The 65,347-nt window shown below is 29.2% G+C and overlaps 7 protein-coding genes and 1 long non-coding RNA gene across 30 annotated transcripts; 3 read left to right on the top strand and 5 right to left on the bottom strand.

Annotated features, from left to right (window-relative positions):
- The first annotated feature begins 4,914 nt into the window (after positions 1-4,914).
- LOC108478518 (protein MIZU-KUSSEI 1-like) lies at positions 4,915-6,076 on the top strand. Its single transcript, XM_017780980.2, has one exon. It carries the CDS (start codon positions 5,026-5,028, stop codon positions 5,800-5,802), a length of 777 nt encoding a protein of 258 aa, XP_017636469.1. The 5' UTR covers positions 4,915-5,025; the 3' UTR covers positions 5,803-6,076.
- A 628-nt stretch (positions 6,077-6,704) lies between these two features.
- LOC108478932 (probable calcium-binding protein CML15) lies at positions 6,705-7,602 on the bottom strand. Its single transcript, XM_017781385.2, has one exon. It carries the CDS (start codon positions 7,353-7,355, stop codon positions 6,867-6,869), a length of 489 nt encoding a protein of 162 aa, XP_017636874.1. The 5' UTR covers positions 7,356-7,602; the 3' UTR covers positions 6,705-6,866.
- A 2,776-nt stretch (positions 7,603-10,378) lies between these two features.
- LOC108477614 (tetraspanin-8-like) lies at positions 10,379-11,602 on the bottom strand. Its single transcript, XM_017780134.2, has 2 exons — positions 11,066-11,602; positions 10,379-10,786 (listed from the first exon to the last, which is right to left on the bottom strand). Exons 1-2 carry the CDS (start codon positions 11,600-11,602, stop codon positions 10,514-10,516), a joined length of 810 nt encoding a protein of 269 aa, XP_017635623.1. The 3' UTR covers positions 10,379-10,513.
- A 1,080-nt stretch (positions 11,603-12,682) lies between these two features.
- On the bottom strand, positions 12,683-16,370 carry LOC108477014 (plant cysteine oxidase 3). 4 transcript variants are annotated; one of them, XM_053020946.1, is made up of 7 exons: positions 16,032-16,370; positions 14,748-14,890; positions 14,221-14,383; positions 13,331-13,531; positions 13,202-13,219; positions 13,045-13,134; positions 12,683-12,957 (listed from the first exon to the last, which is right to left on the bottom strand). In XM_053020946.1, the coding sequence occupies exons 1-7, from the start codon at positions 16,366-16,368 to the stop codon at positions 12,938-12,940; spliced, it is 972 nt and encodes a 323-aa protein (XP_052876906.1). In that variant the 5' UTR covers positions 16,369-16,370; the 3' UTR covers positions 12,683-12,937. The 4 variants fall into 4 exon arrangements, with proteins under 4 accessions (XP_052876906.1, XP_017634911.2, XP_052876907.1 ...); XM_017779422.2 differs by having other exon boundaries at positions 12,683-13,134; XM_053020947.1 differs by lacking the exon at positions 13,202-13,219.
- Positions 16,371-17,287: 917 nt separating this feature from the next.
- Positions 17,288-18,783, bottom strand: LOC108478753 (uncharacterized). The gene is made up of 4 exons (XM_017781218.2): positions 18,541-18,783; positions 17,798-17,901; positions 17,666-17,720; positions 17,288-17,569 (listed from the first exon to the last, which is right to left on the bottom strand). Exons 1-4 carry the CDS (start codon positions 18,732-18,734, stop codon positions 17,437-17,439), a joined length of 486 nt encoding a protein of 161 aa, XP_017636707.1. The 5' UTR covers positions 18,735-18,783; the 3' UTR covers positions 17,288-17,436.
- A 3,007-nt stretch (positions 18,784-21,790) lies between these two features.
- Positions 21,791-25,095, bottom strand: LOC108478580 (protein MIS12 homolog). Of its 3 annotated transcripts, XM_053022216.1 has the most exons (8): positions 24,875-25,095; positions 24,716-24,773; positions 23,931-24,050; positions 22,891-22,986; positions 22,641-22,779; positions 22,201-22,338; positions 22,005-22,084; positions 21,791-21,835 (listed from the first exon to the last, which is right to left on the bottom strand). In XM_053022216.1, exons 1-7 carry the CDS (start codon positions 24,994-24,996, stop codon positions 22,023-22,025), a joined length of 735 nt encoding a protein of 244 aa, XP_052878176.1. In that variant the 5' UTR covers positions 24,997-25,095; the 3' UTR covers positions 21,791-21,835; positions 22,005-22,022. The 3 variants fall into 3 exon arrangements, with proteins under 3 accessions (XP_052878176.1, XP_017636530.1, XP_052878177.1); XM_017781041.2 differs by having other exon boundaries at positions 21,791-22,084; XM_053022217.1 differs by having other exon boundaries at positions 21,791-22,084; positions 24,716-24,768; positions 24,875-24,961.
- An 11,208-nt stretch (positions 25,096-36,303) lies between these two features.
- On the top strand, positions 36,304-40,593 carry LOC108479046 (uncharacterized). 14 transcript variants are annotated; one of them, XR_008274717.1, is made up of 9 exons: positions 36,304-36,714; positions 36,992-37,065; positions 37,275-37,385; positions 37,507-37,567; positions 37,651-37,712; positions 38,200-38,335; positions 38,443-38,527; positions 39,778-39,885; positions 40,190-40,593. It is a non-coding gene; the product is annotated as an uncharacterized LOC108479046 (long non-coding RNA). The 14 variants fall into 14 exon arrangements; XR_008274722.1 differs by having other exon boundaries at positions 37,008-37,065; positions 38,200-39,885; XR_008274718.1 differs by having other exon boundaries at positions 37,003-37,065; positions 38,200-39,885.
- Positions 40,594-57,613: 17,020 nt separating this feature from the next.
- Positions 57,614-65,029, top strand: LOC108479927 (transcription factor BIM1). Of its 5 annotated transcripts, XM_017782781.2 has the most exons (13): positions 57,614-57,800; positions 57,912-57,982; positions 58,145-58,533; positions 58,727-58,804; positions 60,793-61,152; positions 62,194-62,299; positions 62,399-62,535; positions 62,877-62,988; positions 63,473-63,542; positions 63,686-63,781; positions 63,949-64,409; positions 64,528-64,657; positions 64,747-65,029. In XM_017782781.2, the coding sequence occupies exons 3-13, from the start codon at positions 58,497-58,499 to the stop codon at positions 64,843-64,845; spliced, it is 1,686 nt and encodes a 561-aa protein (XP_017638270.2). In that variant the 5' UTR covers positions 57,614-57,800; positions 57,912-57,982; positions 58,145-58,496; the 3' UTR covers positions 64,846-65,029. The 5 variants fall into 5 exon arrangements, with proteins under 5 accessions (XP_017638270.2, XP_017638269.2, XP_052877720.1 ...); XM_017782780.2 differs by having other exon boundaries at positions 57,614-57,982; XM_053021760.1 differs by lacking the exons at positions 57,614-57,800; positions 57,912-57,982; positions 58,145-58,533; positions 58,727-58,804 and adding an exon at positions 60,223-60,431.
- The last annotated feature ends 318 nt before the right edge of the window (positions 65,030-65,347 follow it).

Genomic DNA, 65,347 nt, shown 5'->3' with positions numbered 1-65,347 from the left:
TAGATAAAAACATGCCTTTATGCAAAGCCTTTCAGTTAGGAAAAAATCACAAACTTCCTTATACAAAATCTGTGTATGAATCACCTTTACTCATTGAATGTGATTTGTAGGGTTCAGCCCCTTGTTGACTCAAATATGATTGATATTCCTCAAGCTGATTCAATACCTTTACAAGAACCAGCCACCGCCGAGTCTTGCTCATCTTCAGCTGATTATATCCCTGACCCATCAACATATGTGCATCCCATGCTTACAAGGAGCAAAGCAGGTATATTGTTACTAATGTACTATACTCTAACAATGCGATGAAAAATGGTGCAGTTTATGAGGTCCATTGGCTTGCTGCTGTGATTTTTTCAACTCTTACGTTGTTCTTCGAATCAGCTTTTGGTTAGCTTTTTTTCTTTTAACATAATTCGATCTGATTATATACGTGATTTTTCTAGGATTTGTGAGTTATCAGAACCTTCCTAGTTGTTGCTAGGATATTACTTTCGTGTTTTAAACTTGTTTTCTTTCTTCATACCAAATACACATTATATATGTTCAATCATATCGGGATATAAGGGTGGGATTTACTTAGCCTAAAAAACATTGAAAACATCATGAGAAATAAAATATACATATTCAAATAAACTATATTCAATTTTCACATAGGTAATTAATTAAATTCAAAAATTTTCACATCCTTTTAAGCCTACTCTCCAAGAACCCTAGCGTCTGAAACAACCCCCACATTTGCTGAATTAACAATGGCGTTCCCTTTCAGCAATGTTTTCTTTTTCTCTTTCCTCATCATCCACTTTTACACTGTAATTTGTGCTAAATATGAAGTTAATGGTGATAATGGCTGGATTGTGTACCAAAGCATGACAATCGAACCTACAACAACTGGGCATCCACCAACAGGTTCATCGTTAATGACACCATCCGTAAGTAAGTTGATCATCAATATAGTTGCTTACTTTCTTCGATTCTTCATTGTTTTCTATCCATACATATTCGGATATAGATATTGAGATTTAACACGATAGAGTAGATGAAAATTTTTCGAAAGTTTAAACATACATATACTCGTCAAATTTATATATTGTATCTGATACTCACACATTTTTGAACTTATGGTTCAGAGTTTACGCACGAAAAAGAGTCGGTGTTGGTGGTGATACAGTAGGAGTATGACAAATGCCAGACCTCACATCCTCAATTCTTCTCCAACAATGGCGACACAGATTATAAGTTGGATCAACCCGGTTTGTTTTATTTCTTAAGTAGGGCAACAAGGCATTGTCAGAGAGGGCAGAAAATGGTCGTCAAGGTGTTGGGGCTACCGCCGGAAAATCCAGCACAACAAGCAAGCCACGGAGAATGCGATAAACAATGGTGCAGTTTATGAGTTTCGCTGGCTTGCTGCTGTGATTTCTTCAATTCTTATGCTGTTCTTCATATCACTTTTGGTTAGATTTTTTTCTAAAACATAATTCGATCTGATTATATATATGTGTGTGTGATTTTCCTAGGATTTGTGACTTGTCAGAAACCTCCCTAGTTGATCCCTTGTAGTTTTTGCTTGTAGTGAACAGTTTTTTCCTCCCTAAGTAGGCAGCCATGAAAATGCCATTGAGACATTATTTGTCGTGCTTTATATTCCCCCATAAATATGGATATATTTCATATCGTCTCATTAGAATCAATTTTACCATCCCTCCAAATGAAGCTTTATTCTAAAAAAAAAGGGAAAAATGATATTTTCACGAAAAAAATGAACCATTTAAATTTCAAATGAATTACAATTGTCTATATCTGTATGAACCATGAGCAAAATCCAACTGGAAAAAAACAAGCTCAACATTTTTAAATTTCAAATCGCAGCATCTATAACATCTTCTTCAATCTCGGTACTCAAAAAATGACACAACGCCTTTGTCACTAGGCTTGCTACTACTCCACCAACACCATCCAATTTCCAGTCATTTGACAAAGAGCCTTTTACCATCACTCGTTTACTTATTGTTCTTTTTTTCTTCACTAAAATTGGTAAAATTATCAGACTGTTTTTTCTTCTCTCCCTTAATTTAGTCAATCATTGTTTCCTGTATATAACATCACCCATGAGTCATGCCTCAAACCCATAAAAAAAAGACACTCGACCACCATTGGTACATGCCCCTATATAAGTTATAGAAAACTAGCCATTTGTATATATATATAGCTTAAATAATGGAGGAAGCTAGAAATGGAGTTGGTTATAATCTATAAAAAAATCATTAGTCCCACAGAATATGTGCAGTGGGAGGGCTCTACCTTTCAAACTAGAAAAAAGAAAAAAGACTGCATTAAGGGAGTATATAAATATAAATATATGTAATAATGATGTAAAAATTAACAAAGCAAAGTGGGCTAACTATTGAAGTGCAGCAGGCTGAACTTTTGAAGAATGATGAGTAGATCATCAAACAAACAAAAAACACATCACACATCGATTTTTGTGTATATTAATTCTATGCTTTTAGGATATAAATTTGAATTTTATTTACGATTTTATATTATATTTTGTATATTATAAGGGAGTGCATCCCACTGAAACTAAGCCCCTATACGGCCAACTGATGAATGTCCCTCGTATTTTATCTTTTTCTTCTTTTTCTTTGCCATGAAAGTGATATGAAAGCCATAAAACTAGGAAAAGGATGGCCATGGTACAGTGGGACAACGTAACCCTTTTTATAAACCACCACCATAACTCTAACACACATTATATATATATATGTATAAAGAGCTAAAAGATTCAATTTAAAATAAATTCGTTTTAGTCAAGTACAATTAATAGGCAAACATGAAAGATATATCATACTATATATGTTGTCAATACAATAAAAGGGTTTATAAAAATATTTTAAATATTATATAAAATAACTTGAACATGCCTTGATATTACAAAACATACATAATCTTGCCAAAACATACATAAGTTTTCAATTTGAACAAAAAAACAGGCAGGAAATCAAAAGTGAAAAGCAGTCAACACATAGTGGAAAAGGTCATTCTTCTGTCAGGAATTGGTAACTTTTTTTTTTATTAATTGTAAAATATTTTGCTTTTTATGACTTCTATGATTAAGGTTTTAATAAAATTCTAGGGATCAATCCCCACACAAAATTGTGCACCCAAAAGCAATGATTGGGGAATTTGGGACATCTTCCACCTTTATCATACCGCTAATGTTTTTTCAATTAATAAATTTACCTTTGGCTTTAAATGTGTTCATTTATAAATTATAAGCTTATGCAAATTGTCAAAGAACCCTAATTAAAGAAAGAAATGTTTTTTTTTTCCATGTGAGAGAGAACTAATAAAAGAAAGAAAAGAAAAAGTCTTAAGCAAAACACCGAAATCTCCCATCGCCTGAAATGATTAAAGAAAGAAATGGTTTTTTTTTAGATATACTCAAGAAAATTAATTCAATGGAGACGAGATTATTGGGGTTGTAGCTTAGAGGATTAGAGCATGTTCCACCACAATAAAAATTTGTGTACCAATCATTTGATCAAAGTTTTCATTAGCTACTCCACAAATTAAGCACCTAAGGAAATTTAATCAAATAACCTATATTCAACCTTTTTATCACTTAATCATATGAATTAACTTAATTATGATTTTAGCACTTTCCATAATTTGCTTTATATTAAGGAATTCTTTTCGAAAATTATGATAAATTGAAATTAAACCTGAAAATCGAACGATTCTATTGCAACAAGTATATAAATTGTCCTCCGTCACAAGTCCAACAAATTTCATTGTGAATAATATTTCTCATTAAGAAATTGTTTTTTTTTCATTGTCCATTTTTCTAAAATTTGAAGGTACGAAAATATGATTAAAGGGAATACTATTGTGAGTTTACTAATTATAAAAAGCTAAGATCCATTCTCTTAAACCTAAAAAGTAAAAGTTTCACTCTAATATAACATTTGGATTAGAAATCTATCACTCTGTTATTCTTTTTATAAATATAATAAAAGTAATTAATACGATAAACCCATTACTTCAGCAAGAAAATGGATTGGATAAAAAACAAAAGAATATTTTTTTATCAAACATGAAATTCTTGAATTAATAAAAAATAAACAATCCTTAATATACCTCAAATTGAATTGAATAAAAAAAATGGAGCAGCGAGTATAGGTGTTCAAACTTCGGTTAAAAATTGATCTAATTTGATTAATTGGTTGGTTAATCAAAGTTGGATGTTGGTTAAAGGCTTTTTGAAATTTCAGTTAATTGTTGATTCAGTTTAATAAATAATATTATATATTATAATATTAGGCTATTACTAATTCGGTTAATCCAGTCAAATGAATATTATTAATTTATTTTTTATATGTTTTATACTTGTTTTAACAAAAAAACAAAACATATAAATTTTGGTTAACCGACTGAATTAACTGAAATATTTCGGTTCTATTAAATGTTAAAAGATTAAAATGTTCGGTTAATTCTAATAATACTAGTTTGATTCAGTTAATCAATCTTTAAAAATTAGAGTGAGTTTGGATAGACCGTGAGATATGGTACGTTTAGCTTATTTTTTATCTTACACTATATTATTTAATCTTACGATCACTACTATATTTACATAAATTATAAGTAAACACAACGTTCATTTAAACCCGCCCTCAATAAAAATTGGTAAGAAGAAAATTAGGTAGAATATAAATTAGTAATAAAGTGAATGAAAGTAATATAAAAAAATTATAAACGTTCCTAAATCGGCTGGTGGGGCAGCTTTATGTTTCTTTTGTCAGGATTGTCTTTCACTAAACCAAAGAACTAGAAACAAAGAATTTAATAGCCCCAGAAATTAATATTTGGTTTTTTGGTGCATTACCCCAAGAAATTAAATAATTAATAATAAAAGCATGAACTGTTTTTCACACTGTCTTTTATTCTTTTAAGGGGAGATAGCTACTCTTGCCCCCAGTAATCTTTATTTTTATCTTCTCCCTTTCATATCTCAAGCCAGGTATGGCAACATCCTCTCAAGACTCTTCCTCTTCCAAGAGACACTTCCATTGGACTAACAAAGTTGCAACCGAAGATACCGAAGCCTCTTCAACAACACCTAATGAGGATGACAAGAATGGAAGATCAGGTATTAAAACCCATGTTTCTTTGTCCACACCAAGGAAGAAAAAGCTTCCGGCTGCTGCTGTTTCCATCGCAAGGCTCCGATCTGCTGTTTCATCTTTTAGGAAGAGCCGTTCGAGCCTTCCTTTTGGCCTCGGGTCACGAGTGATCGGTACTCTTTTTGGTTACAGGCGAGGACACGTTCACTTCGCCTTGCAGAAAGAAGCCGGTTCCCCACCAGCTTTCCTCGTCGAACTGGCGACGCCCATAAGTGGTTTGGTTCGAGAAATGGCGTCCGGGTTGGTCAGGATTGCTCTAGAGTGCGATAAACCCAAAGCAGAAGACCATAATAAAAAGGGTACTACTGTAGTGAGATTGCTAGAAGAGACCACTTGGAGAACTTACTGCAATGGAAAGAAATGTGGGTTTGCTACGAGGAGGGACTGTGGTGACAGAGAATGGAAGATTTTGAAAGCTGTGGAGCCAATCTCCACCGGAGCAGGGGTTTTACCGGCCGGGAATGAAGTTGAAGCTGGTCCTGACGGTGGTGAACTTATGTATATGAGGGCTAAATTCGAGAGAATTGTTGGGTCAAGAGATTCAGAAGCTTTCTATATGATGAATCCTGATAGCAATGGAACACCTGAACTTAGTATCTATTTGCTTAGAGTTTGAAAGTTACATTCCCATGGAAGATCTGAGCTTATTTTGCTTTTTTTTAAGGGGTATACATGTGATAATTCGTCTTGCTTTCATTTAGAGCCATGGAAATTGGGGGTTTAATTGTACTAGTGTTTTTTTGTGTTAGTTTAGGTGGGAGGGGTGAAATACATTATAACATGATGATGGTGATGATGGTAGGTGGGGGGTCTTAAAAGCTGTGTATATGTACAGTTTTCTTCTTCAGTCTTTGATCAAGTAAATGAGGCACTGTGCCTAGTGCATGCAATCAGTGACTATCTTTTCCCATTTTGATAAGTAATAGGGCCATTCCACACTTATATAGATACCATCATTTAATTATAAAAAAAATGTGTTGAATACATGATTTCATCTCATAAATTCATTCAAAACTTACAGATCTATCCAACTACTATATATATGGAAGTACCATTACAGAATTGGTCTAAACCCCATTCAAGTTTTTTTTTCATAAAATCCATCTAAGTTTCAAACATTAAAATTTAAAAAAATGAAGATAACTTGGGTTTAAATATATTTAAATGTATTTTTTCTGATTTAAGGTTTGAGAAAAGATTATAAGTATTGTATTAAAATTTTAATTTTTAATAATTAAATGTATTATACTTAAAATCAAATCCAACCAATATAATAGCTTAAATCGACAACTAAAGATCATAAAATTCGGTTTTTGAGTTTGGATATTCTTGTTAACATTGTGAGTGCCTCTTTGGGTGTGCATTGGCTGCTGTAGGCAAAGCTAGAATACGGCCTTCAATTGTTTGTAAAAGCCCAGTGTCATGTTTAGTAAAACGAGCATACGGGCTGTCCACCTGGGTATTATATAAGGCCTCTCAGCCCAGTAATCCAAACACAATTTATAATTACAGTTCAACTTTTGAAACCAAAACAGCCATCACTACCAAAAGAATATATTTCAGTGGTTGAAATTAGTCACATAAGAACCGTCGTTATGAATGATCCGAGGATATGATGTTTACACAAAAAGAGAGCAAAAATAATAACCATAATTAACCTAACTAAAACTTTAGTATTAGTTAAGATGATGATAAAGAAATGCCCAGAAATTCCAAGGCCGACTTTGCCATTACAGAAGAAAACTCATTGAAGCTAATGACACCATCCCCATCGGCATCAGCCTCTCTTATCATATCCGTTAACTCTTTATACGTCAACGGATGACCCATTTTCGCCATGCAACCAGCCAGCTCCGCCGCCGTGATATACCCATTTCCGTCACGGTCGAACAACCGAAAAACCTCCGTGAGTTGCTCTTGGTTCACCAGTATCTCATCTTTCATTGTAGGCAATATAGTATTGGCTAGTTCATCGAATTCCACCGCACCGTTGCCGTTGGAATCCATTTTGGCTAACAGCGCATGGATTTGATCACCCGATGGCTTCAGCCCTAGCGATCTCAATAACGCCGCCAGCTCCAGAACGGTGAGGCTTCCGTCGGAATCCATGTCGAACCTCGCGAAAATGTCCTTCAACTGCTTCAGTTGTTCAACTCGTAATGCCACCATTTTTATCCAAATATTTCCTTAAAAAAAACAAGACAATATATGTTACTGTCTTTACAATGAAACAATGATTATGGCAACGTCGGTGATGGCTCCGGCCGGCAACAATGTAAGAAGAAGAACAAGGGCATAGACAAATTGTAGTAGCTAAACTATGAAAGAAAATGGTCCTTTTTTAGTATTTTTGGGAGAGAGAGGGGGGTTTAAATTTTACTTTTGCGGTGACATTAAAAATAGAAACCGTGTCGTCGTCGGTGGATTTATTTAATTTTTTTTTCTTTAATTAGGTACATGTTCATACGAGTTTCACGGAAACCTCGTAGTACTACTAATCTTTTGTTTTTTTTTTGGATAAATTTATTTAAGGGATTTTTATTATATTTTATTTATTTATTTATTTCTTAAACAAAACTTCTAGACTCTATGGTACCATATGTTTATAAGTTAAAAATAATACAATAAATAATCTACTAATTTTGTTTAGAATTAAAAAATAATTTAAGCGAAATATGAGGAAATAAGCAAAATTACTTAACCTAAAATTTAAATAACAATAAATATTAAATAATTTTTATAACAGATACTAAAAATTCTGGAAATTATTAGCTTGATTTTAGTGCAAAATTAAAGAAATTACTTAACCTAATTATGGTTATATATTTAATATTAATGAAAGTGAAGCTCAATTTTTTATATAATTCTCATGGTTATTTGCTGCACTGTCATTGTCGGTACAACATGATATTTATTAATATATGCTATACAACTAAAACCGGTTGGTTTTGTTTCCAATCATTAACTATTGAATGCAGTCATTCGAAAAAAAATGTAGGGTGCCCACAAAGAAATTAAAATAATAATAGTTTTAAATTAATTATTACTCGTAGAATCAAGATTTTTAAGATAAATAAAAGTAGAAAAAAATTAAAATTTTTAACAACCTGTTAAACAAATTCTAATAGACATCAATAAGGTTGTTTAGTTTAATTTATTTTTTGAAATATTTAATCTACAATCACAGTTTTATATTTAATTTATTATTTTCATCAAATTAAATAAAAATAATATTGCATTAATGGTAGATTTATTTCTTTTAGAAATATCACGGCAATAATTGATATTTTTTCTTTCTTTAGCTTAAATTTAGGAGGTAGATTAACTTCTTAAAAAAATTAATTATGAAATTAAATCATAAATATGGTCCTATGGATGAGAAATTAAATTGATGTTGAAAATGATACGCGTATACTATAGCTATTACCTATTTGAAAATAATGTTTGAATTATATATATCTACTATGTATGAAATCAAAATAATAAAAAAGGAGTTAAAATTGTAAATAAAAGAAATTTTAAATAGAAAATATATTAGATTAAAAATATTAAATGCATTCTAATTATTTATTATGGTGTTTTATTTTTTTAAGTTAATGTCGAGTTGATTTATAACACCAATTCAATCGTCAACATTATCAATATATACAAACGTGAGTGAAACAATTGTAAAATATTGAAATGTATAAAGGTATTAAAATAAAGGTTTGGTTGAAGTAATAAAAATAAGATTTTATAGATGCATGCTAGTGGCTAGGGGCAAAGTCAGAAAATTTTTTTAGAGGGTGAAATTAAATTGTAATTTTTATGATAATAAAAATGTAATTTTTAAAGGATTAAATCAAAATTTATCATTTTTAGGGGTCAAAGTACAATTTTACTTTTACTAATTTAAAATTTTAAAAATTTTAAAAGGCCAAAATGAAGCCCCTGCCAACCCCCTAAATTCGCCCCGGCTAGTGGCATGAGTTCAAATATCACAATGTGTGTTTTTTAACTCTATCAGCCCCCTTTGTTAAACAATTCTTTAATTTATTATTTTAAATTACTATAATTTTCTATGAAAATGTATAAATGTTGTGAAATTAGTAAAAAAAATATACAAAGAAAATGAAATAAATGTTTATTTTGTCGAAATTAGGATGTTCGCCTATAGCAATCATCAATTCTCTCGTTGTGGGTGTTCTCTGAAAAAGATAAATAATTAGTTAAGAAATGTGTTCTGTTTTCATAGGCAATGATGAAATCTTCGATTTCATGATTAAGGCATGAGGAAACAATATTAAGGCATGAGGAAACAATCTTAACACACCACACTTCATGGTTAATTTTTTTTTTTAAATTACTTATACAAGAGTATTTTTTTTATAAAGTACTAATCATTATGTTTCATATTTATTTAAAATTAACATTGTTTTGCAAATTTTGCCTTAGCTTAATTTGCATTGTTGCTATAGTAACAATTAGGAGGATGTAGGTTTGAAAGTGTTTAAATACATTTTTCCTCTTATTTTAGGATTAGAGAGGGATTTTGGGTAGAAGTAAGTATTATACCCTATTTATTTTAACAATTATATCATACAAGATGTAGAACAATACAATGGTAGCTGTTTACACCATAAGAGATGCAGAAAACTATTAGAATAGATGCAGTTCACATCATAAATGATGCAAAAAGCTACTAGAATGAAGGTTTAAAAGTGTTGAGGTCGAATTTTAGTAGAGTGTAAGCACTATGTTTGTTGTGTATGTTCTAGCTCTTTTTGTCACGATGCCAAGTAAGAGTATTTACAGAGTGACAAATGTCAACTAAAAATACTGTTGCATTCAACTTGAAGGAACAAAATGATGCATCGTTAGGTTGGGAGTGCGACGACTGATGAGTATTGTAAAGAACATTTTCCCATATATTTTTTGTAGATTATTTGGGTCAGCTTATTATGACGGTATATTCAAGTGAGACACTTTTATAAAAAGATCATATGATTGAATTTTGCCGTATTTTGATTTTGATTCCAAATTAATATTTTTCTACTAAATAATATAAATTAAATATACAAAAGTTTAACTAAGCTTACATATATACACTAGTTCAGTTGACTAGGTACTCAATCTACTCCATCTTAACTCAACAATGACAGAGCCCAATTCAAATTGTCTCAAACTTAAGCTAAAACAACATAAATATCTCATTTAAGACTTTAATACCTTAAAAAGTTTTATAAAAATAATTTTATAATTTTACAACACAATAAAGACAATTAATCATAAACACTTACAATTTTTTTCCAGAAACATAATAAAAATTAATTATAAAAAACTATTTATTAGCAACAAAAAGAACAGCAACCGAGCATGTAAATGAGAATTAAGAAAGCTAAGAGACAGATATTGATTAACGCCAAAGCCTTCCATTCCCTCTTTAGGTTTTCAACCACCCCAACTTTGCATGAATCGCACTCAAAGCACATCTTATCCCCATCATTGCTCCATTTCTTACAGTCCTTGTCTTTCGACGACGGTCCCGATTTCGGCACTTCCCACACTAACTCGTTCTTCTGTGTAAACCCACACACATCCGGCGGCTTACAACACGCCACCTGCCAAAAAAAAAAAAAAACGGGATAATTATAAGTTTAAGAATTTGAATCCCAAGCCGGATAAAAAAAAACGCCGAGTATTTTACAAGGGCGCGCCGACAATGAATTCCGTTAATAATACAACTTGATGAATTTAATAGATCTTTTAGAAAGACTCAATAATCATAGATCAAACCTATCTAATTTTTATGGTGCAATAATTAATTTGATGTTTGATGGATTCATTACACCAACTTAGTCAGGCTTAAATAATAGAATATATGTAATTATAATGTACACCTGTAATGCATGGAGGCTCTTGTTATAAACCTCGATGTCAGGGACCTGATCCACTAACACCAAGAAGTTAAATTCAAGTTTATATTCGTCGGTGGTACAAAGCCTGGCATCAATGAGACAACTCTTGATCTTTTTCCAGTTATTCTCCTTATTGACTTTATTGGCCAACCAATTGGAAAAATCCATGGGGTTTTTGGGTTCAATGACTTTCTCGCTATCGGCGATGACTTTCCCGACGGCTTGGTTGGTGATCATGAAAACGAAGATGGTGAAAGCGATGACACCGAGTATCAAAAGGAACATGAGGGTCAAATAAATGTACATGCATAAGGTGCTGCTGCATGAGGTTCCCATTATTCCTATAAGGGAAAGGATGAGCAAAAGACCACCCATTACTATTAACGGGGTGGTTGAAACTTTCTCGCAATCGCTGCTACCTTTGATGTTGAGGTAAGCACCAGATATGACGAAACCTATGCCTACTGTTAGCAATACGCAGTTCAGCAACCCTACGAAGCAATTGCAGATACAACCCATTATTTCTTATTTCTTTTTTTTTTTTTTTGCTAGAATATTAATAACAATAATAACATTTGTTGTTGGGTTTTCTTTTTTTTTTTTTAAAGGTTTTGAAAAGAAGAAAAAAGTAATCAAATAATGGGTTCTGAATTTGGATTTTGGGTTTTAGATTTTTTTTTTCTTTTTTGTGATTGCTTGGTTTGCTTATAAGAGAAATGGGTAGATGGAGCGAAGAAAAGGGAAAATCTGCGTGCATAATTTATTTTAGCAGTTTTTTCGGTTACGTGAAAAACGGATTTTTTTCTTTTATTTTCCTTTTTTGTCGGGGTGGGGTTATGATGCTGCCACGTGGCAAATTCACGGAACATGTTCGACAGGCTGAAATTAATGATGTTTATACGTACTAAGCGTTGGAGTTGCTAACGAATTACTTTTAACATTGAAGTATTTTAGGAAGGAGTGTTAAAATTTCGGTTAAAATTGAATTAATTGATAGAATTGATTTAATTCGGTTAAAGGTCAGTTAATGATTTTATATAAATTTAATTATTAATTAATTCGGTTGTGAAATCAGGTAATTACTTGAATTAATCGAACTTAATAATTAATAATATAAATTATATCTAGTTTTAATTTGATTAATTCGATTTTATAAACATTATCAGTTTATTTATTTTTAAACATTTTATTCTTGTTTTAACAAAAATATATATATATAAATTTTGGTTAATTCGATTAATCGATCGACTTAATCGAAATATTTCAGTTCGGTTAATTTTTTTCAAAAAATTCAATTCGGTTAACCGTTAAAGATTAAAAAATTCGGTTAATTTAATTCATACTAGTTCGATTCGAATAACTGTTTGAACAATTCTAATTTTTAAGACTGTGATTGTTTATAGGTCAAGATCTTGATTGTTTGAATCAATTCAACTTGATCAATTTTATCAAAAATCGATTAGAATATTAATCGATATTGTACTTGAATGTATTTATAAAATGACACTTTCAAGAAAAATATAAAATCGGCTCAATTATTGTTAAGATAAGATCAAGTTTAATATATTCGATATAAGCGTCCAACATGCATATGTTCAATTGTTTCTTTCTTTAGAAGATTTTTGAAAATTCACATTCTCGTACCCACAGCATCCAAATATGTGTTGAACAAATACTAGCAAGGAAATTGAAGATCATACAACCTACTGAAAATGTTTGATCATACAATTTTATGGTTTCTCTTTTTTTTCTTTTTTCTTTTTTTCAATTACATGTATTGATCAAAGAGAAAAGCCATGTTTAAAGCGCATTGAAAGAGCATATTTCAGATTTGCACGTGATTGAGGCCATGACTTATCTTCTCAAAGCTTTCCCTAGATTCAGGCCAAACAACTGAGCAGCCAACATGATATTTATATATACCAAACCCTAAACACGAATAGATGGGCCAACATACACACCCGAACGCATATATAGGTCATCTGGTGTTTCTATCTCTGCAAGCCATGCATACTCCTCTTCCTTTCCGTTACTTATCTGAGCTCCATTTCCTGCAGAATCAGTGGAATGGTTCTTTAACAACTTAATTATTTCTGACTGAGAAACGGAAACTTTTACCTTGAGGAAAGTCGTTCCCTTGTAACATGTATGATGACATAAGTCATATGGTTTTCCTGTTGCACAACACCGGGCGAAAAATCGAAGCACAACAAGAATGATATATTAGGAATGGAAAGATTAACTTACCAAAGGCAGAATACGGATAGTCGACATAGTAAGTGCATTTTCGACCTAGATCTTCTCTGTAAGGAGGAGCAAGTACATCAAGCACGGCACAAGGGGTGACTGCTGTAAAACAATGCAGATTGCCCCCAGTTTTCGGGTACAAAATGGAGGTTCCGCATGGTGCAGTTAAAACTTTATCAGCCGCCAATCTTGCTAACCTTACTGGCAAAAAGAAATTCTGTCATAAGTTTCTGCCCTAAAAGGAAACAGAATAATTCCATGTTGACATTAATAAATCTAAAACAACCCAAGCATTATAATTTCAACTAACTTAAAAAAGACAAACTATTTATCCCAAGAAAGAGAAAGAATCCCGAGAAAAATAGGGCTGGTTACAAGTAGAATATCAAGAACTAAAGCCCCCAGTTCTCCCAACTCATTTTTTTCATGAAGTACTTGTGTCCAACAAATTTGACATGGTTGTAGGAATATATGACTTTCCGAGGACCCTCCAAATACACGATAAAACTTAGGAAAACCAAACATTTTGGTTTTGGACACATACCTGAACCCATCACTCATACAACACTCATACCTGAGTAACATAGGCCCAAAAGTTCCATTCTATAGCTCATAATTACATAGTGATAACAACAGGTAGTTGAATGTAATGGCAAGAATTCGGATTAAACTAGTAAAGCTAAACCCGGTGTAGCTTTATATCTCTTCTTTATTATATCATAACTGAGCTATCCAATTGATCAAATTTTTGTATGTTCCATTTCCACTCAGTTAATGAAGGTTGGCAGTCTATATGTGAGGTTTTGACAAAATAACCAAACTAATCAGCTTTCATTGCTAGCATGATGTAATAATAATTGTTATGTAAAGAAAGTACATTAAAACCGAACCTTGAGGGCAACCTGGCTCCTGGCTTTCCTTAATACATGATGGTTCAACCCAGTCATAGGCCTTGACATGCATAGACCCGTAAAGAACTTTGCTCAATACGGTCATCCCGGGATGGTCATGTAATGGAATAACCGAAGAAGTGGGAAAGCAGAATACACACATCTGCATACGACATCATTTGTTCAAAACATGAGTAAAGTACAATAATAATAGAACCTTAGGAGTAATTTTTTGGCCGGATTTTAAATGAACTCTGGTTCACAGCAGCTCAAAAACCGATAATGATGGTGTGTAATAATACCACCAAAAGAGGCCTATGAAAACTCGGAAAAGTGGGTAAAAAACAATTTAAAATTTTATATCTATGTAACTAAGGAGATGTAGACAAATGAACTACAACCTCATGGACATGGAACACAATAGAAGGATGAATATAAGACCTGAAATGGTAAACTTGATCGTATGAGACTCTAAAGAGAGGGGCATGAAATCAAAAGTGGAATAAGATTTATATAGTAAGGCTCACCGTAAAACTATCACATTCATGAATGTCCAAATATGTTATCGGTTGAGCCCATCGAGTTACTCTATTTAGTCCAAAAAATCCATGCCCTCGATCATCATCTGGACTTTCCTCTTTAAGTCCAACATCAGCAGGGCCAAATGTGTCTGTAAAAAATGGCATATATAAGGTTGATGTTAATCAAAATTCCATTCATAAAAAGTTGCAATTCAATCCTCTCTACGTAAGAAGCACATTAAGGCAAGACAATACTCCTTTATTAAGCAGGAGAAACATGTTAAGTATGCCTAAGATCAATCTCGATCATTTTTTCAGAAGTTAATTCCATTAATAGCATAATTCAAAAACCATACATAAAATTTTTTTTTCTCAATTACCCTGTCGTTGCTTTGGGTTAAAATAAGAGAAAACCTAACTTCACAAAGTAAGCTCCATAGAAAGAGTGATAAAAGAACAACCCTACACTCTAGCATCTTTGTGTAAATTGTAAGCTATACAAAGTTGAACCAATTCTCTAAGCTAGTGAACCACGAATAAATGGTTTTACCATGAACCAATCCTTAATTTTCACAGGTTAAGAATCTCGTAACGGTTACATCTCCATATTCGAATTACAGGGTAAGGTTAAAGTAATGAAACATCGTTATTCGTTACAAACAACAAACATCAAAATCTGATTTAACAAACAATGGCTTAAAGCCATCATAACATAGTAAAATGAATAAGAATCACATCCCTATCACATTATGAACCTCATCTAGCGGCACTAGTCCAAAATCTGAACAGATTATCTTTCCCTCTTGAAGACCATCTTATTCACTGTCACTAAACCACATAACCAAGTACTAACAAGGAACATAAATTGAAAGAAAAAAGAACTAAAATATTTTCACAAGATAACTTGGTTTTATCTGAAACAAAACATTAGGCCACAATCTGTCCAAAACTTCTAAAATTATAGTTGATTTAGCTAAAAAAAAAAACAACTTAATTTTTTTATTGAAAAAATAATGTGCACAACTTTACACCAGAAACCAAGCAAAAATTTCATCAATTCACATAACATTTTTTTCAAACTCAACAATAAGCCAGTTCAACCACAAATCAGATATTCGTAAAATTAAAAAAAAATCTAAAACCCTAATCAACCCGAACTTTTACATAAATCACCACATTATACGAAACCCAAATGCAGAATCCATCAAACTTCGACATGCAAAAGCTTTATGAAAATAAACCCCCAAAAAGAAAAAAGAAGAAAAGAAAATAGGTAATAATGAAAAATACCCAGAAGAGAGCAGATTTTGTGGATTGGTTGAGGAGAAGGAGAAGAAGACAAGCCTGAAGGAGTGAAAGTAGTTTTGCAGAGATCATAAAGAAGCTGCACTTTAGGAGCAGTGGTGTTGTTCATAGCCATATGTTGCTTTTGCTTTGGAATATACAGAGCGGAAAGTGCTTTCTTCTGAAGAAATACCATGGCCTTATCGGTTACTTTTTGGATCTCTGAGAACATTTTTGGTATATTTTGCCTACGTTCTTCTTTTTTTCCCTTATTTTCACAAGAATCACTGCAAATTTGGTGTCTGATTATTTGAACTGGGTTGGACCGGATTATTAACTCCATCCTAAAATTTCATTATAGGTTAAAATATGATGGGTCAGTGTATTTTTCATATATTTAAAATTTAGTCTCTGTATTTTTATTTTAAGAATTTAGTCCTTTTATTTTCTATATTTTAAAATTCAGGTTCTAGTACTGTTATCTTTTTAAATAAAAAAGTTACTCACTTAGTAGCAATGTAGTTAAAAAATAACTAGTTATAATGAATTTAAATTTAATAAAATAATCTTAACAATGTTTAAAGTTAGACTTGAATTTTAAAATCTAAAAAGTATGATTAAATTTTTATAAATAAAAGTAAAAGACTAAATTCTAAATTTATAAAGAATACAAGAGTTTATGAAAATTTTAGCCTTTTATATTATATCTTAATTCGATATTTTAATTTGTTTTATGTTGAATGAAAGTTTACATTTAAATAATAATAATAAATTGTTTAAAAATATGTAAATATTAATATTATTAAATTAAACTAAACGTGTACTATTCAAAAGTTAAAGTTCCAATCATTCTAAACAAAACCAAAACATTTTCTATTAAAATTTTCCAACTTAATATGTTTTCTTTTCTTGTCAATTATATGGAATTTTAAATAAAAATATTTAATTTTAATTTTTAAGTAAAGATTAAATTTTAAATTTTATCGACATACAAGTATTGACAGCATAATTTAACCGAAGAATAAATATCCAAACCTGAAAAAATTAAATTGAAAAACCAATCCATTCTCCACCCCGTATTTTATGATAAAAAAAAAAGTATCCAGTTTTTAATAAAAAAAGAGTTCGAACTTGAAAAGGAAAGCAGGTTAAAATATTGGTCAAAATGTGGTGTTAGCCCCTGTACATTTACAGAATTTGAAAATCAATCCTTAAACTTTTAAAGTGAAAAATTAAATCTACTGTCTTTTTCAGTTTAGTAATTTACGTAAAAAATTCTCAACTTCACGGTTTTTTTTCTCGTCAATTATATATTTAATTATTATAGAACATGGACAAATTGTACAAAACTTCTGGTATATTTATTTACATACATTACCATCCGTTTGACAAAATGCCAACAATTTTGCCATCAGCCATTCTTCTTGAGTTGAAGCTTGCCATTTGAGATGTTAGTTAAGGTTTCTGGCTCGGAAACTGAACCACCATTGCTGGGATCCTCAAATGCATGAACTGGGTCGGCAAATGATCGAGTGCTAGGCCACCTACACAAAAAATGTTAAAATGGCATACCGGTTTCATGATTCAGCACCAGACATTCCAAAAGGAATGAAATTGTTGGAAGAAAGTTTATCCTCTACCTGCTCGACAATATAGTCTCGCTATCTATCGTTGTTTTTTCATCAAAAATGTTGCCTGAAAGAATAATGCGGTATGGAGAGGATCACGTGTAAAGTTCAAAGCAGAACAAAATAGGAGGCAGCAATTTATACCTCCATAAAAATTCTTCTTCGAGAAATATTTTGCCATCAACCGACAAGTGTAATCAGTCTCGTATTTCTTGTACTTCTCGATATGTTCCGGATCATCAAGAACCCTAACCAAAATGGGAGAATATCAAAATGGAATCACTCTAAGAAAATATTCGTGATGTAGCATTTAACTCGCAATGAAACAAATATTAATCCCTGAGCAACACATCATACAAGTGTGTGTGTTGAACAAGGGTTTATATCCAACATCGATATGTTTCTCTGTTTTCTTAAGGGTTCTTAGAATGTCAAATCTCCATATTTACATCTAAAAAAGTGTCAAACACAAGTACTTCAAAAAAGTAATGAACCATAGCAACATAGTCCACAACTGCAAATCAGATCAGGATTTACACATCCAAAAGACCATGACTCAGCAATATCATCGACCTCTAATGTAAATATACCAGCAATACATAGTTTAAAGAAAAGATGCTCCTATAACACTACTAATCAGTACTACATACAAATGAAAACCTTGTTTAAGCAAAATAAGAACTCATAAACAGAAACAGCGATATGACTGATATTAGAACAATACGAACTAGCATTTACCGGAAAAGAGAACAAATGTTTTTACTCTGGTGAAAGAAAACTACAGCGATCATAAAAAGGGAGTTAAAAACGGATAAGAAAAGGCATATGAAGAAAAACCCAGAAAAAAAAAGCTTCAATTTTAGAAAAAAGATAAGAAACTAACTCACGCAAAATGATCAGGTATTTGAGGCTTTCGTCCATTGACATGGAACGTTCCATTTTCAGTGGCGGTAGCATCAAGCTGAGCTTGAGAGTGAACAGGGACAGTGGGAACGGTGGCGGAGGACTCAGAATGGGAGGCAGAGATGGAAGGAGGTGACGATGGCAGAGGTGGAGACGATGGAAGATTCGAGCTCGCCATATTTGCTTTCCGAAAGAAATTTCAAGCCTCCAGCAACTTATATTAGGGAATGGGTAGTTAAAGTTTAAGATTTAGTTGCTAATTTTAAAATTATAAAATATTGTTGAATTATTTAAAAGTTTTAATTTAAAATTTTAAATTAGACTATTTTTTAAGTTATTAATGGCTAAGTTTTTTGTAAAAAGGAATTCGTTAGCAAACTTTAAGAATAAATTTATAATTAATACGTGGATCAATACCTATTAATAAGTAAAAAGTATACTTTAGATAGAAATTGGGTTAATAATTATGTTGAAGATAAAAAAAATTACTTAGATTTTAATTGTAAATTCATAATATTTAAAATTGTTTTATAAAAATAAAGAGAATGCGAATGAGAGTTTTCAATTTATGCAAGTAACTTGAACAAAAATATAATACAAAAGTGGTTTTAACACACTAACTACTTAAATGAAAATTTTAAATAGTTCAATAACTATTTTAGAAATTTTTGAAGTTAAATGACAAAAACATAAACCTATTAATAATTTAGTGATTTTGGTTGTAGTTCACTCTTTTACTTGTGGAATTTAGTGGCCATATTTTGCTCTTATTCATTGTAATATGTGTAAGTTATAGATTTAGCCGTTACACTTTAATTTATTAAATTTTAGGTCTTATACTTTTTAAATTTTTAAATTTTAATATTGAATCAAATAGTATCCATTAAATTTGTTAAATTAAATTATATTATGTCTAAAATTTTATGCAATAAACATATTATTACATATGTAATATCATGTTAGTTAGTTCTTTTCACATATTACTTACAATTTTTACATCACTTTAGTAAATAGATTTAACGACTACCATTTGAGTTAAAATTAAAATTTTAAAAATCAAAAAAAATATAAAAGACTAAAAATAATCAAATTAAAAATTAACGATTAAAATTTCGCATGAATTATTTAATCAAACTTAAAATTGATTTAATATTATATAAGGTTCAATTAAAAATTAAATTTATTAGAATAAAAATCTAAATTTAATAAATGAATTAAAATCTATTTAAAAATTAAATTAACATTCAAATCCCAATCCAAACTTTTTATTCTTCGACTACAAGTAACTCTCTTTTAATAAAGAGAAAAAATATCACAAAGCAGTTTCAAAAAAATTACAAAGCAATGAAACCCAAACAATGGTTCATTCTAGAATACAACCATACAATCATCAAAATTATACATGGGATGGGATGTAATGATAAGATAAATTATGATAATTAAACACATTATATTTTTAAGAAATCAGATTTATATTTTAAAAATATTATTAATAAAAGAAATAACCACAAACTTTTAAAAGAATTGACTAAAGACTGTGAAAATATGAAAAATACCTTTAATTATACAAAAGAAAATAGCAACACTGTTGTCATGCTTGCCGACCAAAGAGGTCATATAGCTCCAAGGACCCCAATAGCAAGCTTTGATTATTACCTCCTCAAAGGGAAAAAGTAGACCCACGGTTAGACCCCAGACATCATTATCATCCCATTCAATGACAAAATCATCAGGGAAAGCCCAAGAAGCAAGACCCGTGCGAGGAAAAATAAAAGACAAGGCTCCATCAAAATGTGAAAAGCTCCCATGAGAGTATTCCAATCAAGCGTAAGGAGGCTAAGGTTTCAAATTAGATGGAAGACAATTTTGGTAGATAAAAACAAAACTTAAGGAATTTCAATCGTGTCATCCTTTACCCCATTCTTCACTCCACCACAATATTATATCGATATAAAAATATGTCTTGATAGATAGAGAGACAGAAGGAATTGTAATTTAAATTATATCAAAATTGCAACTTCTTAAATCCAAGCACTCGGTGTAAATGCTAAGCATTCGCCCCTTTATAATAGTTTGAGTTTATAATTAAAAGAATGAAAATTTAAAATAATCAAATCGTTGTATCAAAAACTTCAAATCTTAATAAATTATGTGGTTTTTCAGGACAAATTAACTTTGTTTGAGTTTATAAAATCAAATAATTGTTATACATGAATAACAATAATTGATATATAAATTATACTTGAATTTTCTAAATTTTTAAATTAATAAACTATAATATATATATCATTAGTTAGCAAAATATAAATCATGTGTTCAATGAAAGTAACAAGTATAATTTCATTTATTAAAATATTTTTATATAAAATTTAAATATTTTACTGAAATGATATCTTAATTATTGAGCAACGAAATTTTCAACAAAACTAATTTTCCTAATATTTAAAATAAAAACTGACATATAAAACTAATTTAATAAGAAAATTTACTTCACACTTTATGACATTATTACTGTTATAGATAAAATGTTGTTATAAAATGTTACTATTAAATCTCTCGCTATATATATAGCTGATTCACCCACCTAAATACTAATCCCTAATAAATTTATGACTGGAATTCCTATATAATTATTAATATTGCCAGTTTCATACCCAATACATTTTATTTCTGGGTGTACCATTGCTCTTTTAAGTATTTCCGATTCAAATACTCGTTAAATTTTAATATTAAATTATCATCCATAAAAAATTCTTGAATACTTGATATCTAATTTTATAATTCAAATAGCATCTTGTATCTGAATCTACTATCCAAAAATGAACTATAGATTTCATAGTTAACAAGCTACTGACATGGTGATAAACTCTTATGAAGCATTAAATCTTTTGTGAAGCATCAAGTCAAAGCTATATTTCGGGAAATTATAATAAAAATTGAATATAAATTTTATTTTAATAAGTTGACCGGGTCTTCATTCAGCTGATATCTGCATTGTTGCTAATACAAAAAGATATAAGTTCAAGCACACTGAAATACATTTATTTTCTTATTTAAAAGTTGAAGAGAGATTATGAATAATTTTAAACATTATATTAAAAATTTTATCTTATTAAATGTTAAATGCAATGGCCTAATTTGAATTCGTTTTTTTTTTTTTACTATTTGAACCAATTTTAGATTGGCTCAAATGGTTTAAGTTCTTTATATAATACCTGACCAGCAAGCTTCAAATTCTCTATTCAACCGGTTCAATCTATTAGTCCGATATTTTCGGACCTGAAAAAATAGAAAAGAATCTACTTGCTTAGTGCTTACAGTTACAGGGACAACACAAAGAGAGGCAAGATGTCCACAATCCAAACGGAAAGAAGAGGATAACAGAAAGAGAGGACATAACAGTTAACTATAAAGGCAAATACAGAAACTAGGCAACAAGACAAATTACCATATATATTTATAACATCTACATCTTCTTCAGTTCCGCTAGAAATTCGTGAAGATCATCCAACTTTGCGTTCGAAAGGCCTGCATTTCAAATGAGAAGAAAAAAAAATAAACATGAAAATTACATCACAAGGTGGAGCAGGGAATACACAGACCTAGTAACTGTGCAGGTGTACAGAAACAGAAAAATTTTGTACCCTTCTTCGGGTTCACGGTGAAGTAATTGGTAAGTGAATTGTGTATCCTCTCTGCTCGTTCATGTTCCATTTTTCCCGCCTGTCTGGTCTTTAGCTTCTTCATTTTGACACGGAGCTCAGTTGCAGTTTGCATCATTTCTGCAGGAAAGAAAGATTACAGGTAAATACCATGATGAATTAACTCAAAAACTAGTGCTTTAAAAATCTGACCAGATAGCAATTACAAGTTCAATAATTATGAAAGGCTAGCTTTTACGTGTACAACGTCAAAAAAGGATTTCTATTTTTGGTGCAAGCAAAGACTATCTTGCCAGCAGCCGCGTGGTGGTAGGAGATGTAGAACCGATAATTCCAGCAATTAGGATTCAATCCTTAACAGTCCCAAATACCAGAAAGCACAATCTCATGGATTTAATGCAGTACAAGGCAACTTAAATTACCTTGAAACATGTCCTGTACAGAGGTGTCTTCATATAACTGCAATGCCTCATTAATAAGTCCAGCACAATGCCCACTAGAAGCAGACTGTCTTTCCAATTCTTTGAGTTCACTGTTGATCTTATCAGTCTCTGCCCCAGCCTATGAAGAAGTTCTCTTTTAGACAGAGATTAAATTGGGGGATTAAATAAATTCAGGCAAATAAACATTTATGCAATATAAGTACATATAACCATTACAAATTCCTTTTACCAATGTTAATTTATTCCTTAACGAGTCCAACTCCGCATCCACATCCGGATCAGATAAAGCATCTTGAATCGTTGAAGAACTAGCAAGTAACTCATCCTAGAAAGGAAAATAAATGAAAGTTCACAATTATAACTAAAATAAAGAAATAAATTTAACAAGATATAAAAAACTAAAGCAAATTTTGAACAAAGTTACACGTGCATTTATGTAGAGTTTTCCATATATTTTCTTTTTCTAGACTTCTACATTTCGTTAACAAGCAATTTCTTTGACATCCTTTGCGTCTGGAGAACAATAATATCAATTACTATCACTAGATCTTCATGATATGCATTTTTATCTTTGTCCCAAATTCCCAACTATAACAAATGGTTGTTGTTTAGTAGTGCCTCTCGCCAATCCCAATAAAGGCCAAATTATTGAGATTTCAATTTTCTACCATTACCTTAGCTCAGTTATCCCTAATTTCCTAATGCTATGTTTGGGAATATGAATTTGAGAATTTGGATTTAGATTTCATTTCCTACATTAATTGTGAGAATAAATGCATCATTGTGCATAAAATAATTAAAATTATGATTATGTATTTAAAGATATAAAAACTTGAATATCAAAATAAGAAAGATCCATAGGAATTTCAAATTCATCACTTAGACAGGCATCCCACAAATCCATAAATTTCAAAAACAGTCATGGATGTTAAACTTACAAGTTTTTTTATCACACGACTTACACCATATTGAAATTTAAATCCATCTTCTGAAACTCAGATTCCTAAGTACAACCTAAGTGAACATTTCACAGCTATCAATTATTTAATGCCTTCTATGTTATATCATGACAGACAGCTCCAGTCCATATCTCTTTTGTCAATTGTTTAGTCCCAATTTTGTCTAGCATTCAGTACCTTTTACATATAAACTCAACATGCAACAATAAAATCCATTTCTCAACATGTAAGCATTTGCAACACAAGTAACACTGAACAGATATACGCACCAAGAAATTAATGATTCCTCATAATCATCGCAAAAACATACATTTTCAGGCAAAGAAAAACCTTCAGGAACCGTAAAACAATGGCGAAGACAGTACTTCTCCCACATAGCAAGCCGCTTATCCAAACTTGATTGAATCATATTGCGAATATAATTAACTCCCTAAAAAGAAACAAAGAGTTGAAAAGCTTAACGTGCAATTAGGAATATCACAAAATTGTTTCTTCTCCTGCATTTTCTAGTCCTCAACCATATTTTTTCAAATCAATAATGTTAAACTCTATTGATATGTTTGGAAAACATGAGCTTGACAATTTGAACTTAGATGTCATTTGTTATACTAACTTTGAGAATGAAAATACATAACTTAGTTCATATTCATTATAATTATATATTTGAAAGATGTGTATGAATTTCAAATTCACCAATATATAAGCATCAAACAAATCCAGGAATTTAAAAAATAATCATAAATGCTACATCTAATGTGTTTAATTACCTAATAACCACTGTGATTAAAATCCAAATCCATCTTTTGAAATATAAATTCCAAATGCAACCTTTTTTAACTTATTTTCATTCAAGAATTTGGGGGGGAAATATGAACACTTGCTTGAATTCAATAAACAGTAATCAATATGAGATGCATGATTGACGAAATTAAATCATCTGTATTTTTAATTTAAGGCAAATTAATTTTCGCAGCAACTATAATTAGCAAAATTTTGAAAAATATAAATCATTTTCAGCTCTAAGAAATCGACATTTCTAAACTCAAGAGTAATAATACTTTATTTTTACAAAATGAAAGAGAAATTCCAGGTTACCTTGGTTAGTTCTTGGGAGCAGCCGGTAACTTCGACTTTCAAAAGTTTGGAAGCTTCTCTGCACATTTTCAACAAAATTTTACTAACCTTTCTTGAGAGAACTCACATAAAAAAAAAATTAAAAGATTAATAGAAACTGAGAATGGGGGAGAGAGATACTGGAGATAGAAATCGAAGGCATCGTTGAGGAGATCATCCACTGTGTTCAAGGTTTCATTGATAAAAAGTTGGGGATTTAGGTTCAGAGTATCGAAAATTGCTTCACTTTCGCTGCCTTCCATTTTTACAATCTCTTCGATTTTATTTTTTTTTTCGTTTTTAGGGTTCTTACGTATTTCTTTTTAATTATAGAGTTCAAAATATTTCTCACCCCAGATTTTCCCGCCAAAACTATTGTGGTGGGTACTAATCTTATATTCTAGAGATCGGAATGTTAAATTTTTAACGACGGTTAATTCTACAGTTCGTATTATATTTTTATGTTTATTTTTGCCACCTAAATTTTAGATTATTTTTATTTTGGTCATAGAAAACATTTTCAAATATAATCTAGGGTAAAAATATTAACAATTAAAATAAAAAGTGATAGAAATTAAATGCATTAAAAATTATTAATTTGTTCTTATTCACCCTTTGTTAAGTGATATTTGAATTGATTTCGTTAAGATAATTTGGAAATCTAAAATAAAATTATAAAATTTATAATGATATTAAATTAATTGTTTTTAATATTATAATAACAAATCGGTTAACATTGTTTGGGATAAAAAATTCAATAACTTATTTTGATATTTTGAAATTTAAAATTTTAATATTATATTAAAAATATAATTTTTGCAATGAGATAAACAAGTACAATTTGATAAAGCTTTAATCATTGATATCTTTTTAGTTTGTATTGTCTTTTCACTTTAATCATTGATATCTTTTTTACTCCAAACAATACTTATAATAAAAATAATTTTTAATGACCAAAATGAAAGTGATTTAGAAGTTAGGAGACCAAACTAAAAGTGTAAACATGATATGGCATGTATAGTTTACGCGTTAGAGATTTAACGTTTGGATAATTAAAAAGAAAGTACTATAAAAGTTGGATGACAAAATTACAAAATTTCATTTTTGGCGACTACAATGAATGTGCCCTAAAATTAAATAACTAACTAAATAGTTTACTCTGTTATTTTATTAACATGTTTTTGTTGTTTGTTTTTTCATTAAAATATTATATCATATATATTACAATATCACAACCTATTTTGTTTGACATATGAATTATTCGTATTTTAAAATTTTGAGAATGATTATGGACAACAAATATTTTAACCATCTATTTTTATTTTATTTTTTTCTAAGAAGTTTTGATAAATTCTTCATTTTCTTGTTTCTTAAATAAAAATTATTATGTCATTTATCCTCACTAAAATTTTAATTTAAAAATAGAGAATCTTTTTAACTTACAAATAAATTAATAAAATAAAAGATACATATTTTTAAATATATTTTAAGAAATTAAAAGTTAATTTTAATCCCCATGTCAACTAGAAAACACTTGCACGCCTCACATTTATTCTATAAATAAATGTCAATTCTTTTGTTATTTTCATAAATTCTTAGTGTTTCTTTATTTGAAAAAATTGTGGATGACTTATGGTTTAAAATTATTTATATTATTGATATATAAAAGCAACTAAAGGTGAGCATGGGTCAAGCCCAGAGGTGTGCATGGGCCGGGCCGGTCCCAACTAAAAATTTAGGCCCGTTTGCTAGGCCCAGGCGGGACCTGGCCCGAAAAATGGGCTTAAAATTTTTCCCAAATCCGGCCCGAATAAAAATGTTAAAACCCGAGCCTAACCTCATAGACCATATTAATTTTATATTATTTTTATATGATTTTAAAATATATATAAACCATCAAAATACTAAAATATTAAAATAAATATTTCTCAACAAATTGAAAATAAATTTTAAAAATATGTATACTTAAATAACACTAAAATAGATGCAATTTAACAAGCAAATGACTCTAAAATAATAACAAAATTAGCAAATGTCTTTAAAATAATAAAAAATTAACAATAAAATAAGTTTTACATAATATCCAAACAATAAGAGCAAAATAGTAGCAACATAATAGTAAATTAGTAGGAAAATAGGGAGAAAATAATAAGAAAATAATATTTAAAAAAAAATGTTTTTTTTCATCTAGTGAATTTGGGCCGGGCCGGGCCAAGGCCAAAAATGCCTTACCCGAGGCTCGGCCCTTTTTTAAACGGGCCTTATTTTTTTCCCAAGCCCATTTTTCGGGCCTATATTTTTGCCCAAACCCTCCCACATTTTGAGCCTATATTTTTGCAACTAAAGGTGAGCATAGGTCAGGCCACCCGGCCCAAAGGTCCACCTGAAATGTGGGAGGGGTTTGGGCAAAAACATAGGCCCGAAAAATGGGCTTGGACAAAAAAATAAGGCCAATTTAAAAAACGGGCCAGGCCTTGGATAAGCCATTTTTGGCCCCGGGCCTAGCCCGGCCCGAATTCACTAAAGGACAAAAAATCTAATTTTTTAAATATTATTTTATTGTTATTTTCTCCCTATTTTGCTACCATTTTAATATTATGTTGCTACTATCTTGTTGTTATTGTTTAAATATTGTATAAAACTTATTTTATTGTTAATTATGTTATTATTTTAAAGACATTTGTTAATTTTATTATTATTTTAGAGACATTTGCTTGTTAAGTTGCATCTATCTTAGTGTTATTTAAGTATATATTTTTTAAATTTTATTTTCAATTTGTTGGGAAATATTTATTTTGATGTTTTAGTATTTTTGATATATTATATATATTTTAAAATTATATAAAATAATATAAAATTTAATATTATCGTAATCGAGCCTAGATTTTTAGTTGAGCCCGGCCCGATCGATGCTCACCTCTAAAAGCAACATATTGGAAAAACTTTTGAAATGCGAAAGTAATTAATTTGGTTATGTATTTTAAAATTTATACTTAAAAATAACATAATATATCTATTAATTAATAAAATTATAAATTTGTAAAATCATTGATAATAAATAATAATGTTAAAATTATTTTTTTATAATTAATAAAAATTAAATGTGTGAGATTAACATTATATATATAATGTTAATATATTGGTAATCTATTCTATAATGTATAAATTTATTTATTCAACAAACAAGTGAGGACTACTTGGAATCCAGACCTTTTACCTGGGATGTGAAGAATTTGGTAAGGAACTTCCATTCTTGTCGATTCCAATTTATTGGGCGAAAAGGTAATAGAGCAGCACATGCAATGGTTAATAAAGGTTTGCGAACTGAAGCGGATTTTAGTGGGTTGAAGATGAGCCTTCGAAAGCGGTGGAAGTGGCCGATTCTGATTGACAGTTCAGTCAGTCACCATAAACATTTCTTTGTAATGACGACTGGGTTGAGAAATTCTGAAATATGGATGATTGTCTCAACTAATTCCTTTTTCTGGGCGATTCATTACCGGATTTTGGAAGATTTAGCTGTTTATTGGTGGGGATCTTTGACGCGAGAATAGCCAGGAATTTGCTGGGTGGAGAAGACACTGCCTGTAACACCCCCTACCCATAACCGTCGCCGAAATAGAGTACGAGGTATTACCAATGAGTACAAAACACTTACAGATAATTTAAATATATTTTCATAACAACTTGTCTCGATTTCATACTATTTCGTATTTAAGCTTTACTCACCAAAGTATTTGAAATATCATCTTTATACAAATAGCACACATGAGGTACATAATTCCATAATTAAGAATGAACACATTTATCAAACATATTCCACATTCATATATCAATGTCTCATGTCTCCATATATCAATAATCGTTATTTTTCTTGTTTTTCAGATAATTATGTGTAATCATTCATAAGCATGCAAATTCACTGTGTCTTCTTGTCAATCACAATTTTAAATGACAAATTCATGTGAATAGCTCAACCTCATTAGCTGTTTAAATTCTGTCGCTTTGATTCACATACTCAAAATTTACTAATATAACCTGTCAAACACAATCTCTGAATTATGAAATCACATAATTGAGCTAAATTTCAATGTTCACTAAAATATATCATATAAATTCAAATAATAATTACCAAAACTTTGTCAAATTGGAGAACGTCTTATGAAATTGAGTACGTCGTTACTTACTGCTACGATTCATAACTCAGTATGGCTTTCCTCATTGAAATACCATACCTACATTTCACAACTCGGTATGGGAAATGACATACCTACATTTCTTAACTCAGTATGGATAATACCATACCTACATTTCTCAACTCGGCATGGATGATACCATACCTACGTTTCACAACTCAGTATGGATAATACCATATCTACATTTTTCAATTCGGTATGGATGATACCATACCTACATTTCACAACTCGGTAAGGATGATACCATACCCACATGTCACAACTCGGTATGGATGATACCATACCTACGTTTCACATCTCGGTATGGTTAATACCATACTTACGTTTCACAACTCGGTATGGTTAATATCATACCTACATTTCGCACTTTGTCATCGATCAACCATTGTCTTTTCCATCAATTCATCTTGTCACTGAAAGTGCTCAAATTGATCGTTTATTCAATTTTTATGCTTTTACATTATTCACGATTTTATCATCAATTCATATGAAATAACACATCATGAAATTCATAAAATTAACAATTAGTCACTAAAATTTAGTTATACAAACTCACAAGTACGATTTTTGTATTATAATGATAATCATAATGTAACGCCCCTAACCAGAATTCGTCACCGGAATAGAGTTACGGAGCATTATCGGAGTTACCGATTCATTTATCAGATATTTCATTAATCTGATATCTTTTCTTTTCCACGTTCAAGTCTCGTATTCAAGTCATCCGGATCTTTATAAAGAAATTTGATCGTTGTTTTCATTTATTTCATGTTATAATACATTCAACTAATGCTCTAAACAAAATTATTATTTTGCCCCTAAACTTTTAATTAATGACGATTTCATCCTTAGGTTAAAATAAAATAAAATTATTGCAATTTAATCATTATTTCCAGCCGTTATTCTCACACAAATTGATAACAACCTATGAATTCTATAAAATGTCAGAATTTTCCATAATTTCAACACTTTTCAATTTAATCCTTAAAACATGTTTTTCCCTGATCTTGAGCTAAATTAATAATTTCATTCAATTTTGTAATTTAAATAATAAAATAATCCATTTCATGCAAATTGGTCATTTCTAACATTTTTTTTACAAAATTGCCCATAAAATTTTACTTTTATTCAATTTAGTCCATGAGCCTAAAACATACAAATTACCCATGCTAGCTGAATATTCATACACATTTTCCTCCTCCTCCTCTCCATTGCACATCCTTAATTTACATAACATGCAACAAGTAACATTATCAATAATTTCACTATTTACTTATGTATATTCAAAACTGTCCATTTGCGTCATAGTCACTAAATTATTTATATCTTAAGATACAGAACTCGAAATTAAGATCCGCTAATTTTCCCTAAAACTAGACTTACTTATCTTATTATCATAAAATTTTCAGAATTTTCGGTTTAGCCAATAAGTACAGTTTATTCTTTAAAGTTTCCCCTGTTCTGCTGTCTAACAGTTCCGACCCTTCTTCACTAAGAATTAATTATCTCATCGTACGAGATTCGGATGATGTTCCCGCTTATTTCTATTGAAAATAGACTCTTTAAGGATTTTAAACATATAAATTTAATCCCTTAATTATTTTTATCCAATTTTTGATGATTTTCCAAATTCAGAACAGGGGAACCCGAAATCATTCTGACATTGTTTCATAAAACTTATTATATCTCATGATTTACAATTTCATTGCTTACACTGTTTTTTCTATAAGAAACTAGACTCAATAAGCTTTAATTTCATATTTTAGTCATCCTATAATTAGATTTCTACAATTTTTAGAGATTTTTCAAAGTTAGACTATTGCTGCTGTCTAAAACTGTTTTAGTGCAAAATGTTGATTTTCATTCTGTCCCAAATTTCACAGTTCATACAATTCAGTCCTTACTTAATTAACCCCTTAATTAAACTAATTTTCTCAATTGATACTTTTCCTAGACATTATAAGTTATTTCATAACTATTGAAATTCAGAATTTCCACATAAAACTCTAACTTCAAACTCTTTTACAATTTAGGTCACAAACATTCACTTTCTATTCAATTCTTTCAATAAAATCAGCATATAAACAATTTAAAGCTCTAATTCTATATCAAATCATCATATACTTCCATCACATATTCATATAAACTTTCAATTTCTTTCATAAAATCAAGAACTAATGAATTCAACAAATGGACCTAGTTGTAAAAATGACAAAAACACAAAAATTTCAAGAAATAATCAAGAATTGAACTTACTTGCAGTAAAAATATGAAAAACCAGCTTAAGGGAACTCTTCCATGGTGTTTTTGCTGATGAGAATGCAGAAAAATAAAGAGAAATCTAGATAATTCCACTTTAGTCCTAGCCTTATTAAGTAAATTTTGCAATTTTCCAATTTTGGCCTTAATTCCCCTTATTTTCTTGGTGATTTCATGCTCTTGCCGTCCAGCCCAAATAGACCTTGGGTCTATTTACCTTTTAAACCCTCTTTCTTTTATCATTTAAGCTATTTAATCATTTTCCACAATTTTGCATTTGATACAATTTAGTCCTTTTTGTTCAATTAGCCATCAGTACTTTAAAATTTCTTGACGAAACTTTAATACTAACTTATTAACACTCCTTAAATATTTATAAAAATATTTATGGCTCGATTTAAAATTCCCGAGGTCTCGATAGCTTGTTTTCAATTTTAATTATTTTAATATATATATATATATATATTTAGTACATTTCACTATTTCAAAATTTTTCCTAACTTCACATTTAACTTATACTCACTAAATTAATAATATTTCCTACTCATTTGTCGGATTTAGTGATCCCGAATCACTGTTCCGACACCACTGAAAATTAGGCTGTTACACATAATTTCATAATAAATATTCCAAATAAAACATTATATCATTTCTTATTCAACATTTATCGATTATAATCGGGCATGTGATCAATTTATACCCAAACCATTCATATATATATATATATATATATATATTTACTTTTCCTCCTCCCCCTCTTCATCCACATCCTTAGTATAAATAACACGCTTGTAATTAACATTGTCCATAATTTTTACTATTACTTATGTAAATATTCAAGCTATCCATCTGTGTCATAGTCACTAAATTATTTTTATCTTGAGCTAAAAAACTCCAAATTAAGATCCATAAATTTTCTCAGAAACTAGACTCATATTTATTCTTACCATAAAAATTTTATAATTTTTGGTTGGGCCAATTAATACAGTTTATTCATTGAAGTCTCCCTGTTCTACTGTTTGACAGTTCTGACCCTTCTTCACTAAAAATTAATTATCTCCTTGTACAGGATTCGAATGATGTCCTAGTTTATTTTTCTTGAAAATAGACTCATTCAAGATTCTAAATATATGAATTTAAGCCCCTAATTATTTTTATCCAATTTTTTATGATTTTACAAAGTCAGAACAGGGGAACCCAAAATCATTCTGACCTTGTCTCACAAATTTATCATATCTCATTATTTACAATTCCATTGCTTACATTATTTCTTCTATAAGAAGCTAGACTTAATAAGATTTAATTTCATATTTTATTTATCCTCTAATTCCATTTCTACAATTTTTGATGATTTTTCAAAATTAGACTACTGCTGCTGTCCAAAACAGTTTTAGTGCAAAATGTTGATTTCCATTTTGCCCCAAATTTCACAATTCATACAATTCAGTCCTTGCTCAATTAACCCCTCAATTAAGATAATACTTTTCCTAGACATTATAAGTTATTTCATAACTATTGAAATTCAGAATTTCTACATAAAACTCTAACTTCAAACTCTTTTACAATTAGGTCCCAAACATTCACTTTCTGTTCAATTCTTTCAATAAATTCAGCATATAAACAATTTAAAGCTCTAATTCCATGCCAAATCATCATATACTTCTAGCACATATTCATATCAACTTTCAATTACTTTCATAGAATCAAAAACTAATGAATTCAACAAGTGGACTTAGTTGTAAAAGTCACAAAAAACAGAAAAAAATTCAAGAAATAATCAAGAATTGAACTTACTTGAAGTAAAAATATGAAAAACTAGCTTAAGGGAACTCTTTCATGGTGTTTTACTGATGAGAATACATAAAAATAAAGAGAAATCTAGATAATTCCACTTTAGTCCTAGCTTTATTAAGTAAATTTTGCAATTTTGCCCTTAATTCTCTTTATTTTCTTGCTGATCTCATGCCCTGGCCGTCCAGCCCAAATAGACCTTGGGTCTATTTGCCTTTTAAATCCTCTTTCTTTTATCATTTAAGCTATTTAATCATTTCCCACAATTTTGCATTTGATACAATTTAGTTTTTTTTGTTCAATTAACTATCAGACTTTAAAATTTCTGGATGAAACTTTAATACTAACATATTAACACTCCATAAATATTTATAAAAATATTTATAGCTCGATTTAAAATTCTCGAGGTCTTGATACCTCGTTTTCGATTCTAATCATTTTAATATTTATTTTTAGTACACTATTCACTTTTTCAAAATTTTTCCTAACTTTACATTTAACTTATACTCACTAAATTAATAATATTTCCTACTCATTTGTCGGATTTAGTGATCTCGAATCATTGTTCCGACACCACTGAAAATTAGGCCGTTACATTGCCTTTTGGGTTTCTTTTCTCTATGTCTATGTTATTTTATTTTGGTTCACTTTGGGTTTATGTTTGAGACTAGTTTAGACTTCTTTGGTGGTTTTTTTTCAAGCTCAAATAATAGACTTGCTTAACATTTATCTTGTATGATCACATATTGCATTACTGGAGACAGTTGAGCAAAAAAAAAAAAAAAAACCCCATTGTACACCTCCTAACTTCCTTAACTATAGTGTCAACTACCATATTTGTTGTTCTTGGCACAAAACGAATCTTAACATACCAATTATTTACCATCCAATTACAAATCTCCAACCCCAGCCAAGAGTTTCCCCCTTCTCTCATTCCCAAGTATTAAATCCACTGTCGTTTTACTATCACTCTCAATAACCAAACGACGCACCCCTTGCTCCCAAGCCAATTGGAGTCCATCCATAATCACATGAAATTTAGCTTCTAACACTGAGTTAACTCCCAAATTTCGACCATACCCAAACATCCAATATTTCTTATGATTCCTCACTAAACCCCTAATAATGGCGATTTCAGAACTTACATCAACTCCATAATCCGTATTAAACTTCAACCACCCCAACTATGGAAACTCCCACATTGGAACTATCGAATGACACGAATCAGAACATAATCACATAGCTACCCTTGCCCATGACAGACTCATCGTAACCATTGCATTCATACTTAAATTTTGCTCATTAAAGATAATCATATTTCTACCTTTCCACTGTCTGCATGGGATATTAGCAAAAATTATCTCCCAATGGATTTCTTTCACCAAATATTTCTTCTCATTTAAGACATTACCAGTCTTCAATTTTCATAGTAAGGAAATCATTATGGAGATTAATAGGAACTAACCTCTTCCATATTGTTTGAACCATCGAACACGTTCTCAACACATGATTTATATTTTTCACCATGTAGGCACAAATAAAACACGACCCATCATTTATTAGACCTCTCATGCATCTTTCCACATTTGTTAACAACCAGCCATGCATGCACATTCATAGGAATTGTCGAATTCTTTGTGGGACCTTAACTTTCCAAAATCTTTTCCATTCAACAACATTCACATCATTCCTCGACTCTTATTTCAAAGTTTTATATCCCCTGGCCACTGTGTACGTCCTCGATGCGGCAGCCTTCCATACGCAACTATCACTACAGGAAAATAGGGCTTTAGCGGCGTTTTTAGTGGCGTTTGGACAAAAAACGTCGCAAATATTATACATTAGCTGCGTTTGCAATAAAACGCTGCAAAAAATGAGCAATAGCGGCGTTTTTGGTCCAAAAGCCGCTAAAAACTGAACAATAGCGGTGCTTTTGGAAAAAGGCTGGTATAGATCGAGATTTTAGCGGCACTTTTGAAAAAACGCTGCTATAGATCGAGGTTTTAGTGGCGTTTTTGGAAAAACGCCGCAAAAAAGTAATTTAGTTTATGGGTTATAGTTTAGTGTTTAGGGCCTAGAGTTTAGGATATTGGGTTTGGGGTTTGGGGTTTAGAGGTAAATATGGTAAACTACTTAACTTGTGTATCTTGGATTTTTTTATAATATAAATCTAAATAAGATAAATATAAATTATTATTTTAAAATATATATATATCAAAATGGGTTAAATACCAAAAGTATACATGTACAATGGTTTAGTGTGCAATAGGTTAAATCCCAAAAGCATAAATTATGAACACAATTATTGATATAACATCATTTTATATTTATATATTGCATACATAAATATTTATATTTATTCAATATAAAAATATATTGATGTATTTATTTTTAAAGCTGCGTATAATTAAATCAAAATTAAAGTTTCAATTATACATTTGAACCACAATTAGAATTTCACATCTACAATTACACATTAAATCGAAAATCATATATAATTACGATATGTATCTCTATCAAAATTTAGGTGTATACATATAATTAAATATCTAATTATGGTTTAAGGGTTGGGGTTAATGGTTTATGGTTTATGTTTTATGGTTTAGAGTTTAGAGGATAAGGGTTGTGATATAATGTTTATTATTTTAGGGTTTATAATTTATGATTTAAGATTTAAGGTTTAACGTCTATGGTTTAGGGGTTTAGGGTTTATGATGTAATGTTTATTGTTTTTGGTTTAGGGTTTATGGTTTAGAGTTTGTGGTTTTTTGTTTTACAGTTAGGATCGTAGTACTGTTATTGGTTTTAGGAGTTAGGCTATTAAGGTTTAAGCTTTAGGGTTTTTGATAAGATAACAAGAAATCAAATTATTTTTGGGTTTAGGTAAGTAATAAGATTATTTTTTTAATTACTTTTATCCCTTGTAATATATATATTTAGGGTTTAAGATATAAGCTTATAGTTTGAGGTTTAAGTTTAAGGTTTCTTGTTGGAAAATTGAAACAACATTTGGGTTTTATTGAGAAAAATTTTAAAAGTAAAAATATAGAAAACACATGTCAAAAATAGAAAAATAAAATACTATTAACTAAAATAATTTTAAAGTTTTTTTGAGTATATGACTGATTTTTTAATTTATATATTAATTAATTTCTTATATAATTATAAAAAGATAATATTTATTTTAATATATTAAAATTATCAATATCGTTTAAATTATTTAAGAGATAATAATAAAGTTCATATATATTAAAACAAAATAATAGATTTTAACATAGTAAAACGATACCATTTAAGTGTAAAAAGAAATAACTTTTTGTGGCGTTTTTGTAAAAAACGGCACAAAAGATAAGCCGACGTTTTTCTAAAAAATGCGACAAAAAATCTTACACAAAACAGCCCCGTTTTGTTGCCCCAAAATGCCTTAAAACTTTTTCCCTAAATCGGTTCCCCCTTCCCCCGAAATCCCAAAATTTTGACATGAAATCTTTTTTTTTCCCTCCTTTCTTTTTTCCCAAAATCCTTTCTAAACTTGAATCCGTTCATCATTTAAATCAATGGCTGAAGAAGCAGCAGTAGCATTGACGCCGCCTCAATCATCTGCGCCGCCGTTGGGATCTACCGTTATACCGGTAGTGAACAAGCTACAAGACATATCGCTAAACTTGGTAGCCAGTCCACTATAGAGTTGCCGCAGTTTCCCGACGCCTAGCCACTCTACCCAGCAGTGAACTCGTATGTGAGGTTTTTTAATTTGGGTGCTGCCGGTTTCAATCGTCTTAGAAATTCCTAGTAGTTTTTTTTTATAAATTTATTCTTCTTAAAATACTTAAAAAAAAAATTTAGATGACACTGTATGCATGGGTTGATGTAATGTTGTTGTCTTTGGCATTCAATATTACGTCTTCATTACATTTTGATTTCATGATTTGGGTGTTTCATTTTTTACAAACATTCGTTGTGTTTTGTTATCTGATTCTAGGTTTTGTGATGCTTTAATTCTACTAAATAGGTCTTTTACAGAGCAGGAATTCAATCCCTGGAATTTGCGGAGTAGAGCTTCATAATGAACGACTGGCTTTCAAGGTGAATTTTGATTCTCCCGTGTTTTATATCTGGAATACTTAGAATGCTTTAAATTATTAAACTTTATGCGTTGATCTTCAATGCGTGCTTTATAAACCATCAATAGTGAAAAGTTTTGTTGCGAGTGAAAATATGTGTAAGAATTACCTGAACATAATAAATGCATTTGTTTTGGGCACTCACTGAGATTATGGGTATGGCAAGTTCAGCACATGGCAAAAATTGCTGGTGTGGAAGAAGACAATAGGTAGTGGATTGTTTATACAACTGTTAGCTGATCAAACTAGCTGAATTTGATGAATAATATGGCAACAAAATAGGTTAGTTTACTTTGTTGTACCTGACATCTCTGCTTTTCAGCATTCATTTGTTATGAAGAGACTGAATATTTGTTTGCATGAAACTACATTTGCCTTTATTTTGCTTAATATTTTGTGATAGGCATTGTAGAGTGGAAGCTGATGTGGGTGATTGGCGCTGCATATACAAGAGAGTTTAGCAGGTTTCTTCAAGTATTAATGCTGATTATATTCTTGGTCTAGTTGAATCATTTAACTCATCAATGAGTGTTCTTATTTGCCATAGGAAATGGGATGGTTCACTTCTCAGGTGTTATCCAAAATGGTGGCAGTGGCAGATAAAATCAAGTTACACTTTTAATGCTTGATTTTTATTAAATTAAATTAAATTAAATTGCTCGGGTTAGTTTAATTAGGCATGATTAAATTCATTTATCAAATAAAAAATCAATTTGACATATTTGATTTCAAACTAAATTATTTATACTCGAGCTCTAATTCAAGTTGAACTTGGTTAGTCTTACAAGTTATTTGTAGTCAAATGTTAAAATATTTAAATTCAGCTTACTCAATAACTCAAGCTCGAAACAAGAAAACAAAATTAAGTTGAAGTTATTTTTTACTTATACATATATATACACACTTGGATCATATCTATTACATTTTGCATTGCTCAATAATAACATATGTATGGCTTGATGATGTCCATCTAGTTTCAATGTTTATCATCAAAGATCATGAGATTAAATATATTTATGATTTTATTGAATGTGTAAACTAATCTAAACCCATGAACTGATATTGAAATGTGGTTATTGATTGTTAAAATTTGCAGGCCCTTTAGTGTTGCTCTTGAAGAAAGCAAAACCTTGTAATTTGCCTAATTCTCTACCATTATAAACCCTAAAACATCACAAAGACCCCATTACTGTCTCAGTCAGAAAAGGGCATAAGCACGTGACTGCTTGCATGTAAAACTAAGTTTCATAGTTATCTTTTGTGTACCATCCCTCTTTTTACTATAGTATACTGTTAATTTATATAACTTTATTTTGATTTATCATTTTGTATTATTTAGAGATTGCATTGTTTGGGTTTCTTATTTCTATTATATTAGCTCCTGGAAAAGGGACACATTGTTCACGCAACTACGAGGAATTTGGGTTAGTTTTTCTTCTCTCTTTGCTATCTTTGGTTCATCTGTAGAAGGTGATGACTTTGTTTTGCTTTTATTCGGTATTAACAATGATTACAGTTGATTTTAGTGGCATTTTTGTTTATTCCTTTTGGGTTAGGATAAAATCAAAGTAGTGAGTAGCACAGACATTCCCTTTTTTACATGTATTTATTTTCCTTAGGCTGCCAAAATAACAAACTAAGGACTTCCAATTCTGTGAATTTTCTGAGTAACTTTTTATTATTGTTGGGTGAGAAGAACGTTCTAAGTGTACGACTACTCAATTTATTTAAATTAAACCAATTTTACCATTCCTCTTCTCTTGTCTCCATCTGTATAAAATTCTTTGTCTTTTATTCTATTTCCCGGGAAAAACTAAAATGAGAAAAAAAACTCTATTGTGGGTTTTTCCAATAGACCAATAAAATAAAATGAATTCTGAATTCTTGACAAACCAAGGAAAAAGATAAGGTTGAGGGCCTCTTTAAAATTTATATTTTTTTTAAATAAGTCTTATTTAAGTGTGAAGAGAGCAAGTTGTACTTGTATGTAAGTTACCAAGCAGAAAGAGATCTAAATAATTAGTGGATGATAGAAATTTCATATGATCTTGAATTTGCTACTCGACAAGTGATCATTCTTTTTTGTCCGAGACTTGTTTTCTCTCAAAGTAATGATTATGTAATTCTCTTGATATTGATTGGCTGCCTACTCTTATAGGATTATGAGTATGCAAATTATAATCCTGTTGCCTTTGATATTGCAAATCACTTCTATGAGATGGCTGCCGGTTATACACAGAAACACCCCATGTTACGGATTATAGTAAATATCCAAGTGAACCTTTTGGATCTCATTTTTTTCTTTTGGATCTTTCTTTTGATTTTTTACCTGTCAGTTGTTAGCTGCTTAAGGTGTAGGCGATAATACAGGATTGTTAATGACTCAATTCTGCTTTAAGTTTACTACGCTTTTTAATATGTATTTATGATCTGAAATTTAAATAATTCATTTGGACGAACAACTTATTTTAGTGCCTGAAATGCTGTCAAGGGGCATGCTTCTTTTCTTTTCTTTTTAATATTAAATTTTGTCCATTTATTCTGTCAGTTAGAGCATATTAAACGATATATATATATATATATATATACATGCATATATGTGTGAGTGTGTGTGTCCCTTCTATTAAATTCGTCGTGATGTATTTAATAAAGTCAATTTTGTGTCTGGCTGCAGGCATTAGTGATAATAAGATATATCATATTATCACTTAAATCTTAGAAGTGTTTTTGCCAGAAGGCTGACTAGGCTACCTTCAATTCCTAAGAATGATGCAAAGATCAGGTATGCGCCATACTTAAACATTTCTCTGATCTTAGGTTATATTTTAGCTTTATATTTTAATTATTATTTTTGAGTTTTAGAAAATGAAAATATTAGAAAAATCCCTTCATTTATATTTGAACTTTGTTAAAACTTGAAATGCATCAAAAATTATTGGGTTTACCTGTGAATTTTACCTTCATTTGTTCTTTTTTTACTGTGTTTTAGTTGTAGAAATCAAAATATTTGAAAAAAAATTGCTTATTCATCAATTTACATTTGAGATAACCTTGATTCTAAAACTATGGTTTTGAATATTTTTCAGCTTATTAAGAGAGTAAGATGGCATCCACTTTCACAGCTATGTCATCAGTTGGCTCATTCGTTGCATCTAATGGTTTGGCCATAAAATAATTTATGGTTTTGCTCAATCAGGTGACCGAGATTCCGTTTAACAATTTTCTTTATTGCTGGAACAAGTCTTAACTAAGATCAAGACCAAAGTACTTCACTAAGTTATATATGCAGGCATTGCAATACTTTGGCTTCATTCAAGCTTGAACCAGCCCTCTGTTGTATATTGTTTCTTCTTCTTTTCTGATCTTTTTTCTTTGATTAATGAGAGGTGATGATGATTTGGCATTATTTTTTCACCGGATGAATTTTGTTTTAGTAATTGTAATACTTTTTGTGTGTGTTTTTTATATATGAAATTATATATTGAATCAATGTTTATGTATTAAATTTAAATTCATTAATTTTTATATTTAGTTTTGAAGTTTAAATTTTAATAGAAAATTTAATTTAATTAATATTTTTATTTATCCTTAAAAGTATATAGTTTAAAGTTCAAATTTCAAAATTTAAAATAATATAATTTTTTAAAGATTATGGTCTTTAGAGGCGTTTTTTTAAATAAACGCCGTGAAATTTTGCTGTGTTTGCTATAGTCTTGTTTTTTACGGCGCTTGTGAAAGCGCCACTAAAGGCTAAAAAAAATGCCGCTAAAAGTCTGTTAGCCTATAGTGTATCACTTTCTTCATCAACTAGCTGCAATCTTGATTCTAGTAGCAAGTGAATGATCTCATGCAACAATTCACCAATAAAAGAAGAGCAATTCCAATCCTCATCTAATGATTCCATTGCAAAAACCGTGGCTTCCAATTAAAGCTAATATTTAACACTATAAGTACATGTATTGATAAACATTTTCATTCAAAATATCATTTAAAGAATTATTAAAATAATAAAATTCGAAATTAATTATAAATTAAACAAAAATAGTGTGTGATGCGAAAACTTATTTTTTTTAGCTTGTATTAAAAAATCTATGAAATATTGCAATTCTTATCGATTTGTTTTTATTGCTTTTAACTTACCAGTATTTTAATTTTTTCAATTTTTTAATTATGTTACGTCACTCATTAATAAAGTCGATAAATTTATAACAGCTAAAAGTACACAATATGGCAATAATAAGCTACTTGTGGAATTTAATCTCATTACATGTTCTTATCAAATTTACTATTTTTTCATATAATATCTAAAATTACTTATAATTTTTTCAACCCTTAAATAAGAAAATAATGCATCTTAACGCACTTTTCTTGTACTAATAATAATATCAATGTTAACCCAACTAAAATTTAATTGACATATTTTTACTATTTTAAAGTCAAATTCTTTCGAAATTTGATATTACCTTCTACCATTAATTTATACTGCATTCGAAATTTAAATCCTACGTGCTATATTTAAATAAATATCTTAAAACCAAATTTTAGCAAAAACCGACCACCTTATCTAAAAATAATTTACAAAATACCTGTCCATTAACGTGGCCAATATTTTTGAAATCATTACTATAGGATCAAATTGAATCGAAACATGAGGAATGAGAAGTAATTTGTCAACTCTATCGTGATTTTAATTTAAGATGATAAAATTTCAACTTTTTAATGAATTTTAAAGTAATTTAAATCGATTTTTTATTTGAAAAGCGGGTGCAGGATGAATGGATTTTTTTCTTTTAGATAATAGACTTTGAATAGTTATGATTATTACTTGTCCTGTATTAACCTACTCTATTATATAAAATTGTCATTTTATTATTGTATATATAAATTATTAAAAGGAGAAAAATTTAATAACATAATATATATATAAAAATAATATATTTTATGTTTAAATATTTTTCTAGAATTACATTTAAATGTTTATTGAATTTAAAAAATTAAAAATTTAAAATAAATAGAAAAATTAAATTAAAACAAAGTAAAATAGAGCGAATATTGATGCATTCAATATTTATAGAAATACTAATAATTTTCAAAATCGAATATTCATAATAACGAAACAGAACATACCAGTCACAAAGCGATAATAAATTTACTAATATTTACTCTCATCCCTCTCCATTTACATCCTCAATCCTGCTAATAAGTAAAATAACAATAATAATAGAAGGCAAGACATGGGAATCTGATTTTGACAGTAAGAGAACGAGACACTTTTCATAGAATGAGTGGGGCCACGTCTCACAGGTTAAAACCAGCCAAATCAACGGGGCCACGCGAGTAATCATTTGAGATGACACGTCAGCAAAAGAAGGTCACTGTTTTGGTTAAATTAAAGGTTTAATGATAAATTTGGCCACTAATATTTACATGTTTTATTAAAATACTTTTAATTGTATTTTTGAATTTTTTTACCATAAACCTTTGTTCTTTTTTCAAATTACATTTTTTAATATATTGATGAAAATACTATTAAAAATTTAACGAGATGATGTGGAATTTCAAATGTAGAATATTTTTAATGAGATGTAATTTATTATTTAAATAACTCAATAAGATAATTACATGTGAAAAATAATAAAATAAATAAATAATACATTAAATTAAAAATAACTCTTAATTTAAAGAAAATAAACGTAATTATCTAAAAAATAAACTCAGAGAAAACTTCTAAACAAATATATTAAAGATTGAAATCTTTTGAAAGAACAGAAAAATTGAAACATTGAATTTATTAATTAAATCTATTGAAAAAAATAGTTGAAAAAAAGAACAAATGTTGATGGCTAAAAAATTTCAAAAATATAATTAGAGCTATTTTGACAAAACATACAAACGTTAGTGACCAAATTTATTATTAAATTAATTTAGGATTAAATTATAAACTACCTTTTAAAGATATTTCATAAATCGATTTAAGATTAAATTTCAAAACAACTTTCAAGCACGAGTCTAAGCATTCTCAATAACCCCTCTCAATGATAAAAGTAAAAAATATTTTAATTAATTATAAGAATATAAAAAAAAAGTTATTTTTAAATAATAAAATTAGTTAATCCAGACCGATTTAAAAATTAAAAAAAAATCTAAGAGTAATTCAAGTCTAACCGACATATGAACACTTCTGATTACGACCTGCTAGCCTAGCATTGTTATTTATGGCTACAATTTTCTTTTTTAATGTCAAAAGTAGTGTTTTCTTTCAAACACATTTTAAACGGGTAAAAATTTGTAATTTTAGCAGTTGAAATTATGATTTAGCAATCCTAATAAAAATATAATTTTTAGATAAGTCTGATTGCACTGCACATGAACAGAACATTGTAACTTCGATCTTTTTAAGAATAATGTTACGGTGAAACATTTACTTTTGAAATATTTAAAATTAGCTTTATAATTTATTTTGCATTAGGCTATAAATGGCTTCCATAAGAATTTGAGTTGTCAATCTGGTCACGTGGAATATGTCGAAATTTGAGTTGTCAATTTTTTTTTGCATAAATCATATATCAGTCGAAGTTCTGAAATGTTACCATCAACCGCATAGCCATTTCCTATTAAATTAACTAACAAAGTACTATTGCTTTCCATCACCACTTTATGAAAGCCTTTTTGCCAAGCATTGAGGAGTCCTTCATAAATCGCTCGTGCTTCTATTTGAAAAATGTTAGATACACCGACTCTCTTTACAAAACCAAACATCCAGCCTCCATTCAAGTCTCGAACCGCTCCTCCAACAGCAACAGTGTGGTGTTTTGCTGATAGTGTATCGTCCGTAATAAGCTTGACCCATCTGTTCTCAGGCGGATACCATTTCTCTCGAAGAATAATGTTGTACATCAGATGGTCCTTGCATTTATAATTGTTAAGATTTCATGTCCAAATTCTGTGTGTCAAAATCAGATTAGTACTATTACTACTTGTCTGCTGAAAAATAAAGTCATTTTAACTATTCCAGAGTAGCCAACATGAAATAGTGACACATCATTTATTCATGATATTCCATTCTAGCCAAAGCTCTAACGGGCAGCTAAAGAAAAGGGTCCAAGCATAACTTGGTACCACAACCCTCCAAACTATTGTAGCAAACTTACAGTCTCTCACAACATGAATTGTTGTTTCGACATTCTCCCCACATATAACACAATGAGCATCATCAACCATACCATTCTTCACTCTCTCCCTATTCGTAAGTAGCCAATTCTTTTAAAACAACCACAAGAATAGTCTTACTCTTTGTGGCGCATTGACTTTCCAACCTTCGAGCCATCAACAGGTGTAGACATGTTTCTTCTTCCAATAAATTGTTTGTATGTTTTAGAGGAAGAGAATTGACCAGCAGATGACCGTTGCCATATAATCCTGTCTTAGCCTACGTATTGTGAAGGCGGTAGCACCGCTGCAATACAACCAATAATTGATCGAGGAAGAAGCATCTCTAATTGTTGCCAATTCCAACTCTCATCAAATGTGATCAAATCACAAACTCAATACATCCTCTATCGATATGGTGCGTTTGAAGTGGGCCAACATCCTTCACCCAAGGATCATTCCAAAAGCTTACTATCCGCCCATCACCAATAGACCACATGATACTATTGATGACTTCAAGCCACAGAATAATGAGAGATCGCCAAACATATGAACAATTGCTATGAGCAAAAGTCATTGGAGTAACTCCCTGCACATTATATTTATTCCGCAGAATCAGACCCTAAATATCTTCTGTATTAGCAACAATGTTAGGAGGAAAATTTTATTTCAGTCTTTTAGATTTCAAATACCCAATCATGTTTTCTCAATGGGCTGACAATAATTATATTTTATGATCAAAATAAAATAATCATAGATTAAAAACAATATAATTCAAACGCCTTGGCCCTCTTGATTTGAAATTTGCCTTTCAACTTTCTTTTTTTTTTTTTTTTTGTTTTACCTCTCAAACCGTTTATAATTCAATTTTGGCTACCATTACAAAATATCTAGCTTCATCCTCATTCAGCTCAAATTGGATAATTATAATTTTTTAATTTGAGAATCAAAAATTAAATAAATTTAAGTACCAATCAATTCGAAATCAAACCGAACATAATAAACTTAAACAAAAAAATATATCATATAAAAATAACACATACATAAATAAATAAATTAAAAAAATACATTTTTTTATCAATAATTATTAATCTTGTTCTACCCCATGTATCAAGACACATGACAGGTCAAGAGGACACCCATATAGTAAGCCAGTGGTCAATAAGTCAGAAGGTCGTCCACAAACCTCCCTTCCAAGGCAACCATTTGAGTCCTTAAGCCTTAATCGAGAACATGACGTTGTTGGCCATCAAGTATCACGTGAATTCAACTGCTCTATACAACCGAGACAAAATAAATGACAGGCTCTACCCGATCACAGATATCCTCATCCCATGAAGACATTCACTCCACGTGTTCCGTAATAATAGTTTAATTGCAAGTTTAACACATTAACACTATCTTACACGAACCCTCGCCTATAAATATCCTTAAGAACGATGAAGAAAAGATTGTGTTTCTAAGATACTAAGCCTACATTATGCTAACTTACCTTTAACTCTCAATCTTTATTCTTTCCTCATATTCACTTTTTATAACCTCTATTTATCTGTTTCGACGGAGTGCAACGACTTTCTTAATTACTACCACTCTATTGTATCACTGTAACAACAAAGTAAAAATTTTAATCATGTTGTATACTTTATAAATTTATTTTTTCATAGAAAATTATAATCATCTTCCGAAATCTGAACTATTATCTTAAAGAAATAATAATAATAATATAGAGAAATGATGAAAATATTAAAAAAGAGAAAAGAAAAGGAAAAGACCCATAAACGACAGGTGAGTAGGGAAAGGATAGCACATGCCCCCACTAAGTGGGTATTTTATTTTATTTTATATTTTTCTTTAGGGAGGGACGTTTAGAAGTTGAAAGGCTAAAAATAGTGGGGTCCAGCTATTCCTCTCTCCCACCACCCCACGTGACACCGTCACAGAAAGATGAAAGGGAGGGAGTGAGTGACGCACACCACTTTCTCTCCACGTACCCCCTTCTTCCCCACTCTATATAATCCACCATTCTTCCGACCCCCACCCCATGCTCCTCTTTTGCCTTTCCTTTCCCTTTCAAAATTTCCAAATAAATATGATAATAGATATTGTATTTATATTTTATTATTGTATTTTTCTATATAAATTTAAAATTATTATTTATTTTTATTTTAATTTAATTTTTTAATAATATAGTGATTAAATTAATACATTTAATAATAAAAATTAACTTAATCAAGTTTTTATAATAGAAGAATCTCTCAACCGCATTTTCCTTTTTGTCCTACTATAATAAACCCTCTAATTGTGTTAATATCATTTATTAATTGTATCTCAACGTGATTAGAAAATTATCGAAAAGATTTTCTTTTATCGTTTCAAAAATATTTTTATCTTTTTAAATTTTATAAATCAATCTTTATTTACTCGTAATGGAATTTAAATCAATAGTATAATGCATATAATTTTTAAAATTTTACTCTTATAACCAACACATTATTCTGTTTTTATCTTGATTTTTAGTAATTATATTTGTTATATAATTTTGTTTTCGCATGAGTATCCATTAATGGAGTTATATTTAATTTTTATATTATGTTCGTATCTTCAAACATTTTGTTAAAATTCCAAGAGTTCGCTGGCCAAAGATGTTTAACGAGTTCCTTTTATAGAATGAAGAGTAAAACTAAATTCATCCACCATAAAAGGTGGAATTCTCGTACATTTAATTTTAAAATAAATACTTAAAATAAAAATAAAAAAAATTAATAATGATTTTTTCAAACCTAAAATAAAAATCATAAATTAATACAAATTTGAAAAAAATAATGATTCAAACAATAAACACTTTTAATATTAACTATATTATCATTTAAATTGTAATTAAATTGATGTTATAAATTAATCAAGCATGAATTTTATTGAAAAATTACCAAATGATCAAAATTTTAAAACAAAATTCATATATTAAAAGAATAAAAATGTGTAACAAATATATTTATAAAAATTGATATAAAATCAAAACTAAATTTTAGTTGACATAATAAAATTAATATATTAAAGTTTAAATCTTATTGTATATAAATTTTAAAATTTTATATAAAATAAAAATATTATTATAAAAATATATATTAATTTATAAAATCAATTAATTATTTATAATTTCTTAATTGAATTGAAAATCAATAAACTCTTGAATAATAATATATTTTTATCCACTATTGTCTTCCACGGTAGGCATTCAAGTAAATTTTCATTTGATGAAAAATGAAACTTAGTGTTACTAATGGACCAGAACGTCTCCTAACCATAAAACCATCGACCCAAAAATCTAACGGCAATTTGACGGCGTGGAAGCACGAATAGATAAAAAAAATGTGAAAGAGAGAGGTGGGGACCCCACCGCACACGAGGTAGGCAGATGAACGGCAGGGGATGGGCGCACGTGAGTAATTGCCGCTCACCCTCGCCTCACGTGCTACACGTACGACGCTTATTATCATTAATAATTTTGCCAATTTATAGTTTTACACAAATTTTACTACAAAACGCATCGTATATAATTATAATTCAATCATGGTATCCAATACAGTACACACCGAATTGTCGCGTAGGGACCCTCTCTCTTTATTATCTCGTTGAAGTAAAATTTTGTCAAGTGTTCTGTCACGTCACTGTAATAATACGTGTAAATGTCATTAAATTATGTATCATTTTATTTTGTGAATAAAAATAATATAATTTTTTATATTATGAATATTAATTTTATTGTTTATATTTAAAATTTATTATTATTTTTAATAATATTATCTTTAAAATTTGAATTTGTATACTTCTTTTAAATAATTTATTTTAAATTTTAAATTTTAATCCATTATAGTTTTAACTTTGATTGTTATAAGTAGCGATAATAAATTGTTTGATTTGGATTATTTTTAGCTTTAAATACAAAAATCCATGTACCATAAGCAATGGTAGACACAATTAATAGTTACGCCCTTTTTTTTTTTTTGGTCGTATCAAAAGAAAAACGAGAAGGTAATTTTAAACATGGCTCAGACAGAGTATATTTCCTTTTATTACAAGTACAATTATAATTATAAATTTAATAATTAATAATTAAAATATATAATTATAATAAATATGGAAGCTCCATGATAAAATGAAATATTCGTTTATAATGAAACTCAAGGTTAAAATTTTTTCAACTATTTCTCGAAGAAAGTGTTACAGAGAGTAACTATTTTAGGAAGGTTGATTATGTCTTTTTCATCTATACAATAATGGGGATGGAAAAATGATGGATCATATAATTTAAACCGATGTGATTTTAAATGTTAGATGAGAGTTTTAACCATTACTTCTAATAAGTATAGAAATTTTGATATTTTTCATAATTTATATTACACATTTTAATTTTATAATTTATCACAACCATGTTATTTGTATAATATTTAGTGTTAACATTTGATATATAGGTATTACACATAATTAACAATTATCATGTGTTTTATTTTTATATATTTTTGTATTTATTATATTTTTCAATTACATGTTATCTCTTAAATATGCTTGTGAAAATTTAAATTAATTTATAATTTTGAAATTTTTAATAGGCATAGTATTTCTTTTTGCCCTCAAAACTAAAAAAAAAAATCAATTTAGTTTTTTTTTCTGGCTTTTATTTAGCCTTTCAACTTTTGGTTATTGTCAAATTATTTAAAATTGAATAGAAAAATTAACGATGATGATGTGGATAATTGATCGATCGACATGACATTCATATGTATGTCACATTAATAATTAATTAAAATTTAAATTTAAAATATTAAAATTTAATTGTTATAAATATTACAATTTAAAAATAAAAAAGTAAAGTTTTCAAATAAAAAATTATAACAATTTTAAAAAATAAAAATATATATTTAAAATTCAGGAAATATATAAATATATTTTTAAATTCAAAAAACATGATTTGCCCCCTGCTTCTTTATCATCACCATTTATATAGTACGCCTTTTCAATATTATGAGATATAATTGAAACCCATCTTTTGTTTATTTGTGGCGTTTTTATTTTATTACGAAAACCGAACATTTTTCTAAAACGAGTAGATACGTTCGGCCGGAAGAAAAAAAAAAAAGACAAAGAGAAAACGGGATCGCGTAATATCGTGGGATAGGGCCCCACAATTATAGCGAGAGTGAGTTGGCCACGTGATTTGGGGTGCTGAGGAAGGTGTGGTAGTAGGCAAGGCAGACATTTTTAATCACGTGATGCGATGCGGATTCCACGGGGAAACTGACATCTGTCTATTTACGAAAACAATTCAAAAAAATAAAATAAAATAAAAAACAGAAAAGCACCTCCAATTATTAATGTCTTGATTAAATTAAATAATAAATAAATGCCCTTTTACTATTTTAATTAGTAATCATAAGTAAAATGAATTATCCAAAGACAAATGTATTAAAAAAAGACAAATGTATTAAAAAAAACATTGTTAACTGATCCCTAAACGGATTTCCTAGCAAAGGAATGTCCATGTTACAGGGAAAACTGTGTGTTATTATTGGCCTTTTCGTTAAAATATGTAATTAAAAGACAACTAAGTAGAGTAAGTGGCCAAAATAAAAATAAAAATAAAGACAACCTAAGTACTGTCCGGTTGCGATGTTTGCGCGCTTACTTTTGCTTCTTCCATAACTCCTTTTTGTCCTTTAATAAGATGACTTCAAGTCAATTGATTCGGATTTTTTTTTCTTTTCATAATAAGATTCCGATTTAATTTTTGATTATTATTGATGTGTATTAAAAATATTAGTATGTTTATAAATAGTGGTGGAATCAATAAATTTTTTTAGAGTAAGAATTAAATTATATATTTTATGATAATAAAAATATAATTTTATTATTTTAATAGTTTTATATTTGTAATTTTTAAATATTAAATTAAATTATTATTATTTTTGAAGGTCAAAGTATAATTTTATCATTACTAATTTAAAATTTTATAAATTATAAAGGCCCAAATAGAAAATTTTCTATTTTACGAGGGTCGGGGCCCTACTACTATGAGTGTTCAAATTTCAGTTAAAATTGAATTAACCAACCGAACTGATCTAATTCGGTTAATCTATCAATTGATCAATCTAATTCAGTAGGAGGCCAGTTAATGATTTTTTGAAATTTCAGTTATAAGTTAATTCAGCCCGAAATCGAGTAATTAATCGAACTTAATAATTAATAATACAAATTATATGTAGTTTTAATTCGGTTAATTCGGCAAATGAACATTATCAATTTACTTTTTTAATATTTTTTATACTTGTTTTAATCAAAAAAAGAAAACATGCAATTTTTTGTTAATTCGGTTAACCGATCAAATTAACCGAAATATTTCGGTTCAATTAATTTTTTTTAATTTTTTGCTCCGGTTAACAGTTAAATGATTAAAAAGTTCGATTAATTCAATTAATACTAATTCGATTCGATTAACTATTTGAACACCTCTACGTACTACCACTAGCTCCACCACTGTATATAAAAGTATATATATAGTGAATATAGTTATTTTATTTTTTTATAAATAGTATTAAAAAGTCAAATATTTATTCATTTGAACATTAATATTTTTATTTATTTAAAAATAATCAATAAATTTGAAAATAATTAATCTATTAAATAGTTATTAACCGGCGGCACAAAGTTAACTAAAACAAACCTACGAACAATGGATAAGTAATAAATGACAAATCTATATTTGACATTTGATTTTTATGAGTAATCCTATACTCATATTCTCTTGCCATTTACTTTTCATCAACATTAAAGTACAGCATTACAACGATAAAAGAAAAAAGGTACACTTATGGATTCTAGGTTTGGCTGATCGGTTGGTTCATGCTTCTACTGAAAAAGTATTGGATTGGATTATCACAGTTAATATTTTTTAATATAATAATCGATTTAATCGATTTAATCATTGAAATAAAAATATTTAAAATTTTCACTGATGTAATTTTTTATCTGAATTTTAAATTTCGTTCCTTTTTTAACTTTAAAAAAAAGAGTACACTTTTAAATTGATACCAACCAACAACCATGTTCCGCCATTGTTACGTCTAGTGTTTTTTTTTTTTTTTTATCAATACTTATTTAAGTAAATGAAAGATGATTAATAAAACAACGCATGAAAAAAAAAAAAAAAAGAAGCAAAAGTGTTAAGTACATGAACCTTATGTGCTGTCTCTTTGTGTTTTGGGGTCTTTTAATTACTTTCTTCTTTTAAAAAAGTCGTTTAATTTATGCGGTGTATTATTGTATGCCCCTTAATTTAGAAGGTTGTTGCTCCCTATTCTCATGCAATTAATAATTTATAACATTTATCTACTAAATTAATTTTAGTTTTTCCAATATTTTTTCTGACCTTTATTTCGTGGTTTAATTTCCTTTAATAATATAATATCAAGATTCCAGTGGTGGGATAATGGATAAGCTATAGTATGTATGTAATTTATCTTTATACATATATATGTTTGTATAAAAGTTACTTGTAATTATTGTTATCTACGTGGGCAATGATAAGTTTATTTCTATTAGCTTTTTTCTTTGTCATGAAAATGGAAAAGGAATTCTTTCGTTATTTTATTGTGTGCTGATAATGTTTGGTTTATTGCATTCATATAAATTTTGATGGATAAATAACTTGTGCTATATTAATTTTTACAAATTTATATACCCATGCCATGTTATAATAAAGTATTGTGATGGTGTTCGTGAAATTGGATTTTGAAATGATAATGAATATAATAGATTCTTTGAAACTTGAATTTTTTATATCTCATTGATACAATGGATCTCTTAAGATTTCTTTATAATATTCTACGAGTAATCAAGTGCATTGACACCCTCGGTTCAAACGGATTAATTGCCTCTCTTTTTTCTTTTTAAGATTTATAATTCAATTTTATGTTTTTTAATGCAAAATTCATGCTTTCGATCCTAAAAAATATATATTTTTATTTTGATCCTCTTGATAGAAAATTCTACATTCGTCCCTAAATAGTTTTTACTCACCCGCTACGCAAAACAAAACATATAATTTTTTCTTTAATTCAAATTATTGATAATTTTTAAAATTTTATGAAAGTATTGGTGGCAATGTAGTCAACTTTGATTGCTTGGTCTAGTAACAAATTGAAACGACTACTTCTTCTTTTTATATTGGTGTAAATTTCAATCTATACCAGTTACACGGCTTGTTCTAATTAATTTCAGTTGCACCGATCGAACATAAATAATATTAATAAACAGATAAAATTATTATTGAACCAATTTTAATCCTTTTATTAATCAAAATTAAATTTTAAAACTTTAATCAAGGTAAACGAGTAATTTTAAAAATTTAAGTAGAAAATTAATGAATAATAAAAATATTTGATGTATATTTTTGTTAAACTTTCATTTTATATATTTAGTATGGGATGATTTAATGTAGATTTTTAAAATAATGTTGTGGATACTTTTGTTGTTTAACATGTGGAATGTTTTTTTCTTATCTACTTTAAATTTGTTAAATTTTATTTGCGAAGTTTATTGATGAATATTTTATATGATCAATTCATATTTTTATATTTGAAATTATTCAATCTAATTTATTTGATATATTTAATAATTTATATATTAAATCTATTTTAAAAATTGATAAATTCGAAATGATACATTGAAATAGACCTATTTCGTACATACCAATTCTAGTAAAAAATTGTGCATCCATCGTTGTAGATTGGTAGTGTTTTCTTTAAGAGAGTAATTTTCAAGTGAGATTGTTTTCATAAACAATGATTTAATTTAATTTATTTAATTGTATAATATAAAAAATTTTAAAAGGAAAAATACTTTTAAAATATTTATCATTCTTAAGGAAATGAGTTTTGAATATTCTTTAAATTAGGTGCTGATTGATAAATTGAAAAATTAAGTATAAAATTTTATAAGTGTTAAGTTTATATTGTAAAACTATTTGTTAGGTTAATAAATATTGTGTATAGGAAAATTTATGTTGTTTGATAATAATAAATATTGATATTGAAAATTATTTATTTCATAATTTTAATCTTATTAAGTTTTATATTATTTTTAATGATTTTGGATTAAAATTACATATAATAATTTCAATATTTTCATTTTAACAAAAAATAGTTAAACTATTTTAAATATATTTTAAAAATAAATTAACATAATCTTTTCAACATTAGGTCATTAGGTGATAAGCAACTATCTATCTATTTATTTTATTCAACACTTCTTTATTGAAAATTTTAAATTAAATAAAATTTATTAAGACAATCAAATACATTTAAATTTTAAAATTTAATTTTTTTAATGTATTGAGAATTTTCAATTACTTATTAAATACATTTTTAATTAATGTCCGATTAACTTGTAAAAATATTAGGTGCCTGCATAACATGAATTTTTTATTTTAAAAATTAATTTATTTACATAAATTAGTAAAAATATCATTTTATTTTTAATTGATTAAATCATTTAAACCGAGATCAATTTTATCCAAATATTTTATATTATTAGAGATCGGAGATTAGTGATAAATAAGGTATTATCACATAAATAAGATTTTGCCCCTTATAAAACACATGAAATGAAATGCAGATGTGGTCGAGAAAAAATGCACGTGAGTGGGGGTGTCAACTCACGTGGCCCACACCATAGCATCTGTGACGACAACCATGAAAATGACCGCGCATCACTTTTTCACGTTAATTATAACCTTCTCACGTGCTTTGCTCTCCAATTAATTATTAACAGTTAAACTCACCTCACATTACCTTATCTATTATTTTTACCCAACTATAAGTAAATTAAAGGTTAAACTCTGCTATTAGTCCCTAAACTTAGTAAAAATTGTAGATTTAATCCTTATATTTTTATTTGGTCATTTTTAATCCCTATACTTTCAAAAATTTAAAATTTAAATCATCACGAAACAATAATCGTTAAATTCATTAAGTAAAGTTATGCTATTTCCAAAATCTAATGTGCCAAATATATTATCGTATGTGTAATGACATTCATGCACATTTGATTCCTTTTCCTCTATTAATGGCAACCACCTAGTAATTTTTTTTCAAAAAAGAAAAATCCAGTTAATGATTGCAGATTGCAATTTGTGTTAAGATTGTAATTTAAAATTTTGAAAACTATAGAGACTTAAAATGATTCAATTGGAGAAAACTAATTAAATCTACAACTGTATGCATAGTATAGACTAATAATTGAATTTAATGAAAAATATTTGACTGCTACTGTCTTGGTCGGGATTAAAATTTCAAATTTTAAAAAGTAAAAGGACTCAAATTTAACATTTTAAAGCTTATAGAGACTAAATTTGATCAAACAAAAGTATAAGGACTACGTCCACAACTTTTGCAAAGTACAGGAACCAATTACAAAATTTAACCTTTTAAATTATAAATAATTAAACCATTATAATCAACTAGTAAATATATCATCATACACTTTACAGGTGAGAAATTAGTTTTATTAAAAAAGCACATATCGATTAATTTTTTAAGAATGGGTGATGGATAATTTTAGAATAAATAAAGGAAAACTATAAAAATAGTTACTTTTGTTTGTCTCGGGTTATATTTTGGTCACTTATATTTAAAATGTTATATTTTAGTCACTTACGTTATCGTGTTGTAACATTTTAGTCATTGAGCTATTAACAGTATAATAGTAAGCAGACGCGACACGTTAAATCATCATTTTAAATAAAAAATTTAAGTTAAATTATCCAATTAGTCCCTATATTTTTTCGCTTCGAGCAATTTAAATTTTTTCTCTAATTAAGTTAGTGTTGGAATTATCAATTTTATCTTAAGCTTTATGAGTTATTTTAAAATGACCATAATATGATATAAAATATACAATATATATATATATATAAATACATATTTGTTTTTGATAATTGAGGTGGAGAAGAGTATGAAATCGAATTCAAATTCTCGTATTTACAACATAATACTTTTTCATTAGATTAAAAGATATATTTATTTTATAGTTTCGCTTTTATTTATTTTTTGTCACCATCGAATTTATTTACATTATTATAAAACTAATTAATTAATTAATATCAACAACAAAATGAATAAAAAAATAACAAAATGTGTAAATTGAAATTTGTTGATTCGACTTTTTTTAATTGATGTTCATTCGATTAACTTAATTGGCCCAACTTTCTCAATTTTTTTAAAAAATTTTCTTGAGCAATATATGGTAATCCATCAAAATCAGTCCTGCGATGAATTGAAATTATACATTTTGAAAATGAAAAGAAAAAAGAACCAATAAAATGGTGACGACCTGCCCTAAATCTCTTTTACACCCCAATTAGTGATAAGACAGCCATTAGACGTACTAACGACTCCCTAAACAACAAGTGCCTCGCATGTGGCTTTTAAAAAAAAATTATTTTATTAAATATAATATTGCATTTAATTCCATCCCCTAAACGTTTTTATTCTACTCAAATTATACGCCTATGTACGCCGCCAGGGTAAATAAAATGAATTATTTTATACTATTACGATAAAAGTGTGTCAATTCGTGAACCACCGATATTAAGATTTTAAATATATGTAAATAAATATTCTTATTTTTTTATAATTTTCAAATTATTTGATTTACTAACTATATATAACTATATGCACTTTTGATGTGCGGAAGGTGAATTTCTAAAACATAATCAGTGATGTATTTGGGAGAGTTTGGAAAGAGTCTTGATCCCTTTAAAATATAAAATTTTTATTTAAGTTTTTAAAATTTTAAAATTTAAAATTAATAAAAATAAAATTACATTTTGATCCCTTAAAATAATAAAATTTAATTTAATCTTTTAAATTTTACAAAATATAAGTAATTTAAACGGTGAAATTATATTTTTTATCGTAAAAATTACAATTTATTTTTGGTTCTCTTAAAAAATATTTCGCTTCACCTTATGTATGAGATTAGATGTGTCGTTCTTACATGAATATTGAAAACATTTTATTTTGATATATATTGGTTACACCTAAAATTGTTTCAAACTATTTCATGTAACTCCTTTGCACATTTTCTTTTCTTATATGTTTTAGTTTTGTATGGACTTAATGATAAATTTGGCCACTAATATTTGTATATTTTGTTAAAATGACTCTAATTGTATTTTTAAGTCTTTTTAGCCATCAACCTTTATTTTTTAACATACTTTTCTAATAGATTTAATGAATAAATTCAATGTTTCAATCTTCCTTTTCTTTCAAAAGGTTTCAATTATTCATATGTTTGTTTATTGAGAAGTTTTTTTACTAAGTTAACTTTTTAGATAATTATGTTTATTTTCTTTAAATTAATGATTTTTTAAATTTAATGTATTATTTATTTATTTTATTTATTTTCACATGTAATTATTTTATTGGGTTATCTAAGTAATAAATTACATCTCATCAAAAATATTTCACATAACCCCATTTAACTTTTTTAATTATGCTTTCATTAAATCTATTAGAAAAACATGTTGAAAAAAAGAACAAAGATTGATGAAAAAATAAAAATACAATAAGAGTCATTTTGACAAAACATACAAATGTTAATGACCAAATTTTTCATCAAATCTTTTATATAAAATTCATTTTCATAAACATAATGTTAATTTTTTTTTAGTATAAGCAATCTATGTACATTAGATCATGATACCCCACAATGGTCAAAAAATATCTATTAATTGAAATTTTATATGAGAATTAAATAAAATTTTAGTTGAAATAATAAAATTAAAATTAAAATTTTTAATATTTTAAGTTTAAATCTTATTATATATATATATATAAGTACATAAAATGAAAATATTCTCACAATAGTACAATTTAAATATAATATAAATATATGCACATGATTTTGTTACATAAATCTAACATCTTATAAGAAAACCAAAACTTCTCATTTAAAATAAATACTATTAATTATTAAATGTTGATTATAATAATAAGATATATCGTATTTTAAATACGAAATTAGTAAAATCGATATAAATAATAACTTCACTTAAATTCGTGAGATGGGTTGAGTTTCACTGTACCTAAGTGAAGTATAAATATATATTTTAAAATTTTTCCCTCAAGAGAACGGAAAAAGAGAAACTAAAATTTAAATCATCATTGCGTGATCCATAAAATGCCACGCACAATTTTTTTTAAAAAGAAAGTCGAAGGAAGCCATCAACCTTAGCACAAACGTCGTCAACCCCGCCGCAACGTCGTTACTTTAACGCCGTTAACAAAACTTTCTTTTTCTATTTTTTAAATAAAGGAAACACACACCAAAAAAAAAAAAAAAAGGGGGAAAGAAATTGTATAAAATGATCTTTGAAGCAAGCGGACGGCCGGATGCTTAACAAAACAAGAGAGGAAAAAAGAAGAAGAGAGATTCATTTTTTCCGGCTCAAAGCCTCTCTCGCCATTCGCCGAACAACTTCTTCTTTAGAAAGTAAGATAATTTTTTTCTTCTTTTGATGGTTGAATTTCGAAGGCGACGCTTGTTAGCTGCAATTTTAGACGTTCTTACTTTACGAGTTTACCTTGAGTGTTTACAATTCAGATTTTCGGTTGGTTCAATCATTCCTTCGTTGAAATTTCACGTTAACATCGTTTGAGTTCAGATCAAAGAAGGTATGTACTCTTTTTTTGGGAAAAAGGTTTTGTTCTTGAATTGTTGTTTGAATTTTGAGTTGAATTATGCAAAATTCCATTTCTTAAGTTTTGGAGGAGCTGGATTTTGTATAAGCACGATTTTCTTTTTAAATAATTTTTTTTTATATTTTTTGGTGGTAGATTCTGTGACAAGAAATAAAATTCTGATTCCGTCAGTAAAACGAGTGGGAAAGATCTTCTGAGGCTGAAATTGTCGAATTTTTCTAAAGAAAAAAAATTGAAGGAATTTATTTTGAAGGTTCAGAATTTCTGGAATCTGAAGTGAAAAATGCGCCTCCGATCTCAGGTGGAGGCGTACGTGAAACGGATCTGATAAAGGCAATCAGAGAGAAGGAACTTTTCAGTTTGTTTTTCGAAATTTCCGGTTCAAGCTCTTCGAATTCTTTGAATTTGTCGTAGAATTTCGAATTTCGCTCGTCATAAATCACATAAAATTTTCTGATCCAAAAACAAAAGGAATTCGTCGCCGTAGATGGAGCTCCCTCAATCCCGGCCTTTCGGAGCTGAAGGTAATATATTTTACTACGTCGTTTTATTTTATTTTTTCCTCTTTCCAAAATGATTTACTTCCATTTTACAACAAGAAATTCAGATAAAAAGAGAGATGGATTAGAGTGAAAATATTTTACTTAATTAACTGTGTTAAAATTTAAAGAATTTATGGATTAGATTTTTTTTTTTAAATTTTGTTTTGATAAACAGGAAGAAAACCAACGCATGACTTTCTGTCACTGTACAGTCATTCAAGTGTCCAACAAGATCCAAGGCCACCTTCTCAAGGTAATTCTTTCCTTTATTTTAATTTTTAAGATCCCAAAAAAAGAGATTGAAACAAACAGACAGATTCTCTACTATTTGTTTTTATCTCCTTTCCACTCCCCCTTTTTTTCGTAGCTTAGTTTTCCATTTGTTATACTTTAATTATTATATAAATAAATTATAATAACTAAAAATTTGGTAGAAGAAAAAACTTGCACACAAATGTTATTAAATATAAGAAAAAATATTTCCCTCTTAAATCCTCCGTTTTCATCTGTAAAATCGGACATGGCAATTTTAATCTTTTCAATTGAATTAATGTTTTTTTTTATTTGTAATATTAAAAAGAAGTATGTATATCATGAATTTTAAGTAAAATAAAAATTAAATTACGTGAAGTTGAAAGAGAAAAATAAATAAATAGAATATCTTTACAGTTATGTTTAAAGTCTTTTTTGGGGCCATCTTTGGAGTTTTATCAGGGATCATGATTTGGAGTAGTGCACGTGACTCATTGTTTTTAAGAATGAATACTATGGGCCAAATAAAGCCTTTGATGGGCCCATTTTATAAAATTAATTTTTAATATTTATTTTACTAAATATATTTAAGATTTAATAGGTTAATTCTATAAAATTAAGTTTTAATGATAAAATATAAAAAATATAAATATAAATAGATGATTACAATATCATCTAAGAATATAATATAAAATAATTAAATAAAGATAAAATTATTTATAAATAGGTTTCAACAAGATTCGAAATGAAAAGGATTAATCTCAAATGTAATCTGAGTTTAAAATATTGAAAAAAATATTTTAATTTTTATATGATTATGGATTATATTAAATATGATAATACAGCAATAAAATTATTAAAAAAAACCCCGAAAGATGATTTGACAAGTCATATAATTCACATCATCACCAACTTTTCCCTGTATACTTGCACGCTCGCTGCTTTCTTCCATTTCTTCTTTCTTTCCCTTGCTTCCATCCCGTGATAGACACATAAATAAATATTTATATTTATATATAAAACGCAAGCCAGCAAATAAAGGTTTTTTATGTGTAAAAATAATATTTTATTATTACTTTTATTTATAATAATTTATTAGTGGAGAAATTGATATGAAAAATAATAATTGTCTAACGAATTTAATTAAGATGACATACCATAAATAGAAATAGAAATATAATTATTATATATATTAATCGGATCTGAATAATAATTCAACACCAACCCAAACAGTTTTGATGAGAATGACTTTCACGTGAAACTGATGCAGACGGAGTGGGTCAACAATTTTAATTATTCTGTTTTTGAGCTATGATTAGAACCTCTTATTTTCTATTCTTAAGTGTTTAATAATTATAGTAATTATTTGTTGCATGCCTAGTAACCTTTAAATTATTTTAATCCAAGAAAATTGCTAAATATAATGACATGTTGGGAGTATGATGCTTTTGCTGATTTGATTGTATTTCAACCTAGTTTTCCCCCCTCTAATGTATTTTCTTTTTAAAATTTAAATATGGCCACCAACCATTCCATATTGTATTGACCAATGTGTACGACTTTTAAAGAAACAGAAACGATATTGGTTCATGCCAATCAATTCGATCTAGATCGACATGTATTCATCGGTACATGGTGATACAAAATTTCAATTTCTAAAACGGTAGTAGTTTGACCACTAACCCTAGATGTCTTCATCTAAGTAGTTGTGGAAAGCAGCATATATGAAGGCTTCATAACTGATGAAAAAAAATTTGAATATGTACGTCAAAATCAATTAAAGAGGCAATAAAAATTTAACTGACCTAATAAAATATTAGATTAAAATGACAAAAAGATGGATTAAATTTATATATCTTCGGATTATTTCTCTTATGGTTGTTTTGAAATGGTTTATATGTTATAATATTTAGAACAATCATAAAAAAAGAAACAAAACAAAGGCAAAAGACCCGGATTTACTTTGTTTGATCGTGTCTAAATATGCAGGTGGGTACCTCAAGACTCGTGATTTCTTACAACTAGAACAACAAGGGAATCCAAGTGCCAAGAAGGAAATATCAATAGAGGTAGCGACTGTTGAAATGCCAACACCGCCGTCTGTGGAGCATATTCTTCCTGGCGGGATTGGAACATACAGTATAAGCCACGTTTCCTATTTTAATCCTAGGGTTCCAAAGTCTGAGGGGGCCGTATTTACTGTTGCTGAAGGAAGTAGTACAGAGAGAAATGATGAGAATTCCAACTGCAGTTCTTATACCGGAAGTGGTTTCACTCTGTGGGAAGAAACTGCGGGAAAGAAGGGAAAGACAGGGAAGGAGAACGCCGGAGAAACACCCTTTGTAAGAGGTAAAAAATTTCTTACTTCTTATATGCAATACTTTTCTACTAGTAGTAATTCTTTTTGATATTGTCATGCATGAGTTAGGATCTAGTTCCTACTTGTATTATCATTGATTGGTCATTACCTGAATTCAAGTGAGTGTCAAATAAAAATATCCTTTTCATTTAGTCATGCATGAATAACATCCCTTAAGATCTAACACTTTCTTGTATTAATCAAAAACAATAATTTAAATTTAAGGTGAGTATCAAATAAAGATATATGTTTAATACGAATATATTTAATTTGTATCTCATTGTATTTGCATGGGTATATATATATGCATGCTACTATTAAATTTGTGTCCTGTTGCATTTGCATGCGCATGCATAGTCATTGCTATAAACTTCAGGCTGGTACCATAAAAGCTAGCCAGATGTTCCAAAATATTAAAGAATTTATGCTTGGATTTGAAACTAGAATGACCATCATGTACATCGAGTCTGCAGATGATTAGGTAAGAATAGACTGAGTTAGGACACAAGTCACGCAACAGCAAAGAGCCCATGCTAGTATATTTACCCTTTCCTGATAGTCAATTTTCATATGTTTCTAGCTATTGATGAATTTTATATGACCGATTCATTTTCATTTCTTGCATGTTCCAAATCAAAATTACTACGTTTCATATTTGGTTTCGTTTTCTTTTCATTTTCATATCATCTTAATGCATGTTTTTATCCTTCGTTATAACACTTCACTCCATTGGAATCCCAATGTAGGAATTGATTCTAATGTTAAAAGTTTTCATAAATGAGTGGTAATTTTAATAAAAATTAAAGTATAATTAAATCGTCATTATAATTGGTTAAACTGAAGGGGCTTGAAGGTCGATTTCTTGTTTTCTTGGTATATATGAAGACCGAAGGAGAGTGGATATTTGAGCCTTAAATCTTAATTTTCTAGTAGTGGCCACCATTAGACAAAGTTTTTAAGTGCATTCAATTCGGCATAAAAAGCTGTTACGCTCGTTTACTTAGTATTATTTTGGCGGCTACTTCTGATAGATGCGGCGGGAACGGTGGGACACTGGGCCACATCGTCGTTGGAAAAGGGAGCGCAGTCGTCAACCAACAACCATCCAAAGAGCTACAGCTGTCTCTCTTCCTCTCAGTCAGTCACTTTTTGCTCTGGTTTCTTTTATGGCCTTTATTTTTCTTATTTATGGGTTCAAAATTAAACCAAAGGTTTCCATTGTGATCTTCTTAACAGGCCATCCTCAAAGCAGAAAAGGCAAAGCTTCATGGAAATGATAAAATCAGCAAAAGGTAGCTCACATGATGATGATTTTGAAGAAGATGAAGATTTTGTTCTCAAGAAAGAGAGTTCCACTACCACCCATAATATAGGTAATGTGCTGTGCTATATTGTTACATTGCTCCAACTCTTTATTTTCAAGTATTTGTGTCTATTGTATATCTTGACATGAAAATAATATGTGAAGCCTCCAGATCTTTTAAAAAATGTTAAATATTTCAATAAAGAATACATGCATGGATTCAACATTTGCATCCAAGTAATTAGATGATTACTTTGTGATATTAATCTAAACGAGAGTGGACTTAGATAATACATTTTGGTTTTTTTAAAAGGTTATTTGGATATGCGGACAGTAATTTTTTAGGTTGTTTCTGTAATTATTGAAGAACGAAGATTTTATTTGTCCTAATAACTTTAATTATTTTTACAGGAGAATTGAGAGTGAAAGTGGATGGAAAGAGTGTACCTGATCAGAAGGCCAACACCCCAAGGTCAAAACATTCTGCTACTGAGCAGCGGAGGAGGAGTAAAATTAACAACAGGCAAGCATAACTCTAATCAGCTTCACATTTAATATTTCTTAGCAGTTTGAATGAGTTTTATTCATTTTTCGTGAACAAATATGTTCAGTTAGGTCTTTTTTTTAACTTGATTTTTCATGTTGAATGTATCCCTTTGTTCTCACTAGAAAATCCTTTTTCTTTTATGGTGAAGAGTATTGCCCCTTTTGATTAATTCGCACCAGTGATGGAGACCTATTGAGAAAGTCCTAAAAGTAAAGCTAACGTATACTTTTTTTTAATGCAGTGTGCACGGAAGCTCTGCTTCTAGAAAATAGCTTCATTTGCTTCACATATTAGTTAGGGAAATTTCATGTGGATTTGTGTTGGATACTTATGAACTATGATTGTCCGAATGTCTTTTTTAAAGTGAATCTAGAAATTAAATGCTGTTTAGAAACTGAAAAGTTGAAATTTTGGGATGCAAATCACCTTGATATACTAAACTCTTGCCATTATTTTGCAGATTTCAGATGTTGAGAGATATCATTCCAAACAGTGACCAAAAAAGAGATAAAGCCTCATTCTTATTGGAGGTACGTAGATCCAGTGATAGATATAGTTATTGTTTGCCTCATTCTTATTAGAGGTACATAGATTCCTTGTAATAGTAATAGTTATTGTACTTCTAACTACAGTTTTCTAAGTTCTGAACAGTGGCTGTTCAATCTTTTCATAGGTTATCGAGTACATTCAGTTTCTACAGGAGAGAGTACACAAATATGAAGGAACATACCAAGGATGGAGCCATGTACCATCAAAATTGATACCATGGGTAAATTCTTTACTTGGCTTTATTAATTAAGAATTTCATATGTTCTAGATATGAAAATTTCAAACATCACACACACACACACAGATATATGTATATATTGGCATTACAGTTTTTGAGTATTGGTATTTGTACAATGACTGACTGATCATTGGCCTCAACTGAAACAGAGAAGCAACCAAAGGCCTACAGAAAATTACGCTGATCAATCTCGAGCCATAAATGGTGTGTCCGCTCCTTCGGTGGTGTTTCCTACGAAGTTGAATGACGGAAACATCAACATCACCCCAACCATTCGTGAAAGTGCAGAGAACCCTATCGAACCTAATAAGAGCAGTGCTACAACCTTCAGAGCAATGGACCTTACTCCAGGAATGATGAATAAAACAATGCCCTTTCCTGTGTCACTACAACCAAACTTCTTCAACACTGCCCAGAACACTGTTCCAGCAACTCAAATTCCACCTAGGTTGCCATCTGATGCAGAAAATAATGCATCTCAGCCTCAGCCTGTACTGTGTCATACTGGATCCTGTACTGCCAATGGTGCTCTTCCTAGCGAGAAGCTAAAAGAACAAGAGCTGACAATTGAAGGTGGAAAAATTAACATCTCAAGCCTATATTCACAACGGTAAGTTTATACCTTTTCGATTTTTAGTTTTGTGAAGAACAGAAATGTGTTAGCAGCTTTCCATAGTCCTTGTTTAGCGAAAGCACGATTTGTTATAGTGATAAATGTGTTTTGACAGATTGTTGAATACACTAACACAAGCGCTACAAACTTCGGGATTAGATTTATCGCAAGCCAGCATCTCGGTACAAATTGAGCTCGGAAAGCAATCTAGCAATCGGCCGACGGCTCCCACATCCACACTTAAGGTTGTTTGCCATTGCTACCTACCATTTTATTTCATTTTTCACCTTGTAAAACTATAGGCAATTCAACTTAATTCTTCATTGTTGTTTAGGATACTACGGCGGTTCCCTCTACAAATCAAGGGAAGACACGGCCTAGAGTTGGATGCGGTGAGGATTCTGATCAACCTTTAAAGAAGCTTAAAACATGAGAATTCTAGCTTGATAATTCCAGAATATTCTTTATTTTATTATTATTAAATTAATTAATTTTTTGGGGGTACCTTGCCCTACCTCAAGGGTTATGCACATACCCTAGTTAGTCACTCGGGCGACTGTTGGGTACAGATTCCAATACAAATATATCTTAAAGTTTTCTCCTTTTTTTTCTCATAATTTGGAGGACATATTTAAATACGTGTCATACAGATGCCAAAAACAAATACCGAATAGCATGAGCAAGCTTTCAGGTTTTGTTGGGGTAAGATGAAGAGAATTCCCATCAAAATGTATTACTAATATATATTATATATAATTTTGTGTAATTTTCACCATATGGATGTTGAGAAGCTGCTGCTTTTCATTGAAGGCTTCCATCATCTGAAGTTTCTTTTCCTTTTAATATTATTTATCTACTTTTTTGGTGAGATTAATCGCTCTTATTCCAAACACACCAAATTACTACATTCATATACCTCAATTTTCAAATAATTG

Source organism: Gossypium arboreum, chromosome 11 (assembly GCF_025698485.1).
Source record: "Gossypium arboreum isolate Shixiya-1 chromosome 11, ASM2569848v2, whole genome shotgun sequence".
NCBI classification, from domain to species: Eukaryota; Viridiplantae; Streptophyta; class Magnoliopsida; order Malvales; family Malvaceae; genus Gossypium; species Gossypium arboreum.
Note: the sequence above shows the minus strand (reverse complement) of the source record. Positions and strands in the feature narration are given on the sequence as shown.

Excerpts from the sequence above, each read along its gene's own strand:
- LOC108477614 (XM_017780134.2), bottom strand. The coding sequence starts at position 11,602 with ATGGGTTGTATCTGCAATTGCTTCGTAGGGTTGCTGAACTGCGTATTG. Across the intron at positions 10,787-11,065 it reads AGAGCCTCCATGCATTACAG|GTGGCGTGTTGTAAGCCGCC; the intron begins GTGTACATTATA and ends TTTTTTTGGCAG.
- LOC108478753 (XM_017781218.2), bottom strand. The coding sequence starts at position 18,734 with ATGGCGAGCTCGAATCTTCCATCGTCTCCACCTCTGCCATCGTCACCT. Across the intron at positions 17,902-18,540 it reads CAAATACCTGATCATTTTGC|GGTTCTTGATGATCCGGAAC; the intron begins GTGAGTTAGTTT and ends CATTTTGGTTAG. Across the intron at positions 17,570-17,665 it reads GAGACTATATTGTCGAGCAG|GTGGCCTAGCACTCGATCAT; the intron begins GTAGAGGATAAA and ends TTTTTTGTGTAG.
- LOC108477014 (XM_017779422.2), bottom strand. The coding sequence starts at position 16,368 with ATGGAGTTAATAATCCGGTCCAACCCAGTTCAAATAATCAGACACCAA. Across the intron at positions 14,384-14,747 it reads ATGAATGTGATAGTTTTACG|ATGTGTGTATTCTGCTTTCC; the intron begins GTGAGCCTTACT and ends TGTCGTATGCAG. Across the intron at positions 13,532-14,220 it reads GGAGCCAGGTTGCCCTCAAG|TAAGGTTAGCAAGATTGGCG; the intron begins GTTCGGTTTTAA and ends TCTTTTTGCCAG.
- LOC108478580 (XM_017781041.2), bottom strand. The coding sequence starts at position 24,996 with ATGGAAGGCAGCGAAAGTGAAGCAATTTTCGATACTCTGAACCTAAAT. Across the intron at positions 24,774-24,874 it reads GCCTTCGATTTCTATCTCCA|AGAAGCTTCCAAACTTTTGA; the intron begins GTATCTCTCTCC and ends GAAAATGTGCAG. Across the intron at positions 22,780-22,890 it reads TAAGGAATAAATTAACATTG|GCTGGGGCAGAGACTGATAA; the intron begins GTAAAAGGAATT and ends ACTTCTTCATAG.
- LOC108478932 (XM_017781385.2), bottom strand. The coding sequence starts at position 7,355 with ATGGTGGCATTACGAGTTGAACAACTGAAGCAGTTGAAGGACATTTTC.
- LOC108478518 (XM_017780980.2), top strand. The coding sequence starts at position 5,026 with ATGGCAACATCCTCTCAAGACTCTTCCTCTTCCAAGAGACACTTCCAT.
- LOC108479927 (XM_017782781.2), top strand. The coding sequence starts at position 58,497 with ATGGAGCTCCCTCAATCCCGGCCTTTCGGAGCTGAAG. Across the intron at positions 64,410-64,527 it reads TCAAGCCTATATTCACAACG|ATTGTTGAATACACTAACAC; the intron begins GTAAGTTTATAC and ends GTGTTTTGACAG. Across the intron at positions 64,658-64,746 it reads CTCCCACATCCACACTTAAG|GATACTACGGCGGTTCCCTC; the intron begins GTTGTTTGCCAT and ends ATTGTTGTTTAG.